General features: G+C 36.9%; 2 protein-coding genes across 3 annotated transcripts; one reads left to right on the forward strand and one right to left on the reverse strand.

Moving 5' to 3' along the window:
* Positions 1-24,452: 24,452 nt before the first annotated feature.
* On the forward strand, positions 24,453-25,722 carry CT83 (cancer/testis antigen 83). Its single transcript, XM_081565771.1, has 2 exons — positions 24,453-24,659; positions 25,426-25,722. The coding sequence occupies exons 1-2, from the start codon at positions 24,585-24,587 to the stop codon at positions 25,720-25,722; spliced, it is 372 nt and encodes a 123-aa protein (XP_081421897.1). The 5' UTR covers positions 24,453-24,584.
* A 2,020-nt stretch (positions 25,723-27,742) lies between these two features.
* SLC6A14 (solute carrier family 6 member 14) lies at positions 27,743-57,581 on the reverse strand. Of its 2 annotated transcripts, XM_081565769.1 has the most exons (14): positions 57,165-57,581; positions 56,078-56,243; positions 53,015-53,146; positions 51,452-51,616; positions 50,473-50,611; positions 48,886-49,018; positions 44,199-44,339; positions 38,345-38,573; positions 36,464-36,589; positions 34,936-35,054; positions 34,308-34,407; positions 33,938-34,047; positions 29,506-29,673; positions 27,743-28,403 (listed from the first exon to the last, which is right to left on the reverse strand). In XM_081565769.1, exons 1-14 carry the CDS (start codon positions 57,210-57,212, stop codon positions 28,257-28,259), a joined length of 1,923 nt encoding a protein of 640 aa, XP_081421895.1. In that variant the 5' UTR covers positions 57,213-57,581; the 3' UTR covers positions 27,743-28,256. The 2 variants fall into 2 exon arrangements, with proteins under 2 accessions (XP_081421895.1, XP_081421896.1); XM_081565770.1 differs by lacking the exon at positions 36,464-36,589 and having other exon boundaries at positions 28,119-28,403; positions 57,165-57,530.
* Positions 57,582-72,089: the final 14,508 nt, after the last annotated feature.

A 72,089-nucleotide genomic window follows, 5' to 3' on the forward strand; every position in this document is an offset into this window, starting at 1 on the left:
CTGGAAAAAATGGACAAATTCTTAGAAAGGTTCAATCTTTCAAGATCAAACCAGGAAGTAATAGAAATTATGAACAACCGAATTACAAGCACTGAAATTGAAGCTGTTATCAAAAACCTCCCAAAATACAATAGCCTAGGAACAGATGGCCTCACAGGAGAATTCTATCAAACATTTAGAGAAGAGTTAATGCCTATCCTCCTAAAACTCTTTCAAAAAATTGCAGAAGGAACACTGCCAAACTCATTCTATGAGGCCACCATCACCTTGATACCAAAACCAGACAAAGACAACACACAAAAAGAAAACTACAGGCCAATATCACTGAACATAGATGCAAAAATCCTCAACACAATTTTAGGAAACAGAATTTAGCAACACATCAAAAAGCTCATACACCATGATCAAGTTGGGTTTATTCCAGGGATGCAAGGATTCTTCAATATATGTAAATCAATCAATATGATACACCATACTAACAAATTGAAAGATAAAAACCATATGATAATCTCAATAAATGCAGAAAAAGCCTTTGACAAAATTCAGCACCCAAAAGCCATGACTAAAACTCTTCAAAAAATGGGTGTAGAAAGAACCTACCTCAACATAGTAAAGCCTATATATGATAAGCCTACAGCAAATATTATTTTCAATGGTGAAAAACTGAAAGCATTCCCCTAAGATCATGAACAAAACAAGATCAGGAACAAAACCACTATAATTCAACATAGTTCTGGAAGTCCTAGCCACAGCAATCAGAGAAGAAAGAGAAATAAAAGGAATCCAGATTGGAAAAGAAGAATTAAAGCTCTCACTGTTTGCAGATGACATAATACTGTACATAGAAAACTCTAAAGATGGTATCAGAAAATTATTAGAGCTAATCAGTGAATTTAGCAAAGATGCAGGATGTAAAATCAATACGCAGAAATCACTTGCATTTCTATATACTAACAGTGAATAATCAGAAAGAGAAATTAAGGAATCAATCCAATTCACCATTGCAACAAAAAGAATCAAATATCTAGGAATAAACTTACCTAGGAGACAAAAGAACTGTACACAGAAAACTATAAGACACTAATGAAAAAAATCAAAGACAACATAAACAGATGGAGAGATATTCCATGTTCCTGGGTAGGAAGAATCAGTATTGTGTAAATGACTACACTACCAAATGCAATCTACAGATTCAATGCAATCCCTATCAAATTACCAATGGCATTTTTCTAAGAACTAGAACAAAACATTTCACAGCTCATATGGAAACACAAAAGACCCTGAATAGCCAAAGCAGTCTTGAGAAAGAATGGAGCTGGAGGAATCAACCTTCCTGATTTCAGATTATACTACAAAGCTACAGTCATCAAAACAGTATGGTACTGGCACAAAAACAGAAATATAGACCCATGGAACAAGATAGAAAGCCCAGAAATAAACTGATGCACCTATGGGTACCTTATTTTTGATACAGGAGGCAAGAATATTCAATAGGGCAAAGACAGCCTCTTCAATAAACGCTGCTGGGAAAACTGGACAGCTACATGTAAAAGAATGAAACTAGAACACTTCCTACCACCATAGACAAAGATAAACTCAAAATAGATTAAAGACCTAAATGTAAGACCAGAAACTATAAAACCCTTAGAGGAAAACATAGGCAGAACACTCGATGACATAAATCAAAGCAAGATCCTCTATGACCCCCCCCTCATAGAGTAATAGAAATAAAAACAGAAGTAAACAAGTTGGACCTGATTAAACTTAAAAACATTTGCACAGCAAAGGAAACTATAAGCAAAGTGAAAAGACAGCCCTCAGAATGGGAGAAAATAATAGCAAATGAAACAACTGACAAGGGATTAATTTCCAAAATATACAAGCAGCTCATATAACTCAATGACAGAAAAACAAATAGCCCAATCAAAAAGTGGTAAAAAGACCTTAACAGACATTTCTCCAAAGAAAACATACAGATGGCTAACAAACACATGAAAAGATGCTCAACATCACTCATTATCAGAGAATTGCAAATCAAGACCACAGTGAGATATCACACACCAGTCAGAATGATCATCAACAAAAAATCTACAAACAATAAATGCTGGGGAGGGTGTGGAGAAAAGCAAGCGTTCTTGCACTGTTGGTGGGAATGTAAATTGATACAGCCACAATGGAAGATGGTATGGAGATTCCTTAAAAAACTAGAACCCTTAGGCATATACCCTGAGGAAACCAAAATGGAAAAAGACACATATGTATCCCATTGTTCATTGCAGCACTATTTATAATAGCTACAACACGGAAAAAGCAGGAGAAAAAGCAAGAGAGTTCCAGAAAAACATCTATTTCAGCTTTATTGACTATGCCAAAGCCTTTGACTGTGTGCATCACAATAAACTGTGGAAAATTCTTAAAGAGATGGGAATACCAGACCACCTGACCTGCCTCCTGAGAAATCTGTATGCAGGTCAAGAAGCAACAGTTAGAACTGGACATGGAACAACAGACTGGTTCCAAACTGGGAAAGGAGTATGTCAAGACTGTATATTGTTATCCTGCTTACGTAACTTATATGCAGAATACGTCATGAGAAATGTTGAACTGGAGGAAGCACAAGCTGGAATCAAGATTGCCGGGAGAAATATCAATAACCACAGATATGCAGATGACACCACTCTTATGGCAGAAAGTGAAGAAGAACTAAAGAGACTTTTGATGAAAGTGAAAAAGTAGAGTGAAAAAGTTGGCTTAAAGCTCACCATTCAGAAAACTAAGATCATGGCATCTGGTCCTATGACTTCATGGCAAATAGATAGGGAAACAGTGAAAACAGTGAGAGACTTTATTTTGGGGGGTTCCAAAATCACTACAGATGGTGACTGCAGCCATGAAATTAAGATGTTTGCTCCTTGGAGGAAAAGTTCTGACCAACCTAGACAGCATATTAAAAAGCAGAGACATTACTTTGCCAACAAAGGTCCATCTAGTCAAAGCTGTGGTTTTTCTAGTAGTCATGCATGGATGTGAGAGTTGGACTATAAAGAAAGCTGAGCGCCAAAGAACTGATACTTTTGAACTGTGGTGTTGGAGAAGACTCTTGAGAGTCCCTTGGACTGCAAGGAGATCCAACCAGTCCATCCTAAAGGAAATCAGTCCTGAATATTCATTGGAAGGACTGATGCTGAAGCTGAAACTCCAATACTTTGGCCACCTGATGCGAAGAACTAACTCATTGGAAAACACCCTGATGCTGGGAAAGATTGAAGGCAGGAGGAGAAGGGGTCGACAGAGGATCAGATGGTTAGATGGCATCACTGACTCAATGGACACGAGTTTGAGTAAACTCTTAGAATTGGTGTTGGACAAGGAGGCCTAGTGTGCTTCAGTCTATGGTGCCGCAAAGAGTCAGACATGGCTGAGCTACTGAACTGAACTGAGAACATGGAAGTAACCTAGATGCCTATCAACAGATGAATGGATAAAAAAGTTGTGGTAGACATACATACACAATGGAATATTGCTCAGCCATAAAAAGGAATGCATTTGAGTGAGTTCTGATAAGGTAGATAAACCTAGAACCTATTATACAGAGTGAAGTGAGTCAGAAAGAGAATATAAATATCATATTCTAACGCATATATACGGAATCTAGAAAAATGGTACTGATTGGTACTAGAAAAATGGTATTTACAGGGCAGCAATGGAGAAACAGACATAGAGAATAGAGTTATGGACATGGGGAGAGGGGAGGAGAGGGTGAGATGTGTGGAAAGAGTAACATGGAAACTTACATTACCATATGTAAAATAGATAGCCAACGGGAATTAGCTGCATGCTCAGGAAACTCAAACAGGGGCTCTGTATCAATCTAGAGGGGTGGAATGTGGCAGGAAATGAGAGGGAGGTTCAAAAGTGAGGGGATATATGTATACCTATGGCAGATTCATGTTGAGGTTTGACAGAAAACAACAAAATTCTGTAAAGCAATTATCCTTCAATAAAAATGTACAAATATAAAAAAAATAGTTCACTTCACATATGTGTTGATGTCTGTAAGTCATAGGCATAGACATATTGAGAAACTTCAAAGAGGCTTTTCAGTTTAGGGAAATGTTATTAAATATTGCATGAAAACAATGATTTTGAACATTGCTGAAGTATTTTTAGGGATATATGTTAATGTTCAAAGTGCTTAGTTTTTAACGTTTTGCTAATCAATATGGCTTCATACTATCAATTGCTAACAGTTCATACTGTCGATATATATTTAGAGGGGAATTCATTGTTAATGATAGTAGGTAGACATTTGAATTTCACATAGACTTCAGAAAAAAGAAATTTTAAATATATCTTGGCCATCTTCCAAAATGGATTTGTTTGTACCATTAGTTTTACTCTGTTTATGACTGATTAAAAAAAAACCGGATACTAGAACTGTCAACCCCATTTTGTTTGTTCGTGCTTACATATTAATATAACCTATAAGCAATCTTTTCTTAAATAATTTTCTATTCAATAGTGCATAATGTAATCCATTGTTGTTGTTTAGGTACTGAGTCATGTCCAACTCTTTTGTGACCCCGTGGACTGTAGCCTGCCAGGCTTCTCTGTCCATGAAATTCTCCCGACAAGAACATTGGAGTCTGTTGCCATTTTCTTCTCCAGGGGATCTTCCTGACCCAGGGATCAAACCCTTGTCTCCTGCCTTGGCAGGTGGATTCTTTACCACTAAGTCACCAGGGAAGCTGAATATAATCCATAAATACACTAAAATGAGCACACACATTGTTACATGTGGCAGTATGCCAAAAGCAACAGGGCACTACTGCCTTCCCTTCCACATAGTGAAATGCCTTCACTTCCCTGAAATGTCATATACCACATGTAGTATTTTACTATCTGTCATGTGGATCTAGTGAGTGTGCCTATGTCAACCTATAATACTAAATTTTGGTAAACTTTCATTTTTTATTTTTATGTCAATAGACAATTTATTAATAACTTCCAGCATCCAAGTGAATCTTCTTGCACACTTGCTAGAGTGCTTGTCTCCACTTTTAAGGCCATGGATCTAGAGCATGGATTTACTCTGGCAGATCTGGGTTCCAATTTCAGTTCCACCACTTACCAGCTGTGTGACCTCAGGAAGACATAATCTCACAAAATCTGATTTTTCTCATCTGTAACATGAAGATGTTAAAGTGTTTATCTCATGAGGTTATAAGAATTAAATGAGATAATGTGTGTAAAACAATTGCTGCCAAACCCAGCACATACTCAATATATGATATATTTTGTCTATTATTAGTAAGATTACATTTGTAGGTTCAGAATGATTCATTGAGAATGGAAGGGAAATATCTACTACACAGTAGCTAGAACTGTCCTCAGAGGATGACCATTGGGGTTGAGAATTTCCCCCAAACTGGCCATGCTTAAGGAACCAGAGTTCACTGCGAGTAGATCCATTGGTCCTTAGAGAGAAAACTTTCATTCCTGCTTACTTTCTGAGATATTATCTACTTCTCTGGCCTGTCTATTGCCTGGGTAATGCATCTCAGAGTGGTAAATTTATACTTATTGTACTTGCTTAATGTTAATCTTCATCTATACTTTCTATTTGATACCAAAGTTTAAAGGATTTGGCAAGAGTTAGGACACTAAATAAATGAATTTCAATCGTGTTTTTCTAGAAATTGCAATTGATTGCTCTTTTTTTTTTAAAATAAACTTTCAATTGTGTTGCTCAGTAACACATACCACCAATGAAATCTGTATTAGCCTCGTAAGCTTTCAGATGTTAATGTTTATGTTGCCTATTCACGACTTTCTCCAGCACATCCTGGCAAAAATCACCCCATGGAGGAAAAACAAGTCTGTTTCACACAAGATCTACATTGAATTATTCTACCGTCTTACAGTTAATTATTGTCAAATGCTGTGTGTACTGATTTTGTACTGCTGATTCATTGGGGTTTAGATAAGAGTGAATGTCTTGCTCTTATGTGTTGTTGAATTCATTTTGAAAACTAGTGAATTTGATCTTAAGAAGGGATACAGTCAATTTTTCCTTTTTAAAATACCTCCCTCATGAATCAGGATCACTATTCTTGTCCTGGCTTCATCTCCGGTAAAGTTCCTGATTCTAATGTTATCATCAATGCTGCCTGAGTCACGATGTCACTATAAAAAAGATTCTTTTCTTTTTTTTTAATACAAAAGTAACAAGAGGAAGAAACTAAAAATCTGAAACATCTTAGAGAAAATGTCTCCTGAGAGAGAGAACCATTCAGGAATAACTAACCTGTTTAGTGGCCTCCAGCTCTGAAAAAATTTCTCCCTACACTGCTCGAATAGTTTCACCTCATGTTATTAACACAAAGGAAGTCTGTTAATTAGTGATATATTTGGATTAACATGAATTCTCTTTGAGTAAATTAAGCATTGATGCCAACAAAAAAGGGATTATTGATCATCCAGGCATTAAAAGGGACTTAAAGCAGATTGTTTTCTTCTTGACATTGGGGTATAAAATGAATTCTCTGAAAGGAACGTATGGCAGTTTTATTAGAGACAAATACAATAGATAATGTTGGATCCTGTAGCATTTTAAGTAACAGGATAAGTCTGTTTGGAATCCCACGATCGTAGGCAGGGGTCTATGCGGGGCAGCCTGAGGACATTGAGTTTGTGTGGCTGTGAGGACACTGGTATGTACCGGGAATCCAAGATCAATCTTGCTTGTTTTGAAATTTTACCTTGAACTGATCATTCACCCTGGAAAGAGGGTAAAAATAATCTTTTATTTTCCGTCCCTTTTCTCATTCCTTTATTTCATGATCCAAAACCATGACCTCAGATTTAGCATTGCATTTCATTCCAGGCTTTGAAGTTGACCTGTGTATTTATTTATTCTGTAAATTGTCTTTAAAGAAAAATGTATTACAAATTTTAAGCAACCAACATATGATGGAATAGTGGAGCCCACCTATTTTCTTAGGTTGAGGACTACCTCAATTCCTATATCATGATTCTTTCTGGGAAGATATAAAGACCCTCTTTGCTGATATTCTGAAAGGGGAATATTTAAGACTATTCTGTCCATTAAGCAAACTGTATTAAAGCCATATTAAAGTGAAAATTATACTCTCCTCTGCCTACTGACATTTTCCAAGAAGTGTATGCAAAATGGTGGAATATTTTTAAATGTTTGGTCCATTTGTGTCAAATTGTTAGTCATCTTGTCCTCCCTTCTAATGAGTTGTAATCTCAGAGGCTGAGAGATTGAATCTGACCTTGTTCTGGGGACAAGCTAAGAAGGCCTGCTGAGAGACTTCAGTTCTGTGTATCGTTTAGATGTTTGAGGTATAATATCAAAATAAATTGGTTCCCAAAAGAAAAATATCAAATGCATACTAAAAAACTCTTGCCGTCTGCCTGCCACTCCCGTCAAACTCCAAGCAATGCTGCAATAAAAGTGACTGATCTGTGTTCTCTCACATTATCTTGCTTATTCTCCCTCTCACTCAGACCATCTGGTGGGTTTCTGCAGATAATACCCTGCCCAGTTACTGCTGGGAAGACATTAATTATCAGTTTCCTTTTCTCTTTCTATTGAAGATGGGATTGCTCTGTTCCACTGAAGAAACCTTCCAGTGGACTATGTTGTAGCTCCCATTACATTCAACTTTGGTAAGATGTAAGCTCAAACATCTCAGCTTTCCTCATTCAATTCTGTCCTCATTCCATTTGTTCCCCTTATACACTGCTGTGAAATATTTCTTCAGCATTGTAGGTGCTTTATTTCTTCTTGTCTAGAAACACTAAACTATGAGTTAACATTTTATCACAAATTTCTATCTCTCCTTTGAAGCAATAACTACAAGAGATTCCTCATCACCCCTGCTCACACATACCAAGCTTTGTCAGAGTTTTTAAGTACATGGGTGGGTAGAGAAGGTCTTAATGACAAAGTACAGTAACCCAACACTCTTTTTTAAAAATTTAAATTAATTTATCTTTAATTGGAGGATAATTGCTTTACAATATTGCATTGGTTTCTACCACATGTCAACATGAATCAACCATAAGTATACATATATCCACTCTCTCTTGAACCATCCTCCCACCTCCTACCCCATCTCACCCTTCTAGGTTGTCATAGAGCTCTGGACTTGAGCTTACTGCATCATAGAGCAAATTTCCACCGGCTGTCTGACAGAATCTTATATTGTGTTCTGAATAGTATTCTCTTTGTTCATGATGAGAATGCTTGCTTTGTTTTGTTTTGGCTTTTTTGTTCTTTTTGGCTGCACTGGGTCTTTGTGGCTGCACACGGGCTTATCTCTAGTTGCAGTGAGTGAGGGTTACTCTTCGTTGCAGTGCACAGGCTTTTCACTATGGTGGTTTCTATTGTTGTAGAGCACCAGCTCTAGAGCGTGGGCTCAGTAGTTGCAGTGCATGGGCTTAGTTGCTCTGCAGCATGTGGGATCTTCCCAGACCAGGGATCGAACCTGTGTCCCCTGATTTGGCAGGCAGATTCCTAACCACTGGACACCAGAGAAGCCCCAAGAATGAGTGCTTAACCAACTTGGTTTATTAAATTCCAGCTGTCAGTCTGTGTCTGTGGACTGACCAGAGAAAATGGCTTCTCTGATGGCTGCCTTTGCTCTAGGGGCTGGATTTCAAGAGACAGTTCTACCCTGAACGTTGTAGCAGAGGGAAAAAATTGAATGACTGGGAAACTTGGAGATGGTCCTGATATTTTTTCAGCAGAAAGCTTGCTATTTCACAGCTAAATGTTTTTATCCCAGCCTGAACTGCTGCTCTCTGACTTGACTTTAAGAAGAAAGGAATCTATGATTAATGAGTATGAACTTTTCCTTTAGGATGATGAAGTTCTAGAAATAACAATAGATAGTAGTGATGGTTACACACTGTGAATATACTAAGTTGAATTGTACACCTTGAAATGGTGAATTTCCTGTTGTATATTTCACAACATTAAGGAAAAGAAGAAAGGTATCTAGAAAAAAGAACAGGACAAAAATTACAGAGAAGACCAAGTCATCTTTGGTTGACCCACAATCGTTATTTCCAACTCATCTACCAACTTCCAGTCCACTTTTCTCTAATTGTGTAGGGATTCTTGCTATGCTCTGTCTACCCAGAGCTACATTTTTCTGCCTCTTTTAAGTCTGGCTTTTCTGAGTCAATGCTGCACATCACTCAAATGATACCTACACTATCTCCTTAATCTTGCCAATAATCACGTAAGTTCTCATTCTGTTTACAGTGTAGGAAGATATCTACCCTTTGGATGAAAATGTTTCTGCAGAAATTGTTCTGTGTTTCCCAGAAAGAAAACAGTTTGGAACACTGCAGTGGAAATAAGCAAAATTAGGGCACAGTATGTTATAAAGAAGCATGGAGTTTAGATGAATGGATAAAGATATATACACACACACACATATATATATATATATACACATACATATATATGTGCCTTTATATTTATAGAAAATAGGTCTTTCTAAGACCTGTACCACATGATTCACTTATATGTGGATTCTAAAAAACAAAACAAAATGAAAACAGACTCATAGATACAGAGAACAAAAAGGCAGTCACCAGAAAAGAGAGGGTAGGTGGGTAAAAGAGGTAAAGGATTTGAGAGGTACAAACCTCCAGTTATAAAATAAATAAGCTACAGAGGTGTAATATACAACAAAAGGAATATGGTCAATAATATTGTAATAATTTTGTATAGGAACAAATTGTTACTAAATTTACTGTGGTCATCATTTCATAATGTATGTAAATATCAAGTCACTATATAGTACACCTAAAACTAATGTTATATTGTATCAATACATCAACTATACTGCAAGTTTTAAAATTGTACAAATTTTAATTTTGTTAGTTTTCTGACCTTTTACATATAGCTAATTATTTCTAGATAAGAGATTTCTGGATAAGGGAGAATACTGTAATTTTAAATAGAGATAGCTTATTTTTGCCATTCTACCTAATCTGTTGCCTTAATTTGACAAATAAGCATAATTATAAAATATTGGCACTACAACACAGCACCTGGTTTATTTAATTCCTAGTTTTTCTATTTAATTGAAAATATAGCATTATGGGGAAAATATACATGGGGTTTGGAATCAAGTAGATAAATACTCTACAACCTACTATACAGCACAGGAAATGCATATTATCATGAGCCTCAATATTTTGTCTTTAAAAATGGGACAACACCTATCACATATAGGAGCTGTGACATTAATATAGAAATAAGTTTAAAGTGTCACATATTAGACACATTTGATAAGTATTAGCCATAATCGTCCCATCTCTCTAATTGTATAGTTCTGGTACTAAGTAAATGCAGAATCTTCATCAAGTCTTTTAACCCTCTTAGCTTCCATTTCCTCTGAGTAAAATGAGGAAGATGAACAATGGTGCATTATTCAAAAGACATAGGATTGAGTGATTCTTGAACAAAAAAAGAGCTTTATCTCTGTAAGTTTCCTCTGGGTTTTTATTTTAGATCATGCAGGACACAGTAGTGTATAGAGACCCTAAGTCTTATGGTTTAATGAGGAGTGGATTCATTATGTAATTTTGTTTTATTTTATAAAAAGACAATCTGGAATTTACAAAATTCACACAGAATCATATGCTATAATCTTGAATTATAAAAACAAATCTATTGTACACATATTTTTCTTACAATAAGCAAACACTCAGATAGATGGAACTTCTAAAATGCTTGGAATTTTTCTTGTTCAAGTAAGCATACATAACCTCATTTAGAGAGCCTTTCATCAAAACTGGTTTACTCAAGTTTTGTACCACTAACTGAGAAAAAATGCATACTTTCACCATTATATTTTATGAAGTATTTGGAGTAAAAATATGTTCAGTTACAATTAAATCTTTTTTATGTAAATATTTTTGTACCAGTAATATCTAGTACTAATGTTAATGAGTTACTGAAAAGTTCATTTTCCCTGTCTACTCAACCACTTGTGTAGAAAAACTGAATCAACCAAAAAATGTACTGAGTTCTTATGATTTTCCAGGTATTGTGGTTCCTTGCCCTCATGGACTTAGTCGTCTAATAGAACACACAGATATTAATCAAATGCCATGCAGATTAACATAAAATTGCACTTTAAGAGATACTAAAAGTAAATGTACAAGATGCTATGAAACTGTGTAATAGAACATTAGCATAAAGTCACAGGTGTCAGGAAATGCTTATTGTTAGCTTATCTCTTTATAGTGACCCATAGAAGAGCTTCACTTAGTTTTTAATATTCTAAGTTGGATAAATGGCACGCCTGTTCATTCAGTCACCTAAACTTGAATTTCACAATCATCATTGATCTAACCTTCTTTCTGGCCTTCTTTTACCCTCATTCACTTACATACCCTGTCCTTCTTCAGGGCAAAATCTCACACATATTGTTGCTGCCCATGGTTCTGGGCTATTGCCTCATAGCTGGACTATTACCTCTGTGTTCAATTTTTGATCCTACCTATGCCCTTTCCACTCTCCAATTCTTCCTAATCATTGAGGCCAGAGTAATCTTTCTTAAATTACTTCAGTATCTACATTTGCAATATGTCTCTAATGCAGTGATTTCCAAACAGTGGGCCTCGAATCACCTGAAAGACCTTTTCCAATAGAAAACTTTATGGGATCCCCATCCCAGGCCTCTTGAATCAAACCTTAGGATGGGGTCCAGGAATTTGATATGACCAAAAGCTCTCCAGAAGATTTTGGTGTGTAGAGTGGTTTGAAAATCATCTTCTCGACACACCTTTCCAGCCCTGTCTTTCTCTGCTGCCTTACACATAAGCAGAACTGTAGCAATTCCTTCAATACCATCTGCTTTTCCTGTTTATTTGTACTGTTCCCTCTGCTTAGAATGCCCTCACCTCACAAGTCTGCCAATTACAATCCTTGTTTTTGAAGGTTTCATTCCAAGGCCACTTCTTCCACTGAGCTTTGGGATTTCTCCTCAGCTGGAATTGATTTCTCACTCTTGTGAGCTCTTGAAGCCTTTAGTTTATAGCTGTTATACATTGTATTAGGATGCCTTGTCTCCCCTACCAGACCATAATCATCTATTATTTTTCTAAGACAATCTGTACCTACCATAATGCTTAGCTTAGTTCGTTGGGTAAAGTAAGTGACAGAGGATATATTTGCTGAAAAAATGAAACAAGTTTTACTATTCTACAAAGAGCAAGATTGCCTGTGAATATACTGCTATCAGAATCTCTCTTCCTTAACTACAAAAGCTATTAAAGTATACATAGACAACTGCTGTTTTCCATAAATATAAATATAGCTTATAGGGATTAGAGGAGAAGAAGGGGGTGACAGAGGATGAGATGGTTAGATGGCATCATCAACTCAGTGGACATGAGTTTGAGCAAACCCTGGGAGATAGTGACGGGCAGGGAAGCCTGGTGTGCTGCAGTCCATAGTGTCGCAAAGAGTTGGACACAACTTAGTGACGGAATAACAACAAATAGGTGTTAGACATGTGGATATATAAACTCATATGGTTTCAATATAGAGGATGTTCATTAATAAAAAATCCCAAGTCCTTTTTGTCATTCACTCAATTTTACTTCACATTCTGACTTCTAATTCATCCATTTTCACATAGCAAACTAGATGATATGCCTTCTCTAGAAGCAATGCTGATGATGCCATGCTGTGAATCACTGAGAAAACAGCACTGGAGCAGCAAATTCTTGGCATTTCTTCAAGTAGACCTTCCAGAGGTCACTTCCAAAGTTTGGTCATGTCAGTGTACGGCAAAACCAATACAATATTGTAAAGTAAAAAATAGATAAATAAATAAATTTAAATTAAAAAAATAAAATTAAATAAAAAAAACACACACACAAAGTTTGATTATTTTAAACTTGTTCTCATCCAATGAATCAGTTCACATTGTGGACCACAATTCAAAAAAGAAAAAAAGAAGGTCCTGCTATACAATGAGTGAAATGATTATTAAAACTTCAGAAAGATTTACACAAAGATATATGTCTCATTGACTGGATGAAGTCAAGTACCTTTACATAAGTGGGCTCAAAATCAATAGATTTTCAGGAATAAGGCTTTTAGAGTAGAATATGTCCTAGATTTGTTAACCAAAGTGATCAGGCATTTTATGCTTTGTTGGATGAACATGAACTAACATGTAGATTTGCTCATGGTTCCAAGGCCTCTAGGATGTTTTACTAGCCTAGAAGAAACTGTTCTTTTTAATTGATAAAGTTTTAAATAAAACTGAAACTTGTCCTTGTAGCACTGAAGCACTCTCTCTATTGTTCTCACTCTGTTTAGTTTTCTTTTTTTTCCTCCAGATTATCAATTTTCTTTGTCATCAAAGATATATTGCCCTAGGAGCTGGGAAATAGGCTGCATGTCCTTTCTGGAACCCTCTTTCTGTCCCCTCTCATTGGTCTTTGCCTTCCTGCTATTATCTGAAAGTACACGCCCTCTACTGTGGTGATTCTCTTCTCTCCTGCCCAGACTTGAACGATTTTCCCATATTATTCAGACAAGTTCTTCTCAAACTTTAATGTGCATGTGACTCACTGGTCTCTTGTTAAAATGCATATTTTCATACAGTAGGGCTGGGTTGGGGCCTGTATTTCTAATAAGCTCCTTGGTGATGACCACATCTGCTACTTTGGAGACAGCACTCTGAATATTAAGATTTTAGGGGACAGAAAAAACTTTTCATCAACTTGTTACTACCAAATAATGGCTTCAAAATTTTACCTTGTTCAGAAAAATGTGTGTTTTAAAGTAAACCTTCAATAACTCTTAAGCAAATATAATATGGGAATCTTAAATACTACAGCCATATCAATGGGAGAAATACTTAGGGATAATTATCATTGAATCCCTTAAATCATGTGACAAAGTATAAAGATGATTTGCTTATAAAAATGGCCAGGCCTACTAATTAGAGGACTCTGTAGGCAAAAGTTAAAATTCTCCCACTTTATGGATGTGGAAATTGAGTTCTAGTGAAATCAAATAACTGGCCTAAGGTCATAAAAATTGGGTTGGAGACAAAGAGGATTTAAAACTAATTTTCTGACTAGAAAAAAATCAGTGCTGTTTCTACAATGTAACTGTTTCCACATGGTAACTAGAGAAATGTATAGAGTCACAAACAGGCTGAAAAATCCTTCAAGGGGCTTAAGATTTTTAAAATTTAACTATCAGGTCAATGCAACTAGATTCTGGGGGAAGGGAAAAGGACATTTGCTACTTCATTTTGTTATAATGTACACACATGTGCACATAATATTACTAAAAGCAAAAACTTTAGATTACCTATTCAAATATATCTCCAAACCTTGGTAAAGTTGATTCAAAAAAGGTAACAACATTCAAAACTCATAGGTGAATTTAAGCAATAACCTTCTTAAAAGGATAGTTTTGTTGCTATCTTTGGAGGTTTATTGATTTTTGTCCAGCATTCAATCTCACTGTATTTTCTTATCAGTTTGTAGAATTTCATTCACTATTTCTTTAAAGCTTGACTACTCTTTTTTAGTACAATTTTAATACACTTTCTACTGAATTATTGCAATATAATTTAAAGTCAGGGAACAATAATAACAGTAGGATTCCAAGTCCAATGTACTGTAGACTGATCTTAAAATAGAATCCAGAATAATAGTCCCCATTATCAGCTTTAGGACTGAAAGAGACCAAGAAATAAATAAGATGTAATGGGAAGGAAAAAAATCTAGTTCATTTCAAGGTGCAGTTCCTATTTCTTTGTATACAGTCAGCCACAGTCATTTCTTGAAGCTGAATAAATAAAGCAAAACATAACAACTAGCATCTAAAAACACATATAAAATTTAGTAATAATCATAAGAAGGAATATTTTTTCAATTGAAATGACTTCAATTTAGTTGAAATAGTTTTTCTCCTAAGTCAGAAATACCCATATTTTAAACCACTTTTCACATTTAGTCTATCTTCCAATAGCTACCAGCCTAGGTTAATATGGAAGCTAGGGGACAGCAGTTCCTTTCAAATTTATGTAGCTCAGGTCAGGACCTTTACCATTGGAACCACCTTAACCTGTTTCTTCCAGAGCAGGCTTTTACGGAAAAAATAGTGAACTGTACCAATCCTGTAGAATGTATATGTCTAAAGCATCATCTGACATTTTGTAGAGACTGCACTCAATAGAAACAGTGGGTTCTGCTCCTCATCTTAGAAACTAACTGAAGATTGCTTGGGGCAGTTTCAGTTCCATCTCAGCCATAATTCCCAATCTTTTGATGAGCTAATGACTTATAATCAATCTTTTTTCTCTTCTGCTTGTGACCTGCTCTGGTCTTTCTTCCCAGTTTCTCCTTGCATTTGCTCACTTTGGTTTCTCTAACTTGCAAGTGTGCTTGGTATGACACACCAGTCATTTTAGATCTCCAGGCTACTCAGTGGAGGTGAACATGTCAACCCAATCTCCTTCCCCCTTGGTGTCCATACATTCATTCTCTACGTCTGTGTCTCTTTCTGCTTTGCAAATAGGTTCATTTGTACCATTTTTCTAGATTCCATATATACATGTATGTGTTAATATATGATATTTGTTTTCTCTTGCTGACTTACTTCTCTCTGTATGAAAGACTCTAGGTCCATCCACATCTCTGTAAATGTCTACTTGCTTTAATGATCATTATATTTAAAGATATGTTAGTTCTACATTTCTCACAGGAAAAAGAGCCTATTCTGACTCAGTCTCAAACATGCAAACATACATGTTCAATTATAAAACTTTGGCTTTGGGGGATCATATGCATGCTACCGTAGGGCATATTTGACTACAGTCCTCATATTATTTTTGTATAATGAATACATGTCACATAGCATGTGTATCTTTGGTTGAAATAACCTGTGATTTGCTTTGTATCATTTCTCAAATTTAGGTAATTTATTTTCCTTGTGTGGACATAATTTAGTTAAAATTAGGTTTTTGACTAAAAAGTTATGATTTCTGAGGTTGTTAACTTTAAAAACTGCTCCCCAGTGTGTGAAATCCCTGATGATCCTACCTGAAACAAATGGAAAACTTATTTTTTAGATGTATCTTCAAAAAACCAGGATGCCTAGGATTCCCACAGAGGAATATGCATGCACACATTCAAACAATAAACACACAATGCAAATCACACAAATTTGTGATCTATCCTTAAGAAGTTCTGCAGATACAAGAAATGGTAATCCAGAAATAAAAGAACAATACCAGCTCCCTCCCCCAAACCAAACCCTAAAGATATATATAACGTGATTAAAGGCACTAAAGGGAATAGAAGTCACAAGAAGAAAAATAAAGAAAATGACTACAATAATCATAAAACTTCAACAAATAAAAATAGAGTCACTAAATTTAAAAACTAAGTTGATTCCGAATTGAGATAGAAAATATTATGAGTGATTAAGAAACATAGAAGTGTGACTGATACACCTGACAAGCATTTCAAAAGAAGAGAATAGAAAATATAAAGAAACAATATGAAAATAAGGAAGGATTTTCCAGAATATAAGGAAGATATGAATACTCCGGTTGAAAGAGTAAAGTGCCAATCAAGATAAACTGATGTATGAAACAAGATTAGTTGTTGTCTAAATTAGCAATCAAAGAAATAAAAGTTAAAATGAGGTGTATATATTTAGTTAACATTTTAAATATATAAATACTCAATGATGATAATGTGGATACTCATTCTTCTTTATCCATTCATTTATCAGTGGGCTCTTAGGTTATTTTCCTCTCTTGGCTCTTGTATACAATGCTGCAATAAACATAGGGGTGTGCTGGGATAAGTCACTTCAGTCGTGCTCGACTCTTTTCAACTCCATGGACCATAGTCTGATAGATTCCTCTGTCCATGGGGATTCTCCAGGCAACAATACTGGAGTGGGTTGCCATGCCCTCCTCCAGGGGGTCTTCCTGACCCAGGGATCAAACCTATGTCCCTTATGTCTCCTGCATTGGTGGGTGGGCTCTTTACCAGTAGTGCCACCATATTGCAAATCAAAACCACAATGAGCTATCTCCTCACAGCTGTCAAAATGGCTATTATAAAAAAGACAACTGAATCAGTTCTATTGAGGTGGATGAAACTGGAGCCCATTATACAGAGTGAAGTAAGCCAGAAAGAAAAACACCAATACAGTATACTAATGCATATATATGGAATTTGAAAGATGGTAACGATAACCCTATATGCGAGACAGAATAAGAGACACAGATGCATAGAACAGTCTTATGGACTCTGAGGGAGAAGGTGAGGGTGGGACGTTCTGGGACAATAGCATTGAAACATGTATATTATCATATGTGAAACAGAACACCATTCCATGTTCGATGCATGAGACAAATGCTCAGGGCCGGGGCAATGGGATGACCCAGAGGGATGGGATGGGGAGGGAGGTGGGTGGGGGGTCCAGGAAGGGGAACACATGTAAACCCATGGCTGATTCATGTCAATGTATGGCAAAAACTATTACAATATTGTAAAGTAATTAGCCCCCAACTAAAATACATAAATTTATTTTAAAAAAATAAAAATAAAAAAATTAAAAATCCAAAAAAAAAAAAAGACAACAAATAACAAATACTGGTGAGAATGTAGAGAACAGGGAACCCTCAAGTACTGTTAATAAGAATGTAAATTATGGAAAAGTGTGATGGGTCCTCAAAAAAATTAAGAATAGATGTACTATATGATCCTTTTGGATATTTATTGACTATTCATATTCCTCCTCTATGAATTGCTTGTCCATATTCTTTGACCATCTTTTATTAATAACAATTAGAAAAAAATATAGAGGAGTTCTTTATGGATTCTTGACCTCTCAACTGGTTTTGGTTATACCTGTTGGCATCGTCTTCTCCCAGTCGTATCTTCTAATTTTACCTTGTCTTTTGTCATATGGAAAGATTTAAATTGTTACTTCCTGGAAGTGGAAGTCCCACCTTGTTTTTAAACTCCTCCAAAGTATTCATCATAGTATGAGTTTTAATAGCAATGCCTAATAAGTTTTGGTCACACATATGTCCACTTCTTTGCTCACCATCATCTTTTGCCTTTCCATGACTTCAAGGTCCAGCCTCTTTCTCATTTCAGTATAATCTTTAGGAAAAAGAAATGGCAACCCATTCCAGTATTCTTGCCTGGAAAATATTCCATGGACAGAGGAGCCCAGTGGGCTACAGTCCATGGGGTCAAAAAGAATCGGACATGACTGAGCGACTGAGCACAGCCTACAGCATTATTATTATCATAATTTTTTTCAATTGTTTTGCTTCATTTTTAATGTTCTTACCAATTTCCTACTAGAGCATTCATCTTTGTTCTGTTTTCCAATCTCTTTCCACATCCACATATTCCTGTTCTAACACCACATTGTTTTAAAAAGTGTTTCTTTAATACATTTTTATATAAGCAAGTATCTTCTCTTTATTTTTGTTCTTCAAAAATTTCTCGGCTGTCTCATATTTTAAAATTTCCAGATGAATGTTAAAATCACTTTCTTAAGTTTCAAAAATCCTCTTGGGATTTTGATCTGAATTACAGGTAAATTACATCTGAATTTTTGAAAACTTGGCTTGTTTATATTGTTTAGTCTTCCTATCCAGGAACATGTTCTTCTACATTTACGTAAACCTTGTATCTGTCCTAGTGAAGTTTTGTAACTTTCTTCAGCCAATTTTTAGTTTTTTGTTTCTGGGTATTTTGTATATTATGTTGTCATTGTAAGTGGTCTCATTTTCCAACTATGTTTTCTAACTACCTATTATCAGTACAGGTCTTCCCTGGTGGCTCAGACTGTAAAGAATCTGCCTGCAATGTGAGAGACCCAGGTTTGATCCCTGGGTCGGGAAGAGCCCCTGGAGGAAAAGAATGGCTACCCACTCCAATATTCTTGCCTAGAAAATTCTATAGACAGAGGAGCCTGGAGGGCTACAGTCCGTGGGGTCACAAAGAGACACAAGTGAGCGACTAACACTTTCACTTTTTCCCCCACTTATTATAGGTATATAAGAAAGCTCTTTAATCTGTTCACTGACTTTGCTTCCTGCACTTCACTGACTTTGCTTCCTGGCACTTCACTAAAGTCATTAGTTCTGAGATTTTTTATTTAGAATCTTTTCAATTTTTATGCAGAGATTTCTTACTGCATTCACTAGAATTTCTATACCACTATTAAATAATTATAGTGATGCAACACACTTGTCTTGTTCTTGATGTTGATTATGTCCCCAGTGTGTTGTTGGTACAGATGTTGGTTATTGTTTTCTTCTCAATATCATAATATTAAGGGCCTATTCTTTCATTCCCAGGCTTTTAAAAAATTAACACTTGGTTTAATTAATCCAAAAATGAATGTTGAAATTTAGCAAATGCGTCTTTTGGACACCTGTTGAGATAGTCTTATATCATTTTCTTTTGACCTATGGAAATGATATACTAGAGATTTCCTGATGTTTTCCTCCTAATATTCTGCAATAAACTATATTAGGTGATATTAGTTTTAAAATATTGTCCATATTTTATTTGCTTAGTGCTTTATGTTAGGTTTTTTTTTTTCATTTTAAGAGTATCATTCTTTAAATCCTCTGTGTTACACTTGGCAAGATTTTATGTCAGGGTTACATTAGCTTCAAAAAATGCATTTGCCATGATCTGACTTTTTAAATCACTGGCTATTTAAATACTCCATGAAAATCTGAAAAGAAAAACCAACAAATAATCAGTGTGGGAATTTGAATACAGCTTCCCAATAGAATATAAGCTGCAAGGAGGATTTCTGTCTGTTTTGTTCACTACTGTATTCCCTACTGCTCTAGAACAGTGCCTGGTATTCAATAAATGTTTGTTGAATAAATGGAAAGTAATGAATAGTCTTCCTGGACATTTAATAGAGTTGTTTGGAAGGTTTTTTTTTTTCTTCTTGATTTATCCTGTGTTTTGCTCTATAAAGCTCTTTCAGGGCATCACTTATGTGCACACGCATGCACACACACACACACTGCTCCTCAAAAAAAAAAAAACTGGTTTATTTTAAACACTCAAATAAACATATCATTAGAAAAATCTGTATTGTGCTTAAACTTCCCACTGAAATTAATAACAATTATCAACATTTTCCATTATTACAAGTTGTGAAAAGGCTGCAAATTATATTTTAATATAATTTTCAGGTTGGCATTTCAAAGTTTCAGTGACAAACATAATGAATTGTTAAAGTCTCAATTTGAGATGGACACTGTAGCTCATTCTCTTAGTAAAAAAGTTAAAAGCAATTCTTCTTCCAAGTCACTTAATACTTTCCAGAACAGATTACAGATCTAAAGGTCACTTAAAATAAGCTCTAAATGTCACTTAAAGGAAAACAATGTCACTGAAAATAAAATACCAGATTTAAGCATCATCATTCAGATTATATAATCTTTTTTATTTTGCCTCTATTACAACATCAGGGGTGATATGGGGGTAGAGGAACAAAAAAATCTCTGGTTAGGTTTGATCATAACTATATTATCTTTATCCTTTCTCTTTTTAAAGAAAAGAAATATGGTGTAGAAACTTTGTCTCAATCTGATTAATTTTAAAGGGCATGTTCTCAGCAAAATTCTATGGCAATTTATATGTAGTGAAGTCTGGATTATGCTGTCAGTGATCAATGATCTGTGGTATATTTAACAAGTACAACATACTACTCATTTATTTGACTGTGGATTGTATGATGTGATTCGAAATGAAAGGAAGCTATAATTGAAAAGTACGGAGCAACCAGGAAAAAAATGAAATGAAACAAACCTACCATGCCCTCTGTTGATGAAATGTGTGACTAGAGAATGTATGATTGGAAAGAAAAAATTCAACATGTTTCTTAGTTCTTTTTTTTAAGTTTCTCTAAATTATGTTCTAATTGAATTTCATAAAATAAGCATTTTATATTCTCCTGTTTTTATAGCATTCAGCACAAAATTATGTCAGTTAAAAGGACAAAGTATCCATGTATAAATGGTAATGCAGTAGGCCCAGTCAGATGGCCTTGAATAGGTGTGATCTACCTGGAACTCATTCTCAAAGAACAACATTTGGAAAGGAAGAGCCATTTTTAGACAATTTCAATAAAGGCAAGGTGGAAAAGGCAGAAGGATATAATTCTGAACAAGCCCGATTGCTGTCCTCCCTCTCCTTTTCCCTAATCTTCAAATATCAGCCAAGTCCTTATAAATGATGAAGTTCATGTGCGTCTTATGGGTGCAAGGATGGGTTGGTATCCTGAGACAAAATCTGAATCTCCTTCTCTAGAAAGTGTCAGAGAGATTGACAGACATCCTTCAATAACTCCTCATCTTCTCCTTCTCAGTAGCATAACCATAAATTTTGATTTGGCTCAGTACACAGAACAAAAACTATATTTCTTGGCCTTCTTTGTAGCTAGATTTGACCACTTATCTACATTCTGGCCAGTAATGAAAGTGGTAGTATCATGTGCAACTTTGGGGAAATTCCTTAAAAGACAAGAGGCTCATCCTTGTTCACATTTTCCACCAGCCTGGTAACAGGACAATTCAGCAACTATCTTGGACCATGAGGTGGAAGATGAATACTGAAGATGACAAAGCAAAAGAGTATAACAAACCAGGGTTCCCAATACATTTATGAATCTCCCCTGCCCACCCTGAATTGCTTGTCTTTTAATCAACTCTGTTTATTTGTTTAAGTTATTGTTACAATGAAATATTCTTCAGCTTTAAAAAGAAAATTCTGACAAGGGCTACAACATGGATGAACCTTGAAGGCATTATACTTACATTCTGTAAACCAGTCACAACACAACAAATATTGTGTAATTTCACTTACATGAGATACTTAGTATATTCAAATTCATAGAGACAGATAGTAGAATGGTAGTTTTCAGAGGATGAGTGGAGGGGTGAATAGGAACTTAGTGTTTAATGAGGACAGATTTTCAGTTGGAAGAGATGAAAAAGTTTTGGAGATAGATGGTTGCACAACAACGCAAATTTACTTACTGTCACAGAAGTGTACATTTAAAATTGGTTAAAATGATAAATTCTGTTTTATATACTTTACCACAACAAAAAATGCAAAAAAGTCAATGATTAGCAACAATGTGCATGATGAGAATATTTTCCAAAATCTCTGAAGTGCTCCTTTGGATACCAGTAAGATCAAAATTCAAAATTCTATTGTTGGAGACAATGTTACTGGGCTTCGCTCAATTTTATTTGGTGAAACAAGAAATTGTTAACTGCAGTTACGTGCCTACACTGACATGAGGGAATTTCTTACATATCTAGAGCTTCAATTGCCATTTACATGCAGATGCCTCATAAATGTATGACTTCAATTATTTCCCTGAGATCAATTATTTCATGTTTCAAAGTGTTAGGTTGGAAGTTAGACATGAGCAACCAGAGGAGGCCTGGCTATAAGGGATACAAGCCTATCTCTGAACTCCATCCAAGAAACACCCAGGAGAGCTCACAGACATGCTACAAAATAACCACACTTTTCAACTCCTGCACATGCGCCCCAGGCACAAGTGGATACAAAATGACCACAGGGGCTTCTCCAAGTAACTTTAGGCAGTTAGGCTCTCATTAAGGGTTCATGAATAGTCTACATCTAATTATGACAGAATTATGGGAAGACATAAATAATACAACTTGCTGTTATATAACATAATTGTCAATTGGCCTTGAGCATATGCCCATTTGCATTCTCTTTCATTGATTGGTGGTAGGTGCAAGCCCTACTTTGCATCAAGCATAACCAGAAGGAGGAGACTGGAAGTATAAAGTGGGGAAGCCAAGCAGGTTTGACAGGCAGGATGAGGGCAACTCTCTTGGGAGTGTTGGACTAAGAAAAGCTCTGTCTGCTTGAGTTGAATGTTCTACAGCTTTTGGTCCATCACTTCAATTTTTTGTTGCGACAAAACAAGAATCAGGGAAGAGAAATAAACCAACCTGACAAAAGTCGTGTTAAACTCAACATGCCCAACACCAAATTCATGGTCAGCATCCCCATATTTTGTTATTTGCCATCCATCTGATTAAGTAAGCCATAAAGCCAGGACCTTCACTCTCCTTTACATCTCACATCCTATCATATGCTTCTGTGCCATCATGTACCTCCTGTTATCAGTTATTTCATTAATACTTTTACATTATTTCTGTATTTGGTTGCTACCTATCTCTCACACTAGAGTGCACATTCTGGGTGAGCAGAGACTTTAGTTTTGCTCATAATCGTATTCCCAGAATACAGCACAGTGCCTGCCCTTTACATGGGTGTTTAATAAATACATGTTAAATAAATCTTTAAGGTTTGAATTCATAATTGGGAAAAAAGTTTGATATAATAAAGGTAATTCCTCTCCTTCCTGTCTTTATGAAGATGTGAGCTATTCCCCAAGCAGAGTTAGTGGGTTACAGTTTGACACTTATCTTGAGATTATCCTGGCTATTGCTTTAGTACTGACTTTTAGTTCAGTGTTGTCTTGTACATTTACCTGAATTTCTTGAACACTTCTAACTTGTACAACGATTCCTGTATCTGTCCCTTCTCATTCACTAATCCAAATATACTGTTCCATTCCTTGGATGGAGAATAGTAAATATTTGAGGCTAACAAGTGTAGGTAGAGGTCCTGAGGATGAGGATGAGGATGAGGGAATGGGGGTTTATCTCAGAACTCAAACTCTCTGGATTCAAGCTAGTTTCAAATGAGTTTACTTAACACCTGAATCTGTTTCTGCATTTCCCAAAGTAGACACACCATTAAAGATACCTATAGCACAAAATTATTGTGAGAACTATATGGAGAAATGGCCCTGGAATTACTTTTTAAACTGTACGGTGGCACAAATGTACATTATCCCAATGTGAACATGGTTGGAGTGAATCCTAAAATAGCAGCGGGGATGGTAAGGAGGTATTTGGCCACGACTCACAATATATAGGTTACTACTTTTACAGTGTATTTCTACCTTGCTTTTGAACTTGTTTTTGAAATGAATAATGAAGTGGTTGCAGCAAAGAAAAAAATCTTAACAGAAAAAAGAGGTGGGGGAGCACTTTTAAAATCTAGCATTTAACCAATGTGGCGTCTTTACTTCTACTGCGTTTCAGCTTCCCGAAAACCCCAAACTCTCCCACCATCTCTAACTATCCTCTCTAACTGTAATCAGGTGTGCGGTATGTGCTGCCTGGTTTCCCCTCAAGCCGGTGTTACGTCATCAGATTGTGACGTACCGTCCCCTGTGCGTGCTCAATTGTGAGGTCACACGCTCTCTCCGGTATATAAAGCTGGACGCTGCCTAGCGCCCCACTGCACCAGGCGGTGAGGGACGCTGAGCATCCTGGCCCGCGGCTTCCCGGGCAGCTAGCGGCCCCCTGCTTCCCAACTGCCAGCTGAGCGCCTTAGTGCCCGAGAAGAGGGAAGAGGTTTGAAAAGGCGCCATGAGCCTCCTGTTCCTACTAGTGAGCAGCATTCTGTTCGCCTTCATGTTTGTCTTCTGGAAAACCTGGGTTCAGGTAAAGTGTGTAAGATGAAGCTCAACAAATACATGGCTTGGGGAGGGAGGTGTGTTTAAGAGAGTAGAAAGGTAGTAAAGTCAGAGTAAGGTGGGGGTCACCCCATTCCTTTTTCCTTTGAAAGCGCTCAGATGTTGATTCTTTACCTCACACTCCTCCCATGTTGACCAGTGGTTTCACAGCTGTACTATGTTGTGAAAAGCCCCAAGTCACTAGGTGATGGGGTCAGTTTTTCATCCACTTGGAAAGTACAGCAGAAAGTGTCCATCTGCCCCCTCCCATTTTAAGAAACTGTACCTACTCTGTTCCTCTCTGGGTTTTACTACCCCATGTGATTCTGTTTGCCTCTTCCTCCCTTGTATTTTCGTTTTCAGTCATCTTTATGACAGCTTTGGGTGGGGGAGGGGCATCACAAATAATTAAGGTCAAAATGTGGGTTTCCTGGTGATGTTTAAAGTTCCAAGTGAAGTGCTTTTAGATAAGAACAAACAGGGTCCAAGTATAGACCTACTGGAATGCCCAAGAGATGTAAGCCAAGGCTATGGCAATTTGGCATCAGAAGGCTACTTTCATATTTTTTTTTTCTCACTCTTTGTTTGGGAAGGACTTGTTTCCAAATTAATGTATTCATTCAACAGATTTTTGATCTTGGGGGAGGTCAATCAGTTCATTTTGGTAAGCCAAGACTAAGAATGTTATTATTTGGTGGTATTTGGACATTGCTAAAGTCAATAAACTACATATGTTTAATTTCCTTCCCTTACAGAGAAACACTGGTGAAATGTCATCAAATTCAACTTCTCTTGCACTAGTAAGATCATCCTCTTCTACTCAGTCAGCTAATAGCAATACTGATAAGAGTCTTTCAGTCAATGGTCTCTCTCGGGATATCTTAATTAATTTCCCACACTCAATAGCCATGCAGAAGCGAATATTGGTAAACCTCAGGATCGTGGAATACAAGCTGGCTGAACTGGAACAATTCCTAGTTACTAAGGGTTTAAATGGTGCATTAGTTAACCAGAAATCCACTGACAAGCCTACAGAATGTAACAACAATTGAGGCAATCATTAAAGGCACTTTGAGTGGATTCATTTGATTATATGTGTTTATACCAAATGAATTATTATTTAAAAGGGGAGGGGTGCCAAGTTAGATACAAAATCCAGACATTTGTCCGTTTGCTTACATTTAGAGAGTTGATTATGTCGCTAACATATTTTACTGGAGAAGGAATGAAAGCACAATAAAGAAACCGTTTTGTTTTCTTTTTAATTAGCTACAGTAAAAAGAATATAGTTGAGATATAGTGATTTTAACTTCAATTGTGAAAAAGCTATTTTTTCTAATGGTTTACAATACAATACTGTACATGTCTCCAAGTTTGCATTAAAGTAAATGAGATTTGATGGAACTTTTTTCCATTATGCAGAATAGTCTAACACTGTTGACTCTGTGTAATAATATTAAGAGCTATCATTGAGCACCCTAAAATGTGCCAGGGACTCTGTAAAGATCTGTGCTTTACACACTTGTAAAGATAGTCACAGAAATTCTTAACTACTCTTCATAGTCGGCTATTGAAGTAGACTACTTTTCCAGCACCACCTCTGCTACTAATTAGATATTTCATTAGAAGTGTGCCTAAATCTTCCCTGAATTGCAAGTCACCTGTAGAAAATCATATGCATTTTTTTATTTGGTGAAAAACCCACAGCTCAAATAGCACCAAAATATAATGGTAGAATGTATGTGATATAATATGGCTTAAAATTAGAGTATTTATATTCTGTATTTAGCAATCTATTTTAAATATTTTATAAAATCTAGTAATCTGTTGATACTCACTAACAGCATTTGACCTACCCTCAGAGAAAACCCTCAGAATATCTAACACAAGTTCATCTTATGTGTATGTTAGTTGCTCAATCATGTCCAACTCTTTGCAACCCCATGGACTATAGCCCGCCAGACTCCTCTGTCCATGGAATTGTCCAGGCAAGAATACTGGAGTGCATAGCCATTCCCTTCTCCAGGGGATCTTCTTGACCCAGGGATTGAACCCAGGTCTCCTACATTGCAGGCAGATGCTTTACCATCTGAACTACCAGGGAAGCCTCAAAGAAAATCCTCAAAATATCTAACACAAGTTCATCATATATATGTACATAATTCACTGAGATTGTTCAATTACAGGCCTACCTATCTACCTAACTTCATGCCCCCTGCCCCCCAAATAAGTTACCAGTATAAAGGAACAACTTAATCCCTTACTCATTTAATCTTCAATCAAAAGGAAAAGGAATTAAAAATGTATAAGAAATTAATGCTTAAATTTATTCTTTTATTCATCATTTGACAAGAACAAAAAGCCCAGCAGTAGTATATGTGGTTCTTAAACATATTTTAGAGTCACAGATTTCTTTTGATATTCTGATGAAAAATATGGACTCTTGCAGTAGAAAAACATGCATATACACATACATGTAGAAAAATATTACATGTAATTTCAGCCTCATACAATCTCTGAAGCTCATGTTAAGAACCTTAAGAATAATGGAAAAGTTTCTTGCATAGTTAGGTAATACTAGATTGTGATGTTAAACCAGTTGTAAATGATATATAATCAGCGTATAAATCTATTAGTGATATGATGTTCTCATTATCTTTTGTAAAGAAATTGGCACATAGGACTTTCTAACTTGACTGCCCTCATTCTTGACAAGTTTCACGAGTTTATCTCCCATAAGTATGTAAATAAGTTATCATAAGTATGTAAATAGTAACTTATTCAAGTAAATCAAAATCATTCTACTTATCTATTAACTATATATATTACAATCATAAGATCTTAGATTTGAAGCCATTTCCTCATTAGTATTTTGTTCCATGTTCTATTTGAAATTGGACTTCAGGGTGTATAATGAACTACTTCAAATTTTGTGAAACACAGTAGAAATTAGATGGGTCATGTTTTTCTTCCAACCATAACATACAGAAGACATTTTATGGGGAAATAAATAATCAAAGCTTCTGGATTCCATTTTCGAGATTTATCACTTACTGGCCATAGTTTTCTGTCTTTTTTTTTTTTAATTAGTTTATTTTCTATTTCTGTCTTATTTCACTATTTGTAAATAAAGAATATAACTACTAAGTTCACCTTAAAAAAGTGAACTATGAAGGCATGGAGATTTTAGACATGAATCAAAGATATTAAGCAATAGTCTTCATATACATAGTTCAGTTTTTCCATGTATACATATATGTATGGCATTTCTAATTTTCAATTTTACCACTTTCTTTTAAATATATTTATTTTCCTCAGCTTTATGAAAAAGAAACATTGTGTATTAAGAAATATAAGCAAATAGTATTTAAAAACTTTTATAATAGAAAACATAACTATTTTCTAAATAACCAGCTCAAAATAAACCCTTCAGTATATTAGAAAAATATTGTAGTGATACAAAATTTTTATTGTGAAATAAAGGCAGCTATGTATGTGTTAACAGATAGATAAATCACATTGCTAAATATTAGTAGATTCACATTTTTGTATTACATTCCTGTTGAAATTGGAAAGCTCATAGATCTCATTCTGGTTTTCTACTGTCACTAATATTAGATATTTCATGGTTAGTCTCTTTTTTAGGATCTAACATGTTTTCATATCTTTTCCCACGATGTTTTTCCAGGTATGGCCCCCAGTTAGCAGCTGGTCTGCAGCAGGTTGCAATGCGCTGAGAAGCAAAAAAAAAAAAAAAATTTCATTATAGAGTGTTATGTCTTCTTGCTAACGAAAATGAAATAAGAACATAAAAAAGTAAAAAAGTGATCATGTAAATTCTTAATTGTCTACAGAAAAAAAAATGATACCCAAATTTAACCAATTTGTTAATAGAACTGTATTAACTACAAAGCCAAAATAACTGAGTATGTAAATGAGCTCAAAAGGAAGTGTGTGAACCCATTCAAGCAACAGTATCACTTCACATACTTTCATTGAATTTCTATCCTGGCTTTAGAGTAAGGGTTAGGTTAGGATCTAAACCAGTGTATGACTGGGAAGTTTCAAGAATCAAAGGGTAAAGCCATTCATCTAGATCCACTAAACACTGACCTAAATCTTGAATCCAGTCTGACTTCTGAGCCTACCTAGACATTGTCCTACTGAGATAGCATAATCAACTCCATTCCCTTAGGCCTCCATGAAAGAGGGATAACTCAGGGTCTAGGTTGGGTTCAAGGTAATTTGCCAGACTTTTTCCAGTTTCAACATGCTATTATAGTATGTATTATAACCAGATGAAGTTTTAAAGGTGAAAATTATAAAGGAAAAAGGTCAATTGCTTTGTGTCATCTCAGTTCAGTTCAGTCACTCAGTCGTGTCCAACTCTTTTGCAACCCTATGGACTGTAGCCCACCAGGCTCTTCTGTCCATAGGATTCTCCAGGCAAGAATACTGGAGTGGGTTGCCACTTCCTTCTCCAGGGGATCTTCCCAACCCGCATTTCATGTCTCCTGCATTGGCAGGCGGGTTCTTTACCCCTAGCACCAAGATACCATAACTTTTATGTGCTAAGCATTTTAATAGGGCCTGAGGATATGATAGCAATCAAGACAAGACCCCTTCTTAAAGAAGCTTATAGTCTAGTACATGGAGACACAAAAATATATATCCAGTATAATACAATGTTATGCACATAGTAACAAATTTATCAAGTATAAAAGTTACCTGAAGGGAAGAGTGATTAATTTGATCTCATGTTCAAAATCTCATATTAACCTTCATTTTGATAAGTACTTTATATTATAAAGTATAAATAATATTAACATGCTTACTTGAAAGATGTTTCCTTTAGCTTTAATTATGTTTATGATAGCCATGATTGGAATCCAGATAATGCAGAAAGTAATCATACACCAGCCTACAGCAACTCCCCAGTTAGGGTATGGAATTTGGGCATACTTAGGTCTACGAAACTGTATCACTGACCAGATCAAGATTGACTGTGAAAGTAAAATATGAAAAGAAAATGGTCAAGATTAGACTTTATTGCATTAATGGTTTCAGTTGTACTAATTATTAGCAGTTTTATTCCATTCCTTAGAAATAACTTATCAAAAACAATTAAGATGAAAATACATTCAAGGTGACTAAGATAATCAGGTAACTAGCCAGAAAATCAAGTTCTAAATGAACCAATCTAAATAACTTGTATTTCAAACCTCACATTAAAGGAAAAATTACTCATTTTCATCCCAAAATATTAAGCTCTATTTTTGGCATTTTTATTGTATACTTTTATTTTGAAACACTTTATTCTGGGATTCAGATGTTTTCTACATTAATAAAACTTTAAGAACACTTTAATAGAAAAATAAATAACTTGTATTTGTCTTATAAAAATTAGCATTGATACAGATACTTGTACAACACGTATTTCAGTAAAATACTTTACCATAAAATATATCTGTTGAAAGTAAAATAATATCTGAAATTTATATTATTGAACTTTTAACTTTCACTTATAATAGCATGATTTTATTCTGTGCTATCTGGAGGAGGAAATATGGCAACCCACTCCAGTATTCTTGCTTGGAGAATTCCATGGACAGAGGAGCCTGGTGGGCTACAGTCCATGGGGTCGCAAAGAGTCAGACACAACTGAAGTGACTTAGCACGCATGCATTCTGTGCTGTAAGCTAGCCAGCATATCAGTTAGTTCAATGACAATGTAAAATACATTTTAGTGAACATGCCTTGTGCCTTGCTTAGCAGTAGTTTCTATTTATTTCCCACTACACAGAGTACCCCTAACTCCACACCCAAAACGTACACGCATTCACACATGGATACGTAGTTACCAAAGCACTTTCTTATTGAAAAAAAAAAACATGTTTGGGTAACACAGTGAATCTTAAAGATGAAAGTATTTTAAGGCCAAGTTTTTTTAAAAGTGTTAAAAAAAAAAACCCTACCAGACTGTTGCAGTATTAAAACTAATTATATAGAAATGTGTAAAGCAAACAAAATGAACAAAACCCAAAAATTCCTTTAATTTCACTACACTAATTTAAGTTTATTTCACAATTACCATAGTTTCATATAATTACAAGAGAATGGATGAGGGATAGTGGAGTCTAATATGTATGACTTTATACAAAATAGATGATAATGTATATCATTTAATATTGAATACCTTTGCATTTTAAAGTAAATCCAGTTGTCAAACCTAGAAATCAATGAAATTAGCTGGCTAAAATGTCTAGTTAGATCTTCTAAGTTGATAAAGGGCTTATTTTATTATGGAAACTTGTCAAATGAGGAAAACAATATTTAGTAGCACTGTCAAAGCCAAATATTAAAAAACACCCTCCAAAATAAAGTGTAGATCAAATTACATAATGCCCTTTTCTAGGGAAATTGTTGAAGCATGGAGGCAGGGAGAACCAAAATTCAACCTCAGTAAAGTTTCCCCCTGCCCCACCCCCACCATTATCTCTAGCCCATAGTAATTTTTTGTCCCCTGAAGTGTTTACTTGGCATTCAGCCTTTTACTGTCCTGAACTGTTATTTAGAGTTATTTTTTGTTTTCCTTCAGCTCCTGCTCCTGCTGCTGCTGCTAAGTCGTTTCAGTCATTTCCGACTCTAGGCGGCAGCCCACCAGGCTCCTCTGTCCCTGGGATTCTCCAGGCAAGAATACTGGAGTGGGTTGCCATTTCCTTCTCCAATGCATGCACGTATGCTAAGTAGCTTCAGTCATGTCCGACTCTGTGCAACCCTGTGGACAGCAGCCCACCAGGCTCCTCTGTCCACAGGATTCTCTAGGCAAGAATACTGGAGTGAGTTGCCATGTCATTCTCCCTTCAGCTCCTAAATTGCACTAATTTTTAATATAAACAATTGCCTCTATTGACACACATGAGTTTTCGTAATGTCAGATACTACTTCCCATAAAAAATATGCATTAATAACTGAGTGTTGTTTCTTAGCAATTAGTATATTCAGATTGAATTCCTTGAAGGCAGAGACTGGGTCTTAAACAGAGAGGTTAAGAACATTGTAGGTGGCTTAGCATATTTTTTAGGGAATGGGCAAATGACTGGTTTTTAAAAAATTTATTGTATTGATAATTTTTAGCTATCTTGTCCTAGATACTTTTTAGGATACCTTTAAGTCTCAAATGGTAAATGTTTAAGCCTATGGCCTCAGAAATAATGCAACAAAGAGAGGCACTGTAATTTTGGCAACTTGGAGACACCAGTCATGAAAAGTTGAAAATCATTGATTTTAAAATGATATTGATTTGCTTTATTGTATTTAATGTAAATAATTCAAGTTCATCTTCAGTTCAGTTCACTTCAGTCGCTCAGTTGTGTCTGACTCTTTGTGACCCCATAAATCGCAGCACGCTAGGCCTCCCTGTCCATCACCAACTCCCGGAGTTTACCCAAACCCATGTCCATTGAGTTGGTGATGCCATCCAACTATCTCATCCTCTGTCATCCCCTTCTCCTCCTGCCCTCAATCCTTCCCAGCATTAGGGTCTTTTCCAATGAGTCAACTCTTCGCATGAGGTGGCCAAAGTATTGGAGTTTCAGCTTCAACATCAGTCCTTCCAATGAACACCCAGGACTGATCTCCTTTAGGATGGACTGGTTGGATCTTCTTGCAGTCCACGGGACTCTCAAGAGTCTTCTCCAACACCACAGTTCAAAAGCATCAATTCTGCAGCACTCAGCTTTCTTCACCATCCAACTCTCACATCCATACATGACTACTGGAAAAACCATAGCCTTGACTAGACGGACCTTTGTTGGCAAAGTAATGTCTCTGCTTTTTAATATGCTATCTAGATTGGTCATAACTTTCCTTTCAAGGAGTAAGCGTCTTTTAATTTCATGGCTGCAATCACCATCAGCAGTGATTTTGGAGCCCAAAAAAATAAAGTCTGACACTTTTTCCACATCTATTTGCCATGAAGTGACCAGATGCCATGATCTTAGTTTTCTGAATGTTGAGCTTTAAGCCAACTTTTTCACTCTCCTCTTTCACTTTCATCAAGAGGCTATTTAGTTCTTCACTTTCTGCCATAAGGGTGGTGTCATCTGCATATCTGAGGTTATTGATATTTCTCCTGGCAATCTTGCTTCCAGCTTATGCTTCATCCAGTCCAGCATTTCTCACGATGTACTATGCATATAAGTGAAATAAGCAGGGTGACAATATACAGCCTTGACGTACTCCTTTTCCTATTTGGAACCAGTCTGTTGTTCCATGTCCAGTTCTAACTGTTGCTTCCTGACCTGCATACAGGTTTCTCAAGAGGCAGGTCAGGTGCTCTGGTATTCCCACCTCTTTCAGAATTTTCCACAGTTTATTGTGATCTACACAGTCAAAGGCTTTGGCATAGTCAGTAAAGCAGAAATAGATGTTTTTCTGGTACTCTCTTGCTTTTTCGATGATCCATTGGATGTTGGCAATTTGATCTCTGGTTCCTCTGCCTTTTCTAAAACCAGCTTGAACATCTGGAAGTTCACGGTTCACGTATTGCTGAAGCCTGGCTTGGAGAATTTTGAGCATTACTTTACTAGTGTGTGAGATGAGTGCAATCGTGCAGTAGTTTGAGCATTCTTTTGCATTGCCTTTCTTTGGGATTGGAATGAAAACTGACCTTTTCCAGTCCTGTGGCCACTGCTGAGTTTTCCAGATTTGCTGGTATATCGAGTGCAGCACTTTCTCAGCATCATCTGTCAGGATTTGAAATAGCTCAACTGGAATTCCATCACCTCCACTAGCTTTGTTCGTAGTGATGCTTTCTAAGGTCCACTTGACTTCACATTCCAGGATGTCTGGCTCTAGGTAAGTGATCACACCATCGTGATTATCTGGGTCATGAAGATCTTTTTTGTACAGTTCTTCTGTGTATTCTTGCCACCTCTTCTTAATATCTTCTGCTTCTGATAGGTCCATACCATTTCTGTCCTTTATTGAGCCCATCTTTGCATGAAATGTTCCCTTGGTATCTCTAATTTTCTTGAAGAGATCTCTAGTCTTTCCCATTCTGTTGTTTTCCTCTATTTCTTTGCATTGATTGCTGAGGAAGGCTTTCTTATCTCTCCTTGCTATTCTTTGGATCTCTGCATTCAGATGGGAATATCTTTCCTTTTCTCCTTTGCTTTTTGCATCTCCTCTTTTCACAAGTTTTATCTTACAAGCGTTTAAATATATACATTATTAATACCAGATTCATGGCATGTTAATACTTACCGTTAAAAGGATAGGCGTAATGACAAACCAGCAAGCTCTCCACCATAGCCAGAATATCCACCTTTTTGCTCCAATCATCATTTCTATATCGTCAATAAACCTGTTCCCTCCTAAAAACAGCAATAAAGAGTGCATTCAGCCCTTACTGATACTTTCATTCATTAATCATTCTGGCTCTAAGTTATCTTTCCATGTCTAAACATTTTCCTATACTAGAGCAATGAAGCATATAATACCTTTAACTACATTTTATTCATAATAAATTTTTGCCCAGTATATTATACTTAGTTATTTTAGTAAACATAATGAAAAGGAATAAAATTAAATCATTTTAATAAAATGTGTAGATAATTCTGTAGTCACTATTTACCATAAATCCAGATGACTCCTATTATTTCCAGTATAGCTGCAATCAAAATGCCCCATCCAGCACAGAAGTGGTCAATCAGATTAACCCAGTATATTCCAGCCTACCAAAAAAAGTCAGTTACTTTTAAATATAGTTTTAATCACTTTTATGATTGATGAGGTACTCAGATTGAATCTACTAATTTGATTTTAACATATGCTCCTTGGTTACACCTCTGCCAAAATGTAAAAGGGAATGTTTCTAATGTAAACACAAATGGGGCTTTAAATATCTCAAACAGGCTGTACCTTTTATTCTATACTGAGTCCCTATAAAAAATAAGCATTTAGAATAGTTGATTATGAAAATGAAAGGTAGTGTGCTCTTTTGTAGCTGCCAAGAAATACAGCCTATATTCAAAGTCTGTAACTTTATTGTAATTGGGGAAATTGTCCACTATTGGGCTCCCCCCACCCCGCCCAGTTATACATGCTATTGAAATTGTGTTATGATGGGAAAAGAATCTGGGTTAAAACTCAGAAAATCTTGAGGTCTGTACTAAACATGCTCTTAAGCCGTGGCTCCCTCATTTAGATTGTAAAGCATGTTCCAACTAATACTTTGTCTATGAAAAAATACTGTAGTATACCTGAGTCACACAGATGAGGCCAAGGAAAAACAAAACCAAGCAGCAACCCAAAGTTATGGGAGCCCTCATTTTCTTCATCACTTTGGGAAATAAATCTTGAATTGTCGTGGTAATCGTTTCTTCAGAAGGAAAAAAAAATGACATATCACCTCATTTGCCAATAATTTTAATCATAGAAATCAACTTCTACTAATTAAATTTACAAATATATGTTGAGAATATACTCTGGGCCCAACTTCTTGCTTTTAAAAATCCATAGGGTCCTTTCTCTTGGTAGTCACCACTTATCAATTCTGATAAAAAAAAGTCAAATACAGCTCTATTTGTTGTTTTTAGTCTGTTTTATAAAGTTTTTCATTGGTAGTAATTATAAGGTAATAGTTTCCTGAGGGCTGAAGAAGTTTGAAAGAGGGTTATAGGGAAGGAAGAATTTTAGTAGAACTTTTAAATAAGGTGAATTCACATGGAGACAGAAAGGCCTTCTAGGTTTAAGAAGTAAATATGTTCGTGAAACAGGGTACTGGCTAAAAGTATAAGGATATATGAGTAAAGGATTAAGAAACATGTTTGAAATTTTTGGAGGGCTTTGAAAGTCAACTGGAGGAGGCTGGACTTTATCCTATAAGTTATTAAAATGTTTTATGTAACAGTGTGATATGACAAAAACTGCTTCAGAATTTTTAGTTGTGTACCCTAGGGAAAATTCCTATGTGTAAAGAGAACCATATATAAGAATAATTACTGCAGCAGTGCATGTAACCACTACAATATTGTAATTAGCCTCCAATTAAAATAAAATAATTTAAAAAATTGGAAATAATCCAAATGCCCATAATTATGGTAACAGATTGTGAATTAACTTGGTGACTCAGATGGTAAAGAATCTGCCTGCAATGCAGGAGACTCGGGTTCAATCCCTGCGTCGGGAAGAGCCCCTGGAGAAGTGAATGGCTACCCACTCCAATATTCTTGCCTGGAGAATTCTATGGACAGAGGAGCCTGGCAGGCTAAGTCCATGCACAAAGAGTAGCAAAGAGTCAGACATGACTGAGCAACTAACACATGTCTGTGTATAAACATGGATTCATAATACATATAAAAAGCAACTGTCAGAATGGTATGTATGCTATGAAACTTCACATTTATGTGAAATTTAAAAATTTTATCTTATTTATGGATACATATAAAATGTACACAAATAACATACATAATCCATGGTGACAGTTGCTTTCTAGGAAGAAAGAAATGTGAATTGTATTAGGCAGAGAAACATAAGGGACTTCAAATTTATCTGTAACAGTTTATTTTTCTAAAAAATGTCTGAAGCAAACAAAATATTAATGTCTGTTCCTGTTGAGTGTCTGATACACGAGTATGTTGTATTTTTCCTTATTTAAAATTTAAGTTAAAAAGAATTTTCAGAAAGATCATTCTGAGAGTAAAAGCTAGGCAACAAGGGTAAGAAAATGATGTTTTGAAGTAGAGTAAAATATGAGAGGGATATGTTAACATTGGGAGTATTACTTACCAATGGAAGCGAACTGAGAGTCAAGACCCAAAGTCAAAAGCATGAAAAAAAATAATACGGACCAAAATGGTCCACCGGGGAGTTGAGCTAAAGCTTCTGGATAGGCAATGAATGCCAAGTCAAAACCTAGGAAACATGAATGGAATTTTAATGTAAATTAAGTGAAAGAAAATTAAATAAATTCACATATTTGAACATTTTTCAAAGTAAGATACTAGAAAAATCTCAATTTGGCAACCCAATGGACAATATACTTTCTTTAGCAACTGTTTCACTATCATTCTTTAAAAGTGTTTATGTAGGTTGTTCTATAATATGATAATATAAGCATGTGTTGTAAATTAAGCTAGTGAGATAAATTTTGTAAATGGTGCATTTCTCACATAAGAAATCTTAACTACATCACTGATGTTTAGCTGATCTTATTTTTTTTAATTAATGAAGAGCAACTGTCTTAAACTCCAGTCAACTCTCTTTCCAGTGTTCACCCAATATCACAATATGTAGTGTCATTTATTTTTTTCACTATACATTTCGCAGCTGTGTAGTGCCAACTTATTTTTTTATTGAAGTATAATTGATTACAGCAATATTCTGTTAGTTTTGGTATACAACATAGTGATTCTGTATTTTTGCACATTATACTCCATTATAGGTTATTACAAGATAATAGGTATAATTTTAGTACCATTTAAATTATTATATGGACACCTGCAAGATTGTATGTAATAAAACTATAAATTGAATCTTATTTTCTATTTGATGTATGTTGCCTTTAGAGACATTTGTTAACATTTTTAAAATCATATTATATGATACTTAGTTTAAGTATTTTAAGTTTCTCCAACCTCCCAGGGGACTGACCTAGGCTTCAGAAGAATTCGCTTCTAGCCTAGGCTCTATCACTTCCTAATTATTTGATCTTCTGCAAGACATAACATTTCTATGCTCAGTCCCATCCTCTGTAAATGAGGAGCTGGACACTACATGATCTCCAAAGTCCTTTCTAGTCCCAATATTCTATTCTCATTCATCAATCTCTCCACTGAATGATACTAACAGTAAATAGAAATTTAGTAAGAAAAACTGACTTAAAAGAACCCTAGACTTCTGTTCCTAAGAGTCTTCAAAAGTGAAAGTGTTAGTCGCTCAGCTGTGTCTTTGCGACCCCATGGACTATAGCCTGCCAGGCTCCTCCATCCATGGAATTCTCCGGGCAAGAATACTGGAGTGGGTAGCCAGTCCCTTTCAGAGGATCTTCCCCACCCAGGGATCAAACCTGGGTCTCTTGCATTGCAGGTGGATTCTTTCCTGTCTGAGCCACCAAGCCAGATAATTAAGCATCTCTAGTTAATGTCTTTAAAGTTAAGACGTTCATTAATCAGATTCCTTTAAAGCTGGACACAGCTGTATACTCAAAGTCAGTTGGGTTTCAATCTATATGACATTTGTACATTTTAAAAATTCAGATCTAATAGTGTAATTGTACATGGATTAATTTTCATATATAGTTTCTCACACATATTCATATATATATTAATACACAAATGTATATATATGTATGTGTATTTATATACGTACACGCAAATGAAGATAGTGAATGTAAAGTGCATAGCATGATGCCTAATACTTGCAATTGTGCAGTAAGTAGTTCATATTAAGCACTAAACAAAATTTGGAAAAAACTTTAAGCAATTGTTTGTAATATAGTCTTGTTTCTCAGATCATCTAAGAATTATTATATGATTAAAACAACCAAGTTATTTAAGATGAAATGAGAAAGAAAACTCAATACCCTAAATCTTGAGTGCTTTAATTGCTATAAAGTATACCAGCGTTTCTTAAATGAGCTATATAGAAACTATATATAGCATTACATACCTGATTTTACAACTTGTGTGACTTCCTTTCCAGATATATGAGCCATGTGTCCCAATATAGAAAAAATAGCAAATCCAGCAAACACACTAGTAAGGCAATTTGTCACACAAACTACAATGGCATCTGAGTAGCAGTTGTTATTGAACTTATTGTAAGATGATAAGGCAACCAAACCACCCCAGGCAACTGACAGAGAATAAAATATCTGTGTGGCAGCATCTTTCCAAACCTATAAAATAATATTTAAAAACAGACACTCTTAATTTTTCATTTGTATAAAATATTTCATATATACAAGTGAATAACATAAAAACAAGACAAACACCTAAATACCCACTACTGAGCTTAAGAAATAAAATGTTGCTAGGCTATTAAAGCCTCCCTGTGCTCCTTCCTGATCATATCACACTTCCAACTTCAGTGGTAACTGCTATCCTGACTTCTGTGTTTATCATTTCTCTGGTTTTCTTCATATTTTTACTATCCTAAACAATATGGCATTTAGCCTTCCATGTTTTTGAGTTTACAGAAAAGTTACCTGAATGCATGTAAACTAATACAACCTGGTTTTTCCATTCAGTAGTATATGAGATTTATCCATTATCAATTTGAACCATAGGAAATTTCAATTCAACTAAATATTGCCAAATTATTCTCTGAAGTGGTTGTATCAGTTTGCACTCCCACCAGATGGTATGAGAGTTCTCACTCCCCCACATCCTTGCCAACATCAGTCAGAATTTTGAATGCTGTCCAAGCTAATGGCTGTGAAATGAGAGTGTTGATAACCTTAAATAATTTATAAGGCTTAGCATGTTTTTATTTGTTTATATTCTATAGTTGTTTTTTTTTTCTGTGAAATTCCTGTTCATATATTTTGCCAATGTTTTGTTTGGGTTATTTGTCTTATTTGATCTCTAGGAATTCTTTATGTAGTCAGATTCTAATCCTTTATCTGTTATATGTGTTAATTTTTTCTCCCAATTTGTGGCTTTTTCCCCCTCTCTTAACATTGTGTCCTTTGATGAACCAAAGATTTTTGTTTTAATGTAGCTGAAGGTATCTATCTTTGCTTTTACGTATTGTCCTTGATTTCTGACTGAAAAAAAGAATCCTTAGCCCAAGGTCATAAAGCTACTATCCTATATTTTCTTCTAAAAGACTTAGTTTTGCTTATATCCTTAAGTTTAATTCACCTGAAATTGAATTTAATGCATATTAAATTAGAAATCCAAATACATTGTTTTCTAAATGAAATATCAATTGACGATAATTGATATTATCTGTTATATTATTTGGATATCAATTGTATCAATTGGATAGTCCATCCCTTTCCCATTGATCTGTATCCCCACCTCTGCCACATATCAAGTTCCATACGTTCACGAATCTGTTTTTGAGATTACTGTTCTGTTCCATGGGTCTGTATGTCTATACTTATGCAAACACATTATTTTAATACCATTAGCATTATAATACCATTTCACATCTGGTAGGACAAGTTTTCCTCATTTCTTAAGAAACACCTTGCTTTTTTGCATAAGTTTTAGAATAAATTTTCAGGTTCCATGGAAACTGTACTGGGAATTTGATTGGAATTCTGTTTACTCCACATATCAACTTGGGGACAATAAAAACATATTCTTAACAAGGATAGTAATAGGGAGTTTTTAAAGAATGATGATACATTTAGACATCCCTTCAATCATCCAGTTCCCTCATTCCATGTTTTGATTAGAGCCCCATGTAGCTGGCCTCATCTCTTTAAGCAGTGCTCACCTTCTTCATCTAATTCAACCCCTTTATCTTTCCCCCTTTCACAATTTACCCCTCCTATGTCTTTGCTAAAGGGCAATAATTAGTCTTAGAAACCAACCTAGGTAAATCCATCTTAATAGTGAAATTCTATAGATACAACATTACTCTGAAGAAAAATCTAATTATGGAGACTTCAAATAATAGGGCTGGCATATATGTAGGCAAAAGTGTATTTTTAGTCCATCTGAAAATATGATTGGTCAGTGGAAGGCAGGCTGTGTAACATGGTAACTTAACAGTTCTAGCTCTGGAATCAAAAAGAATAAAGTCTAAATCCAATACCACTCACTTTCATTGAATTTCATTTACTTAACATCTTCAAGCCTGTTTCATCGTCTGTAAAATGGAGATGATGATGATAATAATAGTAGTAATAACTATGTGTCCTAAGAATGATGTGAGAATTAAATGAGATAACATATGCAAAGCAATTAATAGGCTATTCAATGATAGCTATTATGTTTTTATGGAAAAGAAATAAAAACTGATACTCAGTTTCATTTGTGGAAGTTAAAAATAATTTTCTCCTTGAAAGGTATGTAATCTATTTCCAATTTCAATAGAAATAAAGTTGTTAGGAGTAAATAAATATTTACTAGGTCTTCAGAGTACAGCTTGATATTAGATGATTATTATACTATATGAAGAATTGATGCTTTTGAACTGTGGTGTTGGAGAAGACTCTTGAGAGTCCCTTGGACTGCAAGGAGATCCAACCAGTCCATCCTAAGGGAGATCAGTCCTGGGCGTTCATGGGAAGGAATGATGCTGAAGCTGAAACTCCAGTACTTTGGCCACCTCATGCGAAGAGTTGACTCAATGGAAAATACCCTAATGCTGGGAAGGATTGGGGGCAGGAGCAGAAGGGGACGACAGAGGATGAGATGGTTGGATGACATCACTGACTTGATGGACATGGGTTTGGGTAAACTCCGGGAGTTGGTGATGGACAGGGAGGCCTAGCGTGCTGTGATTCATGGGGTCAGAAAGAGTCGGACACGACTGAGCAACTGAACTGATACTATAATTGCTTTTATAATGGCAGGAAGCCAGTAGAAAGTAAAATGGATGGATAAATAGATGGGTAGATAGATGCATAGATAGACAGCTAGATCATGGTTATTTCACTTATACATTTAACAATTGGTTATATTTAAGTGGTGATTCAGCAGTAAAGAATCTGCCTGCCAGTGCAGGATACGCAAGAGACTCAGGTTCGATCCCTGGGTTGGGAAGATCCCCTGGAGAAGGAAATGGCAACCCACTCCAATATTCTTGCCTGGGAAATCCCATGGACAGAAGAACCTGGAGGGCTACAGTCTATGGGGTCACACAGAGTCAGACATGACTTAGTGACTAAACAACAACAACAATAAGATAAGAAAATCATGTGAGAAATAAGATGCACTCATTTCTTAGCCAGTTGTACATATCAGGTTGGCCAACCCAAATGAACTTTTTGGCCAACCCAATATTAAGAGATGAACAACATGCTTATGTTAGTCTCTCAGCTGCTTTGACTTGATACATGATGCATACATATGTGAGTGGGGTGAAGGGGTCTGGAGGTGGTGTGGCAGGTCTCGGTTGTGTAAGAATGCTATACATACCATGAATGATGTAACTAGGCTGCCCAGTTCCAAACATACTTATCATCTCTATACCTACCCATCTCATGGCTATATAGAAGACTATTAGTTTAGGGATTGCTGCTGCTGCTAAGTCACTTCAGTCATGTCCAACTCTATGCGACCCCACAGACGGTAGCCCACCAGGCTTCTCTGTCCCTGGGATTCTCCAGGCAAGAATACTGGAGTGGGTTGCCATTTCCTTCTCCAAGTTTAGGGATTAAGAAAGCTTAATTCAAGATGCACAAACAGGCTATGTAAATTTAACTAAATGTGAATCTTCCTGGGTCTCAACTTTTATCACTGTAAAATGAGGGAGTTAGTAAAACAATCACTGGAGACCCCTCTAGCTATCCATTTGTATGGTTCTCTACTCTCCTAGAGATATCAATAGAGTTCAAATATTTAAAGAAAAGGAAAAATACATACTTGTGATTGCATGCTTAGAATATAGATTGGAGAGGAATAAAAAACATCTAAGAAAAAATTTTCATTGCCAGCAAACCCAAAGAAGGGGTGAGGGTAGTGTTTTTGTTGGGGTGGGGAGGTAGGAGAATTAAATTGTATGTTTCATACAGAGCTTTAGGCTTAGCTCTGATGTTTTAAAGATAATAGAGACACCAAACCACAGACCAATATAAAATAGTCACATAAAAATTTCAGAATAGTCTCATGGAGCTATAAACCCTAGGTGATCTGAGGCTTTAAAAGCCACTTAGAGGAATATCAAAGGAGCTTTTCCACTGTGCTCAAAGTTATGAGGTTTAAAGAAAATGGAGGGTCCATTTCTTAGGAAAAATGCTGCATTCTACAATAATTTAGTATTATATAACAGCAATAATTAAAATACTTGTGTGCTCATTTATATAACAGTTTACCATTTCAAAGTATATTAACATATTTTATCTTGTTTAATAACCTAACAGAGAGAAGATGATGAATCCAGACTTCCATTTTATCTGTTTCTTATCCATCATGAAAAATTGTCTTCTAGTTGGGAAGAGATTAACAAGGTTAAAAAATATGAGGCCCAACAAAAATGAAGTAATAAGCAGTGGCCTTTGGATACATCAAAGTATGTTAATCTCCAACACATAACAATAAAAGTTCATAGTTCTAAAATGATTTAGAGTGATCAATTTAGATCAATTATTCAGAGTGATTTTTTTGTGATTACTACTGAGTGAAAATGATTTGGACACACAGAAGGTAACCAAAGGCTGGAGACTGACCTCTCAATTTTCAAAAAGGTAAAGGATGGATTTCCATGACTAAAAATTGATAAATTTGACTTGGTTATCAGAAACATTCTACATAAAATAATTAAATATCCATATTGTGAGTATTTAGAACATAGCAACTGCTGAAAGGTAGCATGAGTTCCACAAAGAATACCATAGCAAACTTAAAACTAATATCCATTTTGGCTAATACTACTAATATGATATTATAGTGTTTCTTGATTTTAATAAAATATTGTGGGATTTTGCCTGACCAGAAGCTTAATGTGTTCTAAGAATGTGACATGACTACTAAAAAAGTGAAAGTGTTATTAAGCTGTATCAATAGAAGGAAAGTCAATGGAATACACTTACTGGCAATTCCCTCTGCAGTTAAAATTGTAAAAGATTTTATGTACATATGATACACATAGACATTATCTGAAGACAGACCAATATTAAAAGAGGTTACCAATTCATATTCATAGCACATATTTATGTGTCTTATATACAAGTAACAGTTTTGTTTATGGAATCTTTCATTTTAAATTTGTGTTTTAACTTCAAAATATTAACTTTTGAAGACAAAGTTTATACTAGACCATTAAACCATCAACTGTAATCTTTAAATCTACTCTGCGTTTATCTGATAAGTCACATGCATGCTAAGTCACTTGAGTGTGTCTGACTCTTTGCAACCTCATGGACTGTAGCCCACCAGGCTCCTCTGTCCATGGGATTCTTCAGGCAAGAATACTGGAGTGGGTTGCCATGCCCTTCTCCAAAGGATCTTACCAACCCAGGGATCGAACTTGCGTCTCTTGTGTCTCCTGTATTGGTGGGCAGCACCACCTGGGAAGCCCTGGTCATCAATTTGTGGGTATTCATGCATGAAATGTGCTTTTTCAGATTAATAAGCCCCAAATCCTTTTGGTCAAATAGGATCAGTTTGAATAAAATGACTTTGAAAATCCTGTTGCTAAAAATGACTGTCTCACTTCCAATAAGATAGCATTAGTATCTTGTTAAACACTTAAAATCAGGCATCCTAGTGGACAGAAACATTAATAACTTTAACTCCATATTCTTTTACAAGCTATTACATTACAACACTAGGTAATCAAAGATTTTCAGTATTGACTTTTAAGGTTTACCTCCTTAGATAATGTGAAATCTGAATTGTCTTACCGCAGCGTCCTTAAGTTTTGCAAAATTTGACTGTGCTCCAATATAATATGAAATGCCTTTTGCTGCACCTTCCAGAGTTGCCCCTCGAATCACCAGGATGAGTAGGACAACATAGGGGAAAAGAGCTGTAAAATACACCACCTACCAAGAACAACCAAAAGTTATTTTTTTAAAAAACTCATGGTATATAATTGTATACAAACAAAGTTACTAGCCAGTTGAAATGTTTAGGTTATTAACGTCTGATAATACTAATACCAAATTTGGCATAATTTCCTCTTTCTGTTTTTACCACTCTTCGAATGATCTACTTTCAAAACACTCGGATGTGGCAATGTTTCCCAGGTTTATGTTGTAAATAAACACTGTATCAGCAGTGATTATTTGAAATCCAGATGGAGTGCTTTCCTAAATGTATCCTAATAAATGTTGGTAATTTCATCTCTGGTTCCTCTGCTTTTTCCAAATCCAGTTTGTACATCTAGAAGTACAAACTACCATACAGATGTGTTCATTTCACATACTAGCAAGGTAATGTTAAAAATCCTTCAAGCTATCCTTCGACAGTACATGAACCAAGAACTTCCAGATGTACAAGCTCGATTTAGAAAAGGCAGAGGAACCAGAAAAAAATTGTCAACATCTATTGCATGATAGTAAAAGCAAGGAAATCACTGACTACACTAAAGCCTTTGACTGTGTGGATCACAATAAATTGTGGAAAACTCTTAAAGAGATGGTATACTAGAATTACCTGCTTCCTGATAAACAGGTATGCAGATAAAGAAGCAATAGAACGAGACATGGAACAACAAACTGGTTCAAAATTGGGAAAGGAGTACGTCAAGGCTATATATTGTCACTCTGCTTATTTAACTTCTATGCAGAGTACATCATGCAAAATGCCAGGCTGGATGAAGTACAGGCTGGAATCAAGATTGCCTAAAGAAATATCAACAACCTCAGATATGCAGATGATACCATTCTAATGGCAGAAAGTGAAGAGGAACTGAAGAGCCTCTTGATGAAAGTGAAAGAGGAGTGTGAAAAAGCTGACTTAAAACTCAACATTTAAATAATGAAGATCATGGCATCCAGTCCCATCACTTCATGGCAAATAGATGGGAGAAAAGTGGAAACAGTGGCAGATTTTATCATCTTGGGCTCCAAAATCACTGTGGATGGTTCCTGCAGCCATGAAATTAAAAGATGTTTGCTCTTTGGAAGAAAAGCTATGACAAACCTAGACAGCGTATTCAAAAGCAGAGATGTCACTTTGCCAACAAAGGTCTGCATAGTCAAAGCTATGGTTTTTCCAGTAGTCATGTACGGATGTGAGAGTTGAACCATAAAGAAGGCTGAGCATGAAGAACTGATGATTTTGAATTGTGGTGCTAGAGAAGACTCTTGAGAGTCCCTTGGTCAGCAAGGAGATCAAACCAGTCAATCCTAAAGGAAATCAACCCTGAATGTTCATTGGAAGTACTGATACTGAAGCTGAAGCTCCAATACTTTGGTCACCTGATGCAAAAAGCCAACTCATTGGAAAAGACCCTGATGCTGGGAAAGATTGAGGGGAGGAGGTAAAGCGGGCAACAGAGGATAAGATGGTGGATGGCATCACTGACTCAATGGACATGAGTTTGAACAAACTCTGGGAGATAGTGAAGAACAGGGAAACCTGGCGTGTTGAAGTCCATGGGGTCATGAAAAGTCAGACGTGACTTGGTGACTAAAGAACAAATGTCTGATAGGAGTGAAAATCACCTCTTGGTAAATTAGTGCATTAAGGTGGGAAAGAAAATGATTTTAAAGTAGTTTAAAAAGTAAACTTTTAACTGAAGTAGTTAGTCTATGCTCAATCCCAAAGAAGAAAGAAAATCTCCTGGTAGTTGTCCAAATCCTGTGAAAGTTTTTAAAGTGAGTACTGGACACTTGATATTATTATCCTTAAAGCTACCATGAAGAGTGTTTGAGAGCACACATATATACATGTGAACTGCTTGTGTCCTAGATAACACATGGTTCCAGATGAGCAGACTGCCTTTGAGGCTAGCTTTTCATTAATGTGGATAATTTCTTTGCTCCATAGATGTCCTATGTTTGGTAATATGCCCAAGGAGACAATTTAAACAAACCATCCCGAGACCAGTAAAAAAATAATTGCCTGGGTAAATCTATTTTCGTGGATTTTTCAATATTAACATCAAAAAGGAACCAAGGGTTTCAAAAATGTGCAGTCGCAAATTGTTTTGGAAAATTTCCACTGACTTTGTGATGTTCCCAGTATTTTTGTGATGTAACAGTATGTCTCATTACAATGTAACAGTAACTGTGCTAGATGTTGTACCAGGAACACAAAGATAGTATCCATAGTTATTCTTGTTCTCTGTCCTTAAGGAAATTTCAGTCTGGTAGTTACAAATACAATATGTTTATTTTTCTGTGTATTGTACAGCTGCTCACAGAGAAAATTTCAGGTTGTTCTCTGATATTGCCACAGTGCTTTGTGAAAGTTTAAAAATAAAACAATGACATGGGAAATGTTTTTCAGAAGAGGACTTTCCTCTGAGAGAGGGTTCTGAGTCAATTTTGGCAAGCTTTAAGAGAACGCTTGTATAGCTTTATTTTTTTCCTTCTTACTCCAACAATGTAATAATGGGAATCCTGACACTATTACCCTATATAACATATATAACAGGGATCTAGACTTTCCAAGCAGAAGATATTAAGAAGAGGTGGCAAGAATACACAGAAGAACTGTACAAAAAAGATCTTCACGACCCAGATAATCAAGATGGTGTGATTACTCACCTAGAGCCAGACATCCTGGAATGTGAAGTCAAGTGGGCCTTAGGAAGCATCACTATGAACAAAGCTAGTGGAGGTGATGGAATTCCAGTTGAGCTATTTCAAATCCTGAAAGATGACGCTGTGAAAGTGCTGCACTCGATATGCCAGCAAATCTGGAAAACTCAGCAGTGGCCACAGGACTGGAAAAGGCCAGTTTTCATTACAATCCCAAAGAAAGGCAAAGCAAAAGAATGCTCAAACTACCGCACAATTGCACTCATCTCACACACTAGTAAAGTAATGCTCAAAATTATCCAAGCCAGGTTTCAGCAATACGTGAACCGTGAACTTCCAGATGTTCAAGCTGGTTTTAGAAAAGGCAGAGGCTCTAGAGATCAAATTGCCAACATCCGCTGGATCATCAGAAAAGCAAGAGAATTCCAGAAAAACATCTATTTCTGCTTTATTGACTATGCCAAAGCCTTTGACTGTGTGGATCACAATAAACTGTGGAAAATTTTGAAAGAGATGGGAATACCAGAGCACCTGACCTGCCTCTTGAGAAACCTGTATGCGGATCAGGAAGCAACAGTTAGAACTGGACATGGAACAACAGACTGGTTCCAAATAGGAAAAGGAGTACATCAAGGCTGTATATTGTCACCCTGCTTATTTAACTTATATGCAGAGTACATCATGAGAAACGCTGGGCTGGAGGAACCACAAGCTGGAATCAAGATTGCCGGGAGACATATCAATAACCTCAGATATGCAGATGACACCACCCTTATGGCAGAAAGTGAAGAGGAACTAAAGAGCCTCTTGATGAAAGTGAAAGAGGAGAGTGAAAAAGCTGGCTTAAAGCTCAGCATTCAGAAAACTAAGATCATGGCATCTGGTCCCAACACTTCATGGCAAATAGATGGGGAAACAGTGAAAACAGTGGCTGACTTTATTTTTCTGGGCTCCAAAATCACTGCAGATGGTGATTGCAGCCATGAAATTAAAAGACGCTTATTCCTTGGAAGGAAAGTTATGACCAACCTAGACAGCATATTAAAAAGCAGAGACATTACTTTGCCAACAAAGGTCCGTCTAGTCAAGGCTATGGTTTTTCCAGTAGTCATGTATGGATGTGAGAGTTGGACGGTGAAGAAAGCTGAGTGCCGCAGAATTGATGCTTTTGAACTGTGGTGTTGGAGAAGACTCTTGAGAGTCCCTTGGACTGCAAGGAGATCCAACCAGTCCATCCTAAAGGAGATCAGTCCTGGGTGTTCATTGGTAGGACTGATGTTGAAGCTGAAACTCCAATACTTTGGCCACCTGATGCGAAGAGCTGACTCATTTTAAAAGACCCTGATGGTGGGAAGGATTGAAGGCAGGAGGAGAAGGGGACGACAGAGGATGAGATAGTTGGATGGCCTTCAACTCAATGGACATGGGTTTGAGTGGGCTCCAGGAGTTGGTGATGGACAGGGAGGCCTGGTGTGCTGCAATTCATGGGGTCGCAAAGAGTCAGATATGACTGAGAGACTGAAGTGAACTGAGACTTTCCAAACCAAAAGTTGTAACATATAATTTCACTCAAGATGCTTCTTTATAATAGGATGGAAAATTTAAAAATATACTCCCAAGCCTCAGAGTGCTGTATCAGCTAGACGGGTCCAAGTTTAGAGAAATTACACACATCTAGTACTAATTTTCCCTTGTTTTATTTTTAATAATAGCAGTGTTTTATGTATTTTCTTAGAGTGAGGCTGCCTACTTAGAAAGCTTTTCACACATTCGAAGGATCTCATGATAGAAAAAAATATGCATTTCATACTACTTGGCATTGAACTGCAATGAAATTGGAAAACAGTAACATCACTGTCTAAGGTGTTTTCTGAGTTACCTTTCCAGAAGATTTTATTCCTTTAAATAGTGCTGCTCCGACTATGAGCCAAGCCAGAAGAAGACAAAGTGCTAAATACCAAACAATGACTCCAGTCTCATCCAGTCCACTTGACCGTTGGAGTGCCACTTTACTGAAAACACAGATGTCCTCTGATTAACACACAATCATTCATCTTAATACATTGAATTTTGTAATATCTTTCATACAGGGGAAGCTTCATGAGTATTTTACTAATATTCACACTAATTCATATTTATTAATATTAATACAACATATTAATACTAATATTAATTCTTGTTTATTAATGTTAATATGATGTCAATGTCAGATGAGCCTTTTACTGATACAGTTGTATGGAGGGGCAAACATAATTTAGTGAAAAGTCAGGCTCAGAACTTTCTGGTTAACTGCAGCCAATCCAAAGTTTCAAATCCTAGAATAAAAGATCCACTCCTTCCTTTAGCTCTGGTTTTCCCCTAGTATTTCAAAGCTCCTCTATGGAAAAAAATTAACCTTACATCAGATTATTTTACTCATTATGGTATTTTTTTTTTCCTCAAGTTAAAATGACAGAGAAGACATTTTATTTTATTTAATTTATTTATTTTTTTACATTTTAAATTGTATTAAATATGTTCGTATTCATCATAGTGTTAGTCAATCGGTCATGTCCGACTCTTTGCAACCCCATGGACTGTAGCCCATCAGGTTCCTCTGTTCATGCGATTTTCCAGGCAAGAATACTGGAGTGGGTTGCCATTCCTTTCTCCAGGTTATCTTTCCAACCCAGGGATCGAACCCAGGTCTCCCACATTGCAGGCAGATTCTTTACCACCTGATCCAGGGAAGCTCTAATTCATCATACTTGTTGTTATTATCAAAGCTAAATGGTCCCATTATTTATACCTTTTTCAAAGCCTTTCTGTAAAATTCCATGATTTCCACTAGGGACATATACAGATATAGGATTTTACTTCTTAGCTTGATGTTTAGAACATTTCAGGGGCCAAATTTTAAAAGGGTCACACAGAAAAGTAACATGGAGATGAGGAAGACTTCTTTACAGCAATAGTCAAAGAAGTTATATAAGGGTAAAGGGCAAGTATATAGTAAGGAGATTAAAGAGAGATCATTTAAAATTAATAAAATCAAATATAACCACAAACATCTATTTTATCATATAATGACAACTATAAACAAAATGAATAATGAAGAATTTCAGCCTTAAATAGCAATTCTGCCCCTAGTATTATTCATCACCCAACTGTTTATCATTAAAACTTGCTCATTATAGTCTAAAAATTGTATATTTTTCTTCAAAGCAATGCCCTAACTTATAGCTAATAAGCACTATATAAATCATCACTGACGACCTTGTGCCCATTTAATAACTAACTTATGAATAACAATCTATTAGCTATGGGCTAATTTTGCAGGCTACTACTATTTACACAGGATAAACATTTGAGTCAAATGAAGTATAATTTGGTCTTATATGAGTTAAGAGCTGATCAATATTTTATTGTTATTTATAAAAAATTTTAATAGCATCTGCTTAAGATGTAGATAATGTACTGTACTCACTTCCAATACTGTTCACTGGGAAGCTGCCCTGTCTGATAAACTTCACTTCCATTGATGCAGGTATGATTGCTGGCATCTACCCAGCTTTTATTCGCTTGGATGATTTCATTTGTGCTTACATTCACATTACAATGTGTCACTAAAAATTAGAAAAAAAAGAATACACAGACATGTACTTAGTTTTAGAAGAGTACTTTTCTGGAAATAAAGTTTTAATGGTGAAATACTTAAGGTACTGTCTAAATTGTTGTTTAGTGAATGTGGAGTAGAAATCTTACAAATGGAATAAGCCATGCACACTCAGCAACTTAAATTTTCTCTACTACTAAACTGAGGGTGAGTATGAAAATATCTGCCCTTTTAAACAGTATGTATTTTTATATTTACAGTATATTTTTATATTTACAGTATATTATGTTTACAGTATATTTACAGTAACAACAGCTGTAGAGTAATAGTCATTTCAATTGGGATTTAGTACTCTAGGGAAATTTTCATATGTGGACTTATTTAACCTATATAGATAAATGACACCTTTAAATTCCTAAGAAGTGTTAAATCTGTATCAATTTATTCTCCAATATACACAGCCAATCCCAGTGGTAATAGTCTACAATACCGATGCTACATTATTTCAAAGACTAGCAATACTCACCATCTCCTGAACACTACTATGTATCATAAACAGTGATTTTCTCTCCTATCACTTTCCCATTTTCTTCCTTGTCTGCTACCCACAACCTAGGTCTGCAAGAAGTATTCCAAGTAATGATTTAGCTTTACTGGCTGCCCTCAGAAATTAACATATTGCATTAATCAACTTTCAGGTTATACATGATTTATTCTGATTTCATCAGTAACCTGTGGCTCACTTAAAGTTGAACCTAAATTTGTTAGGAAATGATTTAGGCCTTTAATCTTGTTAGAAAATATAAAAGAATAAATGATTCAGAGTTAACAATAAATAAATGAATTTTACCAAAAGGTGATCTGCTACAGTTTCCATCAGCCCAACTGATGAAACATTTTGACCATGGTAGTTCACGTTGAAAAGAAGCAAACAGGTAGTAAAGACTATAGGCAATTATGACATTATAATAGATTGTCACAAAAAGGTTTATCAGGACCATTGTAACCCCCACACCTGGAAAAGAGAACAATAAAAAAACAAGTGAAATTTCTTTTGCTAATTCATACAGCTGCATTCTCAATTTCCACAAAATCTATTTTAAACTGAGAAAACTGTTTCAATGTTTCCTCTTTATTGGAGGGGTGGGAGACAGTACTGCTGTCTGAATAGCTTCTCAAAATTATTTTGATGATTGACTTTTTGAGACAGATTTTGAGTTGATCAGGAAAAGGTGCTAAGATTAAAGATCTATATTAAGCCACTGAATTCACATAAGGAAAAACGATGTTCATTACTCATTAAGTCTGTAAATTTTTGTCAGAGTGGGTACTATTAAAAAAAAAAACTATTCAAAGCTCATATCCTATCGATTCACTGACCAATACTCCCATCTTCATCTATAAACCAACATTTTGACAAATAGAAGATAAAGCCTCTGAACGAATGTCCTAAGAAGAAAATGTACAGCATTTCTACAAGTGTGTGTAAAGAAAATTCAGTAAATTGGTAATTATCTGAATTTAAACTTCTGAAATTTCTTTAACTCTCTAGTTTCAAAATGCAGCTTAGCATACTGAATATAACTCCTATGTTAAGACTAACTTTTGAGGTAGCTTCCTTAATATTCCAGCATGATAGTCTCTTCACCTCACTATAAATGTATTTTTGATGTTACATTGAAACTTTTACAAGTAGCTTTCAGCAGCTAGCACATAGCAAAAATGATATATAATCTTCAAACAGAAAGGCTGTTTGATGTTTAATAACAATCAAAGCATTTTCAAAAAAACGTTCCCAGTGTCTATTCCATTAGGATCATCCAAGAGAAAAAGAGTGACCTGCCCTTCAACTTTTCTGAATGAGGCATTGTAAAAGATATGCAAAAGCAAGAAGAGAGAGACCGCATACGAAGTAGAAGAAAAGCCAGAGCCATAAAGTTAACGCACAAGACTGTTTGCCAAGAGAATTCAAAAGGTGTAACTACGAAAATAATAACAACTTCCTCATATCCTGCTTAACCCCTACCATATATACAGCCCAGGATAAAGAAAAATACATATTAACATTTGATTTCTAAATTTGATGGTGGCAAATAGAAAAACAATGTATGTCTCTGCCTTTGAAAGTTAGTCGCTCAGTCATGCCCGACTCTTTGTGACCCCATGGACTGCAGCCCACCAGGCTCCTCTGTCCATGGATTTCCCAGGCAAGAATACTGGAGTGGGTGCCATTTCCTCCTCCAGACGATCTTCCTGGCTCAGGGATCAAACCCACGTTTCCTGCATTGCAGGAAGATTCTTTACCACCTGGACCATAATGTCCAAATGTTAAATGCTTTCATCCACGCAGTGAGGACAGCTATATGCAGGAACAAACCAATAAGCACAATAAAGAAAACATTTTAATACCAACCTTGAAATAATGGAAGAATCCTCCAAACTGAAACCGGACCTAAGCTAGAAAATTGTCCCACGGAGCACTCTAAGAAGAACAAAGGTAAACCAGCCAGGGCTAGCATAATCGCATATGGTATCAAGAAGGCACCTAGAAAAGGCAAAAAAGAACCAAAGTACTATTATATGCCCAAATCTTGATGGCACTTTGACAACCAACACAAAATTTTGAAAGCACTCTGATATAGTGGAGTCAGAGAGATCTGAGTCTGGGCTTCAAATCTGTGAGAAAGTAGTTGATTCTCTAAACCTTGGATTCCTCATCCATGAAATGGGGATGCTCGTATTACCTAATAAGGTTGTTGTGATTATTAAAAACAATAACTCATAAAAGCAGTTCAAAGAAATTGAATGATCATAGGCTTTGGAGACAAATAGACCTAGGTTTATATCCTGGTTTCATCATGTACTAGTTATGTGACCTGGGGCAGTTTATCTAACCTCTCAATCTTGGGTTCCTCATAAATGGGAAGATCAATGCCAACTCATCAGTTTGTGGTAAGGGTTTAATCACAGAGCCTATGTGAAAACACTTCACAAAATGGGCAGGCACACAGTATATGTTCAAAGCTAGTTTCCCTCCTCTCCTTAAAAAAAAAACACAATCTGCTTTTAAGACTTAGGGTTTAAATGTTAAATGTGGTTCAAAGTGGAAGCTAGTGCAGTTAAGTTCATTATTCTCCAAATAGTCATGTGTCTTCACTCAATGTTAATAAGAAACATTATTTTTGGTAGAAGAATCTTGAGCCCTTGAGATGCATTCAGAATCAACATTCAATTTCATAAGGACTAATTCTCCTACATTTAGATTATTCAGTCCCATTTTTGTTTTTTTTTAAACCTTTTATTGTTTTACATTTATCCTGTCTACTTTTAGGGCATACAATTCATTAAAACTTTGACCAGATTTTTGGTAGAAGCAGGGACAGAATATTAAATTTATTGTTTAAGTATTCTAGAGGTCTTAAATTAACAATGTTTAATAAGAAAATGTAGAGATAAGTGAGTAAAATAGACTTTGGGTTGGATTATGTACATTTTTTCTTCATATAGTTTTCCCATTATGATACTGTAACATCATACCTGGGGATTACATTTTTTTCTAACCCTAAAAATATATTTTACTAAAAATAAGACAATAAAATACTTGTCACATACAAGTCACTAGTCACCAGAACATAGGGACAAATATGTTTTTACAGATGTTGCAACGTACATACCATCATTACTATGACTAATAGAAGTTTAATTCCTACCAATGGTAAATATGAAGAAAAAGTAATACAAAATATCTGTTTGAAACACAATATGCAATGTTTTGCTAGCCCAGTGTAAACAGGTTTTTAGACATATACAAAAAACAATTTTCCTCAGTGTTATCTATGGCTTTTCACCCATTATATTATTTCATTATTAACAACAACCATAACTGGTAGATTATCAATACAAAGTAGTGGTCAAATTGTTACTACTGCTGACTTAAACCCTAAGGTAGTCTGATACTTCTCTTTCTTATAGTGTTAAAAAGCATCTAAAGATAAAAATGATTCCAGATTTTAGCAACAGTCTTTTAAGCCTGACCATAAGTTTTAATCTAATCCATTAACATTTGACAAATTTAAATTTCATGTTCCTCTTCTACCCTTGGGCAAAAAAGAGAAAGAAGCAATTGAGAGAGACTAGATCATCCACTACTCAAATGATGTGATCTTTAAAAATGAGAGCCAATATGATATGCTAATTTTTAGAGAAAATGGTGAGAGAGGTAATAGCATACGATAAAATAATGCCATTTTGTTTCAGCTAAGTTTAAAAATTCTATCTTAAACCTAGTTTGATATAGTTCCTAGAAATCTGTAGTAAGTACTGGCCCTTTATGACATCAACTCCCAGGGTATTTCTTAATTTAAACCTGAACATAAGGGGCTAGAAAGGAACCTGAATGCTTTTCTCTACTACACTGACCTTAGGACATATGATTCTTGACTCATCTTCAAGCTCAAATGTATACTAAACTCATGATTACACAATGTTGGCTCTAGATAGGGTAATTTATGGCACCAACACTTAAAGTGTTTGATAAACAGAGCTCCTTTCTTAAATCTCTGAAGGGCAATATGAATATTTTAATATAACCAATTAATAAGGAATGTAAGATTGAAATATCACCACACAAAATCCTATTGTACCAAGAAAAATAATCACAGTGGCATAGTTTCACTGGTATCCAATTTTGAAATATAAGGGAATGTCACCTCTATATGTCTAATAGGACTTGTGATTATAAGTAAATAAATATGGTGTAAGTGAAAAGTTGTTTCAACATTACTAGAGGATTGTGCAATTCATTCTGTTTCCTTTTGGGTGTCACTTCAGAGTTATTTTTTTCTCCTTGTTCTAATTGAGTCTTCCTTAGTGATCTATGAGGTATAAACCATATTGTTTTACAGAAATTAAACACCTAGCCTTGAATTAAATTCTATTGCATTTTAGAAGGATCTTCTACCTGGTCAATCCAATTTGGAGTATATGTAACTGATATTGTAGCTTAAAGTACAAAACCTTTAATTACTTTTTAATCAGTTCTTTCCACACTTAAGTTTCCAAAATGTAATGCCTTATTTTATTTAAGCAAATGATTTATTTGAGTTTCTTATTAGAATGAGAATTCCCTGCCTTTTGCTTAGATTCAGCAATAAATTAGGCAAAATACAACTTGAGTCTGAACACATTATCATAGGAACATGTATAAATTAAGAAGAGTAAGTCATATGAAGATTGCATGGGATTTCAAATGAGAAATCAGAAGTGCTAAATATACAACTTTTATCAAGTTTATACCTGAAGATCTTATGAAGCCAGCTTTCCAACTTGAGCTAGAAAACCGTGGTCTAATAATAAAATGCAGTATGCTCATTTCCCATCCTCCCACTAACCTTTCCTTAGGTCTTAAAATATCATCAGAGGCCATAGAGCACCTCCCTTAAAACTGAAAGGGAAATAAATTGGGGGGGGGTAGTACCTCCGCCATTGTTGTAGGTCAAATAGGGGAATCGCCACACATTCCCCAGTCCCACTGCATATCCAATCATAGATAAAAGATAATCTGATTTTTTGGACCAGTTACCACGCTCCTGATTCTCATCATTTTCATTAACATGAAGATTCTTGGGTGCAACCTCAGCATTCTAGAAAAAGAAAAATATCAACAGCTTATTTTTCTATTAAAAATTACACAGAAGCATAATTTCAAAAATTCATAGAGTGACAGTGAGAGAGAGAAAGACATACAGAGACAGGCAGACAGAGACAGAGAGAAACAAACCCTGAAAACCATAGCCAAAGAGAACGTCTTCCAAAGCTAGTGACACCTCTGTGCATGGCTGCTTTTAAAATGAAAAAAACTCTGTAGGTGGATATTTTTACTAGTTCTTTGGGTTATGTCATCCAAATTTTAGTGAAAAGGTTACATGTGGCACTCAGTATAAAAGGCAAATGAAGATGGGCAAATAAAACTTCAAGTACAAAAGTCTTAAAGATGAATTAGATAAAATCAACACTCGTGAAACTGGAGGAGCTCTTTGAAAAAAGCTTCAAATACAGTTTCTGCTTTAAAAAAGTCATAGACTCTTTTTCATACTGGCTGATAGTTTTGATGTTTGGAGCTGTCAGGGAAGTCTGAGTTCCTCTCCATATCTTGGAGAGTAAAATCAGTGCTTTTCTGAAAGCCACAAAATAATATTCAGACAAATTCTCATGTCCCATCAGGTGGTACAGCACTCTCTCCACTTCAGAGAAGAGGGAAGGGTTCCCTCAGGTCAAGTCATTTTCTTATTTCCCTCCAACCTATGGATACAGTCCAGAGAGGGATAGAACACAGAAGGTGGTGGGCACACCCAAGGCAGAAGATGTGCAACCGTAAGTCTTCTAGCTACCAGAGTAAGAGCTGTCCTGTTTCCTCTCCTCTATGGGGACATCTCGGCCACACTTGAAGGCAGTTGAACAGAAATGTGGTAAACGAATAGCCAAAGAGAGCAAAAGCTGAGATTTGCCTCTCCTTAAGTTTTCCCTTCCCAAACCCTCCACAGGTCCCCAGCTCAGACTCCTACCTCCTTCCTTCTGCACTTGAAGAAGCTCAGACACTTCAACTTGTCCATGGTTCACTGGCTCCCTGGGCTGCTCCGCCTGTCTCTCAGTCTGGCCGAGCTTTACTGGTGACGGATGCACACTCCCCCGTCACTAGCTGCCAGAGTGAGCCACCTTGCCCAGGGGTGGGACCATTTATGGAGGGAAGCTCCCTCCTCCCCCGCCTGGTTGCCGTGTCGTGTCAATTACCGGAAGGGACTAAAGTGAGGCTCCGGTTTTTCCCCAGGTAAGCCGGCATGTAGCAATCCCTTGCCCCGGCCCGGGAAAGGGCTGGGCTGTGAGGGAGCGGAGGAGCATTCGGAGCCTAGGTGACTGACAGCCTTTGACTCAGAGCCTGGCAGCTGTCTTTGCAGTCTCTCCTCCTTTCTCGGGTTCTCTACTTCCTTGTAACCTCTCAGTCTGGTCTCTGTCCTGGGGCCAAGTGCTGATCTCTTCCAGTGCCTGAGGCAGAGAAGGACATGGTCTGTGTGGTTCATTCCGTTCCCCAAGATTCTCCTGAACAGACTGTACTGTCCTGGGCTCTGGGATTTCCCAAAGTTTTGCCCTTCACTAGAAAGCACTTGATCCCCTGGGGCAAACACTGCTCCCAGAGGAGAAAGCTCCTGAACTGGGCACCTTGAAAAGCAGCCAGTTGAGATAAGGTTACTCAGCTGGCTCTGCATGAAAAGAGCAACTTTGAGCCTCTGTCTCAAGCACCTTTCTCAGCCTTCAGGACAATGTTGCCCTTTACAGGGAATGCTTTGTGTAGATTTCAAAGAGGCCAAACAAAAACAAATTATTGAATAGGTTTATGGGATATTCTAACCCTAACAAAGTACTCCACTCTGCAAGAAAGGCGAGGCCTGGAAAGTAAACTATGAGGAAGCATCCTGGTTGGGCCAGGGAGGAAAGTACTATTATAATGCTGTTTACCAAGGTAGCATCTTTTCTTCAGAAAACTCAAAGGATTTAAACTCTATCAGACCAGGCAAAAGATGGTGTCAGTTATATGAGGCACAGTACAAATCGCTGCATGCGGATGAACCAGCCATGAGCCAAGTCCTGGGTATCCTACGTCCAGCTCCTCTGCTCTCCACTGACTGACAAGAATCTTCCATTTGTTATAGAAATATGCCCTGGGGAATCTGAGCAGGTAAGGCAGATGAAAGTCCATGAGGGAAGTGGGAAGGTAGTCAGGAAAAAATATCAGCTAAGTTTCATCTAATTTTGTCTTGAATATAGCACAGGTTGGTATGTATGTCTGTGTGTGTTTGTGTCTGTGTGTATGTGGACCTATTAGTGTTATATGCTACTGGTGTGACCTAAAGGCTAAAATGAAGGAGTTATATTAGCCCACCACAGACATAGAAGAGAGGAGGGGAAGGAAGACTTATAAACCTCTTTATGAAAGACTGAGCTGAAAAGCAAACCTAATAGCGTTTACCAAACTATCAAAGTTGCATATCAAAGTTCTGTTTACATGGAGCACTGAAAATAGATGGTAACCAAAATCACCCCAGATGGTGACTGCAGCCATTGAAATTAAGAGAAGAAAAGCTGTGACCAACCTAGACAGCATATTAAAAAGCAGAGACATTACTTTGCCGACAAAGGTCCATCCAGTCACAGCTATGGTTTTTCCAGTAGTCATGTGTGGATGTGAGAGTTGGACTATAAAGAAAGCTGAGCACAGAAAAATTGATGCTTTTGAACTATGGTGCTGGAGAAGACTCTTGAGAGTCCCTTGGACTGCAAGGAGATCCAACCAGTCCATCCCAAAGGAAATCAGTCCTGAATATTCATTGGAAGGACTGATGGCTGAAGCTGAAACTCCAATACTTTGGCCACCTGGTGCAAAGAACTGACTCATTGGAAAAGACCCTGATGCTGGGAAAGAGTAAAGGCATGAGGAGAAGGGGATGACAGAGGATGAGATTGTTGGATGACACCACCGACTTGATGGACATGAGTTTGAGAAAGCTCTGGGAGTTGGTGATGGACAGGGAAGCCTGGCGTGCTGCAGTCCATGGGGTCGCAAAAAGTCAGACACGACTGAGTGAACTGAACTGAACTGATTGGAAGAGTGATGACTTAGAGGGATGGGAGAGTCTCCCTGATGGCTCAGTGGGTAAAGAATCTGCTTAATGCAGGATTCATAGGAGATGCAGTTTTGATCCCTGGGTTGGGAAGATCCTCTGGAGAAGGAAATAGCAACCCACTCCAGTATTCTTGCCTGGAGAATCCCATGGAGAGATGATACTGGTGGGCTACAGTCCATGGGGTCGCAACATGACTTAGTGACTAAACAGCAGCAACAGAAGGGTGGGATGGGAGGAGCGGAAGGAGGCTCAAGAGGGAGGGGATGTATGTATACATATAGCTGATTCACTTTGTTGTACAGCAGAAACTAACACACTATTGTAAAGCAACTATACTCCAATAATAAAATTAAAAAAAAATTTTTTAAAGAGACTAGGAATCTATCTGTTCCAGGGATAAGTGGTAAGCAGAGGAAACAATCAGCAATTTTCCCTGCCTGTTATACAGTAGAGAAGCTTCTAACAACTTGGAAAGTTTGAAAGTAAAAGTGTGAGTTACTCAGTCGTGTCTGGCTCTGTTGACCCCATGGACTGTAGCCCGCCAGACTCCTCTGTCCATGGAATTCTCCAGGCAAGAATACTGGAGTGGGTTGCTATATCCTTCTCCAGGGGATCTTCCCAACCCAGGGATCGAATCTGGGTCTCCTGGATTGAAGGCAGATTCTTTACCATCTGAGCCACCAGAGTTTAGAGGTGTAAAATTTAAGATAGAAGGTATTTTAAAGAATGTATTGTTTGCTTATTTGCTTGCTTTGGCTGTATTATTCCCATCACCAGGCATGGCTTTCCATGACATGGCTTCTTCCTAACTTTTCAGTATCATCTCTTGCCAGTCTCTGCCTCAAACTTGTGAGCTTGTGTGTCCTTTCCAGCATATGCACATAACATGTTGTTACTCACCTCTGTGCCTTTGCTCATGCTGTTTCTTCTTCTGGAAATTCCTGCCTTCCTCATTTGGCTAACTACTACTCATCTTTTAAGACTCTGCTTAGGTATTACCTCCTCCAGATCTTTCCACAATAGTTGCGCCTCTATTACTAAAAACTAGGTTTAGACGCCTCTCCTCTGGATTCCTATGCTATTCAGTACTCACTTTACATTGTGTGAAATTACTTGCTTAAAGTCCTTTAGACTGCAAACTCTCTGTGGGTAGGGAAACTGTCTTAATCATTCCTGTATTTCCGATACCTGGCACAAATCCTGACAGACACAGAACAGGCACTCAGGAAATGTTTATTAGGAAATTTTACTCAGAAAGGGCCATTTAGAACTTTGTGGTCAAAGAAGGGAAAGGAAAACTGGTCTAGAATCCGTCTCCAAAAGATCATAAAATATCAGGAGCTCATTTTCTCTTTTTGGGAGTCTGACTTATTAACTGACGAACAAATTGTGAATTTTTAAATTTACTTGGGACTTGAAAGAAGTATAGAAATTGAGTGGGTATGTTAGAGCAAGTTTGTGTGCCCAATGTAGAGTGAAGCCAAACTGAAACGTCAAAGTTTGGACCAGAGAAAGGTTCATTGCAGGGCCAAGCAAGGAGACAGGTGGCTCATGCCCTAAAAAGCCCTGAGCTCCCTGAAGAGTTTCGGCAAAGCATTTTTAAAGGACAGGGTACAAACGTGATCAGCTTGTGCCCAATTCTCTGATTGGCTGATGGTTAGGGAACAGGTGGTGTTACAGGGGTTAACATTATCAGTCCTTAGGCTCCAGGAGGCCTGGGGCTATGTGCTCATGGTCAGCAAGTAGTTAACATCTTCCATTTGTTGGGGAGGGGGAATTTTTTAACATCTGCAAAATAACTCAGGAAATGTGCATCAAATACTGTTATCCAGGTACTTCAGAGAGGAGCTAAAGCAGAGGATATGGGGGAGAACTCTGTCCAGGAAGCCCCCTTGGATCCTGCTTGGTTACAAGTCCCCCCTTTTCTTTATACTCCTCAATCTTGAGGAAACAAGGTCTGAACAAGAAAAAGAATAAAGGTTCAGATAAGGAGGTCAATCAGAGGTACCCATAGGGTCCTGGTCAGATACAATTCCAGCAGATACAGCTTTGAAAATGGCTGGTGGCATCAGAGTCTGACAGTTATTCCATTTTTACTTCCAAACACATTTCTCTCCTCAATGGCCAAAGAAAAGGTCACCATTAGTGATTTCAATGCTTTCCTAGATATGAGAAAATGCAAGAATTTGAGCTTGTAAAATCTTCTGAACATATCTTACTATCTGAAAGCCTGTTCTGCCAGTTGTTCCCAGAGTATAGAGTACCTGATTCCTGATCTCCACCCTGAACTCCTTTCAGGGGGTGTTGAAAGTCAGCAGGAGCAGTGGCTCATGGTTTCACCTTTGTAGAGGTAGATGGCAAGTGCCAATGTTTAGTTGGCAGAACCCTTTCTTCATAAATTTGACCATGGCTTTGAGGGCATTTCATCCCATGTGCTAGGAATGCTCATTCCCAGGTCTGGTGAATATTGCATTGATAGGCTACTCAGTGTGCTATCACTGGACTAGGACTTATTAACAGTGCCAAAAGTCTCTGGACCCCTTATCTTACTAGTTTCTTATGGTCCAGGAAAGTAAGTATTCCCTCTTGTTGCTTATTCCCATATCTAGAGTTACACTATTACAATCATTTATCTCATATGAGACTATATGTCATCATTTTATCAGAGGCTCAGTCACACATTTGTTAATGCAAGAAACAATTTTGTAAAACAGCCATTCACAGGTGGGTTAGGTCAGAATGTTCCTTGTGAACTGAACAGAGATATTTTTGTTTGACATTCAAGCATGGAGGAGAGTTCTCTGAGATGGCCCATCATGTATACTTTAAACGATAGGCAATGTCCCTTTAGTGATCAACTGGTAGCAAAAGCAATAGAATACAAAGGATAAAGTAAAAGAAACAGATCCAATATGGAGTTAGATTTGTTATTGCCTGTTACAATTCCCCACTGTCAATGTCCATTCTACAGTCTTGTGGGAAAGGGATAGCTCTGGTTACTTTCTGCTGAACAGGGTGATAAAAGGTGATTGTAGAAAGGAATTGATCAGCCTTGAGCAGCGAATATGCCTTAGAATCTTTACTAAATAGCACAATTCTCTTTCCTTCTTTATCTGCAATTATTTGAACTGGATGAAACCTCCTAGACTTAACTACTACCTAATTTGTAATTGGACTTACACGTTTTTGCCTCCAGTTCCCATGATGTGCTTGCGAGTGCGTGCTCAGTCATGTCCAACTCTTTGCGACCCTATGGACTGTAGCCCACCAGGTTGCTCTGTCTATGGGATTTCCCAGGCAAGAATACTAGAGTGAGTTGCCACTGCCTCCTCCAGGGAATTTTCTCGCCTTAGAGATCGAACGTGCGTCTCTTGAGTCTCCTGCATTGGCAGGCGAATTCTTTACCACTGTGTCACCTGGGAATCCAGTTCCCATACCTATTTATTAATTTTAACTTTCTGTGTCATAACTATACTTAGGGGGGAGGATTTCCTTACATCTGGAAAAACACACATTAAAAGCCAGTAATATTTCAGACAAAACCAAAAAATTATAACCATATTCATCAGTTTACTCAGTTGTATATAATTAATCTTTTTTTACTAACAGTTTTATGAAATCGGTTTCCATTAGATTTTTAAAATATCTTATCTAGCTTAGCACTATGATTTAAAAGTTATCAGAAACTCATTTTTGTTAAAACATCCTTTTTATGACTCTCCTTGAAGATGTGGCAGTTTTGCAAAGCATCAGCTTAGCTGCTTATAAATGATAAAAGTCTTAAAAAGTTTTGAAGGTTTTTAAAATGTTATTACCACATCCCTTTTTCCGTCAGTTCCAAGCAACACAGATAATTAGATAAGTTCCAGAGACCCCAGGTAAGTCATTTATATCTCACAGGCACAGGAAGAAAAATGTAAATTCCTCCTCTAACTACTTATACAAAACCCAGCCATTTTGGGCTATTTTCAGGGAACTTTCTTTTTTTTCCAGTTCCCAAATATCCACTTTAGTTTAAACGAACAAATAACAGTAATAGACAGTAACACATATCACCTGCTCATGTTCTCATGCCTCATTTTCAGCAAAATGAGGATGAAAAAGGCGGATTTGGACTCAGTACTGAGACACTTGTTCACATATAAACGCACACACCCAATAGCACCAACAGCAATACCAAAAGACCCACTTTGATATAATAACTGAGCCATACGGGGCCTTTGTTCTTCAGATCTTAGAGAGTACTGAGGCATTTTCTTTCATTTAGGGAGCACAATTAAAGATCTCCTCATTTTACAAAAGTATTCCAGGGAACTATAAGATGGACCAGAGCTCTGATCATTCATACTTAATTACCCACGGCCAGTGTTATCAAATATCAAGCAAACAATTCAAACCAGTTTCTTAGGGTCACAGTTCCCTAGCCCCCAAAAGAAGATTCTTATCCAATGCCCCATCAGTCCAAAAGAGGAGAACTCCAACCAATGCATCATCAGAGATGAAGTTGAATGAATGACTGTGTGCATGCGTGCTTAGTCACTAAGTCCTGTCCAACTCTTTATGACCCCATGGACTATAGCCCTCCAGGCTCCTCTGCCCATGGGATTTTCCAGGCAAAGATACTGGAACAGATTGACATTTCCTACTCCAGGGGATCTTCCTGACCCAGGGATCGAACCTGCGTCTCTCACGTCTCCTGCATTGGCAGGCAGATTCTTTACCACTTCACCACCTGGGAAGCCTGACCAAGGCTAGTTCAAAAGGGAAAATCACAACCAACACTCCACCACAAGTGAAACCAATGCCATAGAGAAGGGTACCCTGGTAACCCATTAATCACCAAAGCCCCGTTAATCACCAAGATGTCTCAACTGGTCAATGTAAACTCTAACAAACAACAAACATATGGTCCCACAAACAAGAGATCAGACAAGCCATATTCCAGAAATTCCACTTTCATTCCTAAGCAGAGGCTGCAGAGCTGCCTGGATCCCGAAAGAGAATGGATCATGAGTGGCTCACTCCAAAATGATACAGACAAAAACACAAACAACAACTAAGCTATGTTCACACAGAAAATCAGAGGAGGTGTAGTCTAAAATTCCACTTCCACCCTCAGACAGAGGTCTCCAAACAGATGGGTCCAGCTCTTGAAAGAGAGCAGACCCAGTGGTTTTCTTCCCACAAGGGAAGCAGCCCAGATGGAGTGGAGACAATTCCGAGCTGGAGCAAGTTGGAGTGACTCACTCAACAACACTGAATGTGGACCGTACCTCTGGATGTTTCTTGGCTCCAAACAGTCTTGTGCCATGGGTGGCCAGTGCTTGTCAGGGACAGTCCCTCTGAGATCTCTGAAGCAAAATGGGCTCTGGTAGCTGCTGGGTGTTCGGAGAAGGGGCTGACCCAGGCCAGGGTTGACCTCCCCTGGGAACAGATTCCTAATTGTTAGTGCAAGTTCATGTGCCCAATGCACAGTGAGTTCAAACAAACTGAAATGTCAGAGTTTGGAGCAGAGAAAGATTTATTTCAAGGCCAAGCAAGGAGGCAGGTGGCTCATGCCCTAAAAAAGTCCTGAGCTCCCCAAAGGTTCTTGGCAAAACATTTTTAAAAGCCAGGTTGGGGTAGGGGGGCGTCACAGGGAGATCCACTCATACACAATTCTCTGATTGATGACAAGGGAACAGGGTGGTGTCATAGGGGTTAACATTATCAGTCCTTAGGCTATGTGCTCATGTTGCTGCTAAGTTGCTTTAGTCATGTCCAACTCTTTGTGACCCCATGGACTGTAGCCCACCAGGCTCCTCTGTCCATGGGATTCTCCAGACAAGAATACTGGAGTGGGTTGCCATTTCCTCCTCCAGGGCATCTTACTGACCCAGGGATCGAACCTGTGTCTCCTGCAGTTCCTGCACTGCAGGCAGATTCTTTACCACTGTGCCACCTGGGAAGCCCCACGTGCTGATGTTTGTCAAGTAGTTAACATCTTCCATTTGTGTGGAGGGATACGGTTCACATCTGTAACACAATTCAGGAAATGTGCATCAAATACTATCATCTAGGTACTTCAGAGAGGAGTTAAAACTGAGGACATGGGAGAAGGGCTGTCCTGGGGAGAGCCCACAGGGTCTTGCTTGGTTACAGGCACAAGAGAGAGGGAACTATGTAAACTGAGTCATACGGTAGGGATGAGCAGGGTATGGGAAAACATGAGGCAACTGTGTTTGTGGGGACAAGAAATAAAGTTGGAGAGAGAAAGCATGGCCATGCATGTGCCTTGAAATCCAGGCCTAAACCATGGTCTGGTAAGCAATAGTAAAGTGACTGTAAAGTTTGGAATCACACATAGCACATTCTATTTTTGTTGTGCAAAAAACACCTTGAAATTATGATGAAGGACCTTCAAGCATCAAATTGTATAATGCTGGACTTTATGGGCCTTCTCCTCCAGGGTATGCATACCTCAGCCATGAATCTGCTTAGCTTAAAAAAAAGACATCATTTTAGAGATTTATTTAGAAATAAGTCATCGGCAACTAAAAAACCAGCTCCTAATTGTGATTTTGTCGAGGAAAAGAAACATTAAAATAAAAACTGATCCAATAGTTATAGCCCACATTCTTTCCCCTTCTTACTGAGATTAAATTTATGTCACTATTCATGGAAGTCCCTTCGATCTTATTTTGAGTCACTAAATATAAAAGAGAATCATTATCTAAGGCTTTCTTCCAGCTATTTGGATGTGAAAATTTTGCACAAATTAGAAGGCAGTTGAACAATCTCACAAACTCAATTCTTACTGAGTAAGCCCACTGTTTTCTAGACCTCTTCTGAAAGAAGCCTCTTAAACTTCACCAGCTGAAAGTGTAAGAGAGGGAACACTACTAGTCTACCTACAGGAAAAAGAAATGAATATATTTTTGGAAAAAGTCTCTCATAGTACATGTGTGTATATGAATTATCTCTTTAAAGTTTATAGTTTCAGACAACCACTTTATGAAAAGAATCTGACTCCATCTGTAGTCAAAATATTAATAAATTATTTCTGAAAGTTTCCTTCAATCCTAGGAAGTAAAATATACTTAGGAAAGACAATCACACAGATTTCCTTGCTGCCAGCCAAAGAGATAATGATTCCCTAGCTATGTCAACTAGTGAATGGACAAAGAAAACACATACTAGTTTCCTACAGAATACTGAAGGATAGCATGCCAGAGACCCTTGAAAGAAAATGAAAGCACCTGATGCATAATTTCATACTGGTGCTTTCTAATCAGGAAAAGTGAATCTGCTAATTTTCATGATTTTTTAAACATTCGCTGTAGCATACTATACAGCTTTTCTTAAATATTATGTGTACAAATCATAGGTGTACAACTTGAAGAGTTTTCACAAGTATAACAAACCCATGCACCAAGTTCAAGAAACAACCGTGCCAGAACCCCAGAAGATCCCTCCTTACCTTCCTCCAGTTTAACCGCTATCTTGAATTTTAACACCATAAACTGGTTTTGCCGGTTTTTTAACTTTTCATAAGTGGAATATTATGGCATGTACACTCTATGTTTGACTTCTTTTGGCTCAACATTTAAATGTTTTGGAGACTGAGTTGTACCATAACACAGATCTGTAGTTCCTCTATTGTCATTCTGTATAGCATTCCAATGTATGAATATACTATAATTTATCTGTTTTATTGATGGACATTTTGGGCTGTTTCCAGATTGGGGCTGTTTTGAAGAGTGCAGCTATGAACTTTCCTGCAACATGTCTTCTATATGTGTTTCTATTAGGTATAGACCCAGATATCTTCTGGATCACAAGGTATACCCTATTCAGCTACAGTAGCTGTTGCCAGTTTTCCAAAGTGATTTTTTGATTTATATTCCCACCAGCACTACTCATAGATTTTTAAATGCCACATTGAATAAAATGGGCTGTGGAAGGAACGGAAGGAAGATGGAAGGAAGAGGATGCCTGGTGGAAGAGAAATAATTATTTACTGAGTGAGGCACTGTGTTAAGTGGTCTACACTTATGTCCCATTTAATTCTTACAGAACTCCTTTGAGATAGAAACTAGTATAAGCCCCATATTACAAGTGAAGAAACAGAGGCTTAAGAAGTTATGTGACTGGCTCAGAATTACACAACCAGTGAATGACAAGATATTTGAACCCAAACTATGTGATGCTAAATATTAGGTTGGCCAAAGTTTTCATCTGGGATTTGCCATAAAATGTTGCCAAAAAACAGAACGAACTTTTTGGCCAACCCAATACTATGCTCTCCAACCACCTTACTACGGGAACATGAAGACAAGATGTTAGAAAATGCTTTGTTTGTGGAATTCCTGCTGCATAGGGCTTGGTACTCCACTAGCATTAATGGTGATATGGAATAATTAGGCATTATTTGACCCTCCATAGCCAGTAAAATAGTACACATAGGTGAAACTTCATCTTCAGTGAGATAGAATAAGCTTATCTGTATTCCCTCCTTGAAGGAGAAGTCACAACTGAGACAACACCTGTGCTTCTTCCCTAGTGGAGTCTCACACTGTCAATTTGCAATGGTCATCATTGAGAGATTCAGATTCAACTGACTCACAGTGAGGATGATTAATACTGACTGGGTTCAGGGTGAGGGCTGGATTTCAGTAGTGAGAACTTTGAAACAAAGAGAAACACACATTTTTCTCTATGGTGCAACAAACACATAGGATTTAAAGGCTACGAAACACTTAGGTGCTCACTAACCATCCTATACAATGCAATTTTTCTTTAAAATATAATTTACCAAAACACTTGAACCATACTAGACAATGGATCTAACATGGATTTAAAAAAAATAAAATGAGAATGTTTTCTCCCAGGACAGAGAGTATCTTTCTTCAGTATGCCAATATTCATTTTTTCCATCACCCTGAAACTTTGGTTATGTACCTACCAGAGGTACTCTTTAAATTGTTAGTAATAATAAACAAGTTAATTTGACCTAGTTATCTGATACTATTATAATGATGTTTTAAAGGAGAGAAATATTTAGTCTTCACTCTTGATACACTGGTACCTCTCCTTTCAAAAGCATTGCTGTAAAGCAAGCTTACTGCTAGTTTCCATTTACAGTAACAAACTGTATCAAAACTATGTGCTACAGCACTTAAATATTGAGTTGTTTAGAAATCCAGGTGTCTAATCTTTTGCTTTCCCACCTAAGGAAATCATTCACTTCACATGAACCACAGAATAATTGATCTTGTGAACTTCTTAAATAAAAGCAAGCATTGAAAAAATCGTTTCAGTATGAAACCTAACTGAAATTCAGCTACTAGAGGCCTTTAAGAAGATGAAATCAACTAAAGAATAGTTACGTTAATACTATCCATGTTGATGTGCAGGGATTCTCAATCTCTTATTCTAATTAAGAAAGATCAAATTGTGAGTTGCCGTTACTACATATTCCAGAGAACTGGAAAAGGAAGGGCTATGAACAAAACTGATCATTTGTATAAAGTATAGGATTTATTTTTTCTTGCTTAGCCAAAGTCCTTTAATGTAAAAGTGATGTGCAGTAGAATGCCTAATATGTAAACAAAATAATGCAATTCATTCTTCCTTCACCAGGCACAGCAGTACTCTAGCTTCTTTTGCTAAAACTTACATTTAGAGGGCTATCTGAGGCCTCCTTCACCTATGCACTTTTGTTTATTGCTGAATTTCATGACAACTGGTTTGTTTATGTTTTTATACAGTCCAGCTCCATAATTGGTACTCTTACAGTTATTAACATCAGTGGGGTGCAGCAACCAGTCACTAGTGGTCAGGCTTTTAGGCTGCCCATGATCCTGTGTTATTGGGACACTGTTGTTTTCAGGCTTAGGAGTGGTGATACACCTGTAAATGTTGTAATTACACAACACCAGCTAATGCCTCAATGTGGGTTATAGACTGACTCATTTGTCTAGATCTTTTGTGTCTAACTGAAATAAATCAAGCAAAGAAAGACAAATACCACATAATATCACTTATATGTGGAATTTAAAGCAAAAACAAACAAACTAAACAAGCTCATGAATACAGAGAAGAAATTGATGGTTGCCAGAGGCATGGGTTGGGAAAGGTGGGCAAAATAGGTGGTCAAAAGTTATAAACGTCCAGCTATAACATGATTAAGTTCTGGGGATGTGATGTACAACGTGGTGACTAAAGTTAATGATACTGTATTGTACATTTGAAAGTTGCCAAGAGAGTAGATCTTAGAAGTACTCATCACAAGAAAAAAAAATTTTAACTATGCCAGGTGACAGATGTTAGCTACACTTATTGTGGTGATCATTTTGCAAAAAATACAAATATGGATCATTATGTTGTACACCTAAAACTAATATAATGTTTGTTAATTATACTTCAATTTTAAAAAAGTAAAGGACACATGAGGAAAAAAGAAAAACCAATTCCTCAGGTATATCCCATAGTTCTGGGGTCACTTTTAGGTATTTAAAAGTTGAACCTAGTCCAGCCCATTTTAAAATTTCAATTCATTATCTATGATGAAATGAATTCAATTCATTTACTTTTCATTTTCTTTCTTCCTCGAGTAATAGCCAGACTTCAGCTCAAGAGACTTGGAGTGGTGAGGAAAGACTACTGGCTCTTATTTTTTTCTTCTCTTTTTAGATTCCCTTTCTCAGACGGGAAGTACTCCTGGTAAAATACATGTTCAGTTGTCATTGCTTCCCTGACTATGAATGACCAGTCATCAGTGATCTGTGCAAGCCACATATTCAAATTATGGGTTCATGTGAGGTCATCTAGAACCATGTGAACGTGTGACTGCTCTTTGCCCTAGTCTGTGACATTCAGTTGCAACCCCTGCCAAGCTGGCCTCAGTAGTACACCCCAGAGCCTCTGGCTGTTGGGAATACCTTCATAAACAGTCTGTCTTCTTGGGTAGCATCCTAGCAAGATGACTCAACACTGGCTATCTTTGGTGACATCCATTTGACCATGGGAAACCCAAACATAATTTCTATACCACACTGGAAGTTCAGGCTGTTCCACTGACATATCTTCTCTTTGCCCTGCCATCTCTCTTCTATTATTTTTTCCTGTTGCTCAGAGTCATAAGGGACAGACCAGATGGTCTACTAGATAAGCAGAGGTGAAAACAAAAAATGACATGCCAGCATCCTCTTTTTACCAAGTCTGGCAAGCAGTTATCTTGCAGTCCTTTCCACCTTCACTTGGTATTGGAGTACCCATCCTCTTCCCCTTTAAGAAGAAAGAGCACTTATTGTGATAATCATTTTGCAATATATACAAATATTAAGTGTTTGTGTTGCACACCTGAAACTAACATAATGTTATACGTCAATTATATCTCAAAAATAAAATTTAAAAGGAGGAAAATAAACACTTCACATGTATGAAGTGAAGTGAAAGTTGCTCAGTCATGTCCAACTTTTTGCAACTCCATGGACTATAGAGTCCATGGTATTCTCCAAGCCAGAATAATGGCGTGGGTAGCCATTCCCTTCTCAAGGGGATCTTCCCAACCCAGGGATCAAACCCAGGTCTCCCACATTGCAGGCCGATTCTTTACCATCTGAGCCACAAGGGAAGCCCCTCCGTGTGTATAACTTTTTACATATAACTTCACTTATCATCTTCCCAATAACACTATGAAATAGGTAGCAATTGTATCATTGACCCATTTTACAAAAGAATCGAAAACACAAAGGAGTATATGATTGTCCCAAAATGTGTTTTTAAAGGCCCCCTGTGTGAGTGGCAGAGCCAGGAATGAACTCTGGCTCCCTGCTTCCCAGGTCTGTGCTCTTTGCTGGAGCCCCAGTCTAAGCCTCACTGCAGGCACTCTGCTTTATCCTTGCAACTAAACTGACATGAAGATCTTTGGGATTTAAGTAATGACATCTCCTTGGGAAGGTTGTTACAAGACAGAGAAGCCTTATTCACAGTCTCATCCTAATATATTAAAACAATGTTCTGGTAAAGAAATGGCCATTTTGTATATACACTTCACTAGGTGCTTTGGGGAAGCTGTGGTAAGGAGCTTGCAGTCTTTCTCAGGAGGATGTTAGAGTTCAAGAAGACAATGGACAATCATGTGCTAAACTGTGAGTACGGATCTAAGTGCTTGGATAATTGGGTTAGCCAGGGAGAGTGTCACAGGAGATGTAGGATAAGCCTTGACTGAAAGGCTTAGGGTTTATGGGACAAGAAAACTAATCAGGCAGCAATGAGCATAAAGCAGCATAATACAGGTCTGACTAAAGCAAACAGTTTTGTGTAAGGAAGGGGAGAAGACTAAATGTTTGGCTCAAAGTAGTGGGATTACCATACTGCAAGGTTCAAGAAGAAGGGACCTTGTCTTGTTCACCACTGGATCCCTGGTACCTTGAAGAAGGCTTGGAGAATAGCAGGCTCAATAAATATTTGTGGCTTGCTGGGCCTAAGAATAGAGACGTTTGCATCTGGATTCCACCTTGTAGGTAAGAATGAGCCTTTGGAATTATCATCAAGAATAGAATCACTTGAACATTTCACAAAGTGCCTCTAGAAATATTTCAAATTTTATTTTGCATCCAGGCTTCATCCTACATCCTTATCTTATCTAAGAAATCTCAAAGAAGTAGATAAGGGCAAAAATAGCAGTCCCAGTCTGTGAAATGAGGCTGAGGAATGGTCAAAGTAGCATTCACTTTTCTTTATTTGGCTGATGTTAGAATCAAATTTATGATAATATTTGTATAATTTCTTGTGGTTTGAAAATATAGGTTCACATTTATTTGC

Source organism: Giraffa tippelskirchi, chromosome X (genome assembly GCF_054371585.1).
Source record: "Giraffa tippelskirchi isolate mGirTip1 chromosome X, T2T-mGirTip1v1.2.pri, whole genome shotgun sequence".
NCBI classification, from domain to species: Eukaryota; Metazoa; Chordata; class Mammalia; order Artiodactyla; family Giraffidae; genus Giraffa; species Giraffa tippelskirchi.

Coding starts and splice junctions, on each gene's coding strand:
- CT83 (XM_081565771.1), top strand. CDS start 24,585: ATGAGCCTCCTGTTCCTACTAGTGAGCAGCATTCTGTTCGCCTTCATG. Junction 24,660..25,425: donor TCTGGAAAACCTGGGTTCAG/GTAAAGTGTGTA, acceptor CTTCCCTTACAG/AGAAACACTGGTGAAATGTC.
- SLC6A14 (XM_081565769.1), bottom strand. CDS start 57,212: ATGGACAAGTTGAAGTGTCTGAGCTTCTTCAAGTGCAGAAGGAAGGAG. Junction 49,019..50,472: donor CCCAGTGAACAGTATTGGAA/GTGAGTACAGTA, acceptor CTGTGTTTTCAG/TAAAGTGGCACTCCAACGGT. Junction 34,048..34,307: donor AGGAGTCATCTGGATTTATG/GTAAATAGTGAC, acceptor TGCTGTTTTTAG/GAGGGAACAGGTTTATTGAC.